At 40.0% G+C, this 70,022-nt stretch overlaps 8 protein-coding genes across 9 annotated transcripts; 3 read left to right on the top strand and 5 right to left on the bottom strand.

Moving 5' to 3' along the window:
- Positions 1-3,455: 3,455 nt before the first annotated feature.
- On the bottom strand, positions 3,456-6,851 carry LOC102716684 (heavy metal-associated isoprenylated plant protein 7-like). The gene is made up of 5 exons (XM_015836730.1): positions 6,616-6,851; positions 6,225-6,498; positions 5,094-5,305; positions 4,839-4,926; positions 3,456-4,354 (listed from the first exon to the last, which is right to left on the bottom strand). The coding sequence occupies exons 1-5, from the start codon at positions 6,622-6,624 to the stop codon at positions 3,798-3,800; spliced, it is 1,140 nt and encodes a 379-aa protein (XP_015692216.1). The 5' UTR covers positions 6,625-6,851; the 3' UTR covers positions 3,456-3,797.
- A 7,095-nt stretch (positions 6,852-13,946) lies between these two features.
- Positions 13,947-20,336, bottom strand: LOC102712073 (2-oxoglutarate dehydrogenase, mitochondrial-like). Its single transcript, XM_006652152.3, has 9 exons — positions 20,185-20,336; positions 18,107-19,752; positions 17,455-17,681; positions 17,023-17,355; positions 16,291-16,537; positions 15,364-15,492; positions 15,067-15,282; positions 14,870-14,993; positions 13,947-14,461 (listed from the first exon to the last, which is right to left on the bottom strand). Exons 2-9 carry the CDS (start codon positions 19,643-19,645, stop codon positions 14,223-14,225), a joined length of 3,054 nt encoding a protein of 1,017 aa, XP_006652215.1. The 5' UTR covers positions 19,646-19,752; positions 20,185-20,336; the 3' UTR covers positions 13,947-14,222.
- Positions 20,337-25,394: 5,058 nt separating this feature from the next.
- LOC102711797 (probable acetolactate synthase 2, chloroplastic) lies at positions 25,395-27,530 on the top strand. Its single transcript, XM_015836440.2, has one exon. It carries the CDS (start codon positions 25,395-25,397, stop codon positions 27,411-27,413), a length of 2,019 nt encoding a protein of 672 aa, XP_015691926.2. The 3' UTR covers positions 27,414-27,530.
- A 3,217-nt stretch (positions 27,531-30,747) lies between these two features.
- On the top strand, positions 30,748-34,340 carry LOC102711524 (U6 snRNA-associated Sm-like protein LSm6). Its single transcript, XM_006652151.3, has 3 exons — positions 30,748-30,966; positions 33,776-33,889; positions 34,035-34,340. The coding sequence occupies exons 1-3, from the start codon at positions 30,816-30,818 to the stop codon at positions 34,079-34,081; spliced, it is 312 nt and encodes a 103-aa protein (XP_006652214.2). The 5' UTR covers positions 30,748-30,815; the 3' UTR covers positions 34,082-34,340.
- Positions 34,341-35,819: 1,479 nt separating this feature from the next.
- On the bottom strand, positions 35,820-39,746 carry LOC102711249. The gene is made up of 2 exons (XM_006652150.3): positions 39,560-39,746; positions 35,820-38,807 (listed from the first exon to the last, which is right to left on the bottom strand). The coding sequence occupies exon 2, from the start codon at positions 38,664-38,666 to the stop codon at positions 36,459-36,461; it is 2,208 nt and encodes a 735-aa protein (XP_006652213.1). The 5' UTR covers positions 38,667-38,807; positions 39,560-39,746; the 3' UTR covers positions 35,820-36,458.
- A 2,327-nt stretch (positions 39,747-42,073) lies between these two features.
- LOC102716407 (protein NUCLEAR FUSION DEFECTIVE 4-like) lies at positions 42,074-46,170 on the bottom strand. Its single transcript, XM_015836813.2, has 3 exons — positions 45,182-46,170; positions 42,924-43,849; positions 42,074-42,663 (listed from the first exon to the last, which is right to left on the bottom strand). Exons 1-3 carry the CDS (start codon positions 45,515-45,517, stop codon positions 42,162-42,164), a joined length of 1,764 nt encoding a protein of 587 aa, XP_015692299.2. The 5' UTR covers positions 45,518-46,170; the 3' UTR covers positions 42,074-42,161.
- Positions 46,171-50,666: 4,496 nt separating this feature from the next.
- LOC102716126 (mediator of RNA polymerase II transcription subunit 30) lies at positions 50,667-54,311 on the top strand. Its single transcript, XM_006653268.3, has 3 exons — positions 50,667-51,060; positions 51,514-51,591; positions 53,688-54,311. The coding sequence occupies exons 1-3, from the start codon at positions 50,695-50,697 to the stop codon at positions 53,784-53,786; spliced, it is 543 nt and encodes a 180-aa protein (XP_006653331.2). The 5' UTR covers positions 50,667-50,694; the 3' UTR covers positions 53,787-54,311.
- A 1,219-nt stretch (positions 54,312-55,530) lies between these two features.
- On the bottom strand, positions 55,531-65,501 carry LOC102710969 (calmodulin-binding transcription activator 4). Of its 2 annotated transcripts, XM_006652149.3 has the most exons (12): positions 65,213-65,501; positions 63,225-63,350; positions 63,015-63,130; positions 61,729-61,817; positions 61,276-61,327; positions 60,065-60,560; positions 59,142-59,266; positions 58,528-58,935; positions 57,767-58,449; positions 56,727-57,318; positions 56,251-56,580; positions 55,531-55,943 (listed from the first exon to the last, which is right to left on the bottom strand). In XM_006652149.3, exons 1-12 carry the CDS (start codon positions 65,220-65,222, stop codon positions 55,935-55,937), a joined length of 3,036 nt encoding a protein of 1,011 aa, XP_006652212.1. In that variant the 5' UTR covers positions 65,223-65,501; the 3' UTR covers positions 55,531-55,934. The 2 variants fall into 2 exon arrangements, with proteins under 2 accessions (XP_006652212.1, XP_040379655.1); XM_040523721.1 differs by lacking the exons at positions 63,225-63,350; positions 65,213-65,501 and having other exon boundaries at positions 61,729-62,795; positions 63,015-63,104.
- Positions 65,502-70,022: the final 4,521 nt, after the last annotated feature.

Below are 70,022 nucleotides of genomic sequence, written 5' to 3'. Positions count from 1 at the left end.
CACTATATGAATGCATTCAAACTTTCAGCAGTAATTAAATGCTTTATTTAGGTTTGAAAATGGTATGATGAAATGTTGCACTGTAAGTTGTTGTTTCATGTATCGTTTCATCGAGTTAGCTATTTTGGAAGTTGTATAGTGAAACTGGGCACTGAGACTAGCCTTAAAGTTGTAGATGGGGGCAATGCTAAGCTAGTTAATGTAGGGCATTTGTTCACTCTTTACGATAAAACTAGATGACTGAATATGTTTGCTTTAAATAACAAACTCTTTTTTTTTCAAGAATCCTGGAGCTGGAGCCAAGCCAATCTGGGCATAGTTCTGGCCAATTTTGGCTTAAGGTAGTTAATGTGAGACATGTTGTTCATACTTTAAACCAAAAGCGGATTATTCAATCTGTTTATTTTTAATAATAACAAAATATATTATCTAAAAAATTCCTGATGTTGGAGCCAAACCAAGTGTACAGGGCCATAGTTTATCAACATGGGATGCATCCTCTGTTTTCTCTCGGTGAAAATCCAGTCTAAGGTGAACGCTGAGCCACATACACGGCATCAATTCTCAGAAAAGGGTATTCTAGAATTTCAGCCACTTTTTCACATCCCTTAGATGACAATCCAACGATCCCCAACTCCTCATCACCCGTCATATTTCGTATTTAAACAAAGTCTCTTCTTGCCTATATCAAGATTGAAAAATAAATTATTCTAGCATAAATATGAAATAATGTTACAATTATAAAAAAAATGTAAATTTAAATGTAAAAGCTTCCAAACATTGATTGATAAAAAGCAAAACCATATACAATAATAAAATTCAGTTAAAACGAGCTAATATCTTAATGTTATAATTTAGCTAGGCTGTGTGTAAATGAAGTGGATTCTCTAGCATAAATTCCCGGTGACATGGTCACTGACACATAGGGCATGAACTATGTGGCCACATGTCAGTGACCATGTTCCTTAGACTCTCAATCCATGTGTAAAAGTTAACTTTAAATTTTGCACTGCTTTGTTGTGTGCAATTTTAGGCCTAGCAACTTACAAATTTAGGCGATCGAAAAATATAAATATTCAGAGTACGAAATCTACTAAATAAAAAAATAAATACATGGCATGAAACTGTTGTGTATCATTTCTGTCATTATTCACATTAATATTGTCACATCATTAACTTTTTATTTATTTTTTCTATTTTACCCACTTATCCTTCCACTCAGCAACATAGTTTTTGTTTGGTTAAACCTTAACTCATATTAAATAACCTAGAAATACTTATATTTTTGGACGGACGTAGTATTATTCGCACTCAAGTGCCACATAAAGCTAAATGTTTAGCACCATCTGCTCCCACCCAAATAATTAGTTTTTAAACAAACAAGATCAGATCCTAGATTCTGTCATACCAGATCATCTTGTGGGCAGAATGTATTCATTTCAAAATGGCAGAGCCTTTTGTTTTTTGGGGACCATATGCATATAACCTCCACATGTAAACAAATCAGTGTGCATCCATGCAGTTTTTTGAAATCCACATACATATTATCCTGCTTGTTTGCTGGTACACTTGAAACATGCCCACATCCATTGGCCCCCTATTCTCATTAAAACCTTTTTGTACCTAGCAATGATTTCAAAATAAGAACCATGCATGTGCCAGTTCATCTGCAAACAGGTGAAAACCCTTCCAAAGAAAAAAAATCCTTGGCCACCCTGACTTCTTTTCTTTTTTTACATGCTTCTGCCCTAATTTTGTTTGCTTCACCATGTGATGCCACATTCAATTCCCAGGGCCAGTACAGAGAGACAAGACCAGTAATCTGCACATGGCATTGCATGTTCTCACTTGGAGTTAACAGTGTGACTGAGGATTGAACTGTGTAAGCTAGCTTATCTTAGCTTGCTTAACCTGGGATCCCAAAAAAGCTAAGCTGAGACTGAGAAGCAAGCAAACATAATGCAGTGGTTTGCATGTGTTTGTACTGTGTAGATTAATTAGTGATTTTTGGGCGTGCAAATGTTTTTGATGAGTGTGTGGGGGCATCAGAGATTAATGCCAGTGTTTTTGTCAGAGAACAAAAGCAAGTTGGTGGTTTAATTAAGAAATGATGGGGGGGGGGGGGGGTTGTGAGCTCAGTTATGTAGGCAGCAAGCATCAGGTTGATGTGGATGCAGGAGCCAACTGCTGCCCCCATTTTGGCCATTCTCCATCTTTCCTAGTCACCACCCACTGCCTCACTAGGTTTTGTTCATATATTACATCCTATAATCGACCACAAAATTGAATATTTTGCTTGATATTAGGTGCATAACAATAGGAAATTTTGATTGTTTTAAACACCGACACCACATTTAAAGCACAAGAAAACATATTTTTCTCATAATTCTCATGTAAATTGGACTGTTTTGTGTGAAATACCAGCTCAGAATGAAAACAAATTTAACGACGTCAGCGTCGCAATCGCCAAAATTCTTGAGAGGACAGCCATGCACATATATATACCAAATGGAGAGCTACAAACTATTGATCTGAAAGTTGGGGGTATCTGGTACTGTTTCTGAGTCTCCCTCTTCACCAGCTGCATGAACAATGAACCTACACCGCATCCCTTTCAATTCTTGGGATGCAAATGTTGTCATCATCAACCCACTTGATGAAGGGGTTCCCAAGGGATTAAAAATGAAAATCAGTCTAGAGACAAAGTTAGCAAATTTACCTGAAAGCAGCCACATCCACTAATAGTAGGCTGGTGACAGTATAAAGGAATCACAAGGAACAGGTGACTTCATCATATTGCTAATGACCCTGAAATCCTAGCAATAGCCCCAGCAGCTCATACATTTGGGTGGTGTTTAGATTGAGAAAATTTTTTGATAGAAGTGTCACGTCAAATGTTTGACTGGACGTCGGAAGGGGTTTTCGGACACGAATGAAAAAACGAATTTCACGGCTAGCCTGGAAACCGCGAGACGAATCTTTTGAGCCTAATTAATCCGTCATTAGCACATGTTTGTTATTGTAGCACTTATGGCTAATCATTGGCTAATCATGGACTAATTAGGCTCAAAAGATTCGTCTCAACATTTCTTTAGTAACTATGCAATTAGTTTTTTGGTTCATCTATGTTTAATGTTTTATTTAGATGTCCAAATATTTGACGTGATATTTTTAAAAAAAAAATTAAGAACTATACAAGACCGGTGTAAAAATAGGGGGCATCAAATTTTCAAGGGGCAATCCACCTAGGATTTTGTGTCATGCAAAAATGGACCCATCACATGCACATGACAAGCACTTGTCTCCTACCTTTAGAATTTCACCATCATGGCATCATCACTCTAGAAACTTCACATCATTTACCCCCAGTGAATTTTCCTTTTCACCACCATAATTCAGGTTTTCTGATTATTGTTCTCTGTTCTGGAGAGAGAGAGAGTAAAATGGAACCCAGAAGGACAGGGAACCCAGGTACACCTAAGAATTATACTAGTATAGTACAGTTTTTACATTAGTTTGAAGGTGAAACAGTACAGAGCAAAATTCTACATAAGATAGCATCCATAATCTCGCAAGGAAGTCCAGACTTACGTTATAGTTTATACCAGTGAAGAGAAGGTTAAAATTACAAAAAGAAGGTTAAAAAGATATCTAACCCCCCAAAAAGCCTGGTACTTTCTTCAAGCTGCCATTTTGCTTTGCTCAAAGGCACTTGTTGCAATGGCACCCTCCAAATTTTTGCAGTCCTGTGCTCTTCTTATTCTTTTTTCACTCTAGGCCCCTAGCTTCTAACCTTTTTACATGACGGAGCAGGCATTTGGGTTCTCATCGCTGAAGATCTGTGATGGGTTGTGCGCCGGGTGCGACGGGTATGGCGGGTAAGATGGCTGGTAAGATGGCGGATAGGATGGCGGGTATGGTGGCGGGTAGGCATAGCTAGGCCCGGGCGGGTAGTATCCGGCAGGGAATGCAAACCTTGGATATTGCAGGTACAGGTTTGCAGCGGCAATGGCCGCCGGATCTTTCTCCTTGTCTTTGTCCTTCTCTTCGCCGTCGGCGTTGCCACCCTCCTTCTCCTTCTCTTCCTTCTTCTCGTCTCCGCCGCCATTGCCACCATCGTCTTTTCCATCCTTCTTCTCCTCCTTCTCCTCCTTCTCATCGCCACCTTCGGCTGCCTTCTTCTCGTCGCCACCTTCGGCTGCCGCCTTCTCCAGAGGGGCTACCGGCTCCGACTTAATGATGGCAGCATGCTTGCCGGTGCGCTTGTGCACGTACTCAGCCAGCTTCGCCTCCTCAAACACACCCTTCACGGTTACCTCCGATGCCTTGAGGTCTGGCTCGGCTGATTGTACCCCTGCATAAGTTTGAGAGGAACTTATTTAGTTATTCAGAAGTAGTATCATTGATCCTGAGGCTAGCCTCCATGTGATGCTAAATAGAATATCTTTTCAACAAGCCAAATGATCTTCTATTTAATTTGTAGTCAGACAAGTAGTTGAAGGAATGAATCTTATCTCGGAAAAAAAATGCAACTTTTGCAAGAAAAGGAGCTACAGGTACAAGGCCCACATTTTGGCTTTAATTTGTGTCACTCACTAAAAGAGGATTCCGGTACCTCCTCTTTATCACCGCATCAGAAAACAAGATACGCTAGAGATTGCAAAATCACAGGCTGCATTATGATTCATCAAACTCAAAACTTAGCAAACTAATTGCCGCTGAAGCTAGTGTAACGATGTCAAGAAGAAATACTAAGGAAAAAAAATCTGCCTTTAGTGCTGATAGTGAAACAAGTAGAAATGGAAAGGGCTGGAAATTTGATATATGCTATGAAGCACCTTTCATCTTGAGGATCCTCTTCTTAATCCCCTGAGCACAGGCCTCACAATGCATGTGCACCTTCAGCACAACAGCGATCACCGGTGGCTTCAAAATCATACAGAAAGATACATCCTTATGTCAGTGTTTATTTGAACTACACAGTTGAAGTAAAATTGGCACAAATACACCAATTTGGTGATGGAAACTGGAAAGAGCAGGAAATGCTGGGAATGATCGTTATGTTGTTATGAGCATTTGCTAGAATCAATCACCTCCTTCTTCTCTTCAGGCTTTGGAGGCTCAGGCTCCTCCTTCTCCTCTTCCTTCTTCTCCTCTGGAGGGGGTGGTATCGGCGAGAGGAGCTCCACCTTCCGGCCGGTCTTCTTCTGAACGCGCTCCACCACCTTCATTGGGTCGGCGGCTGCCTTCTTGCCCTTCACCAACACCTTGTGCGCCTTCGAGTCGGCGATCACATCCTCCACTCCTACATTACACAAAAGAATATATATATAGTTTTCAGATGAAGAATCAGTACTGCTACAGCCATGAAGACCGGGTCTTTTGAGTTATATAATCCTGAATTCTCTTTGATAGCAACTAGTAAGACATGGAGAATATGCAGAGATGCTTGCAACATATTAGAATTTGAAAGATGATTGAGGAATCAACTTCACTTTTGGGCCTTTTTAGAACAAACACTGAAGGGCATAATACTCAAGGCTGTCATTCTCTTGGAATCTACTCCAACTTTCTGGAGTTAAAAGCTATTCGGATCTCTAGTCATTCTCTTCACCATTAATCAACTAGGTGATTCATGTGCACCCATTGAAAAAGAAAGATCTGAAGTGTGACTGACTAGGTGAATCTGATTATTTAAAGCTTAGCCCACCTAACCCCCCCTCCAAATCCCACCATGAACCACATGAATTCTTCTGAAAACAACCTTAAAATATAGCTTGAACTACAGATCAGCACACAGAAAAAACCCACAGTCTTCAGTTAAGAAAAACTTTAACCAATTTCCTAACCACGCCATGCCTCTCAAACCTGATGAACAAACAGACTTATTAAGCTTCCATTCCCAAATGAACACACAGGTTCCAATAAACAGGAAAAAAAAACTCATTCCCTGAAAGACAATTATCACAGAAATGTTCAGTTCAGACATCATATGCCCAAAGCGAATACCAGCAAAGCATCAGAGATTAAACACACTTCTCATTAAATTTTTCACACATCACAGAGACGAACACACATGACACTGAACACGAAAGATTGATCCAACCGAGCAAAGCAAAGCAAAAAAAAAAAGTTGGCATGAACACAATAGCATCATCAAATGTAGAACAGAACGACTATCAAAAAAAAATGTAGAACAGAAGGAGGTGAGGCAAGGGCATTACCATCGAATCCCTTGAGGATCTTCTTGACCTTCCTGGCGCACCCCTCGCAGTGCATGTAGACCCGCATCACCACCTCCTCCGGCGGTGGCGGGGGAGGAGGCGGCGCCTCCGCCTCGCCGTCCTTCTTCTCCTCGCCGCCGCCGCCGCCTTCCTTCCCCTTCTCCCCCTCCTCCTTGGGCTTCTCCTCCTTAGCCGCCGCCGCCGCCCCCTCCTCCTTCTTGGCCTCCTCCTTGGGCTTCTCCTCCTCCTTGGGCTTCGCCTCCTTCTTCTCCTCCTGCACACCACCACACGCATATTCATCCACCCACCTCAACCAAAATCAAGATTCCGCCTTTACGACCCAAGAAGGCAAGAACTCCCCGCCCTCTCGCCGAGAAGGAGCCGTCCTTACCTCGCCCATGGCTTCTTCCTCTTCCTCTGCCTCCGAAAGCTCTTGGTGCGGTGCGAGTGTGCGTGGGTTGGGCGTCGCTGGCGGAAGGGCGTGCGTCACGGTGGTGGAGCAGAGAGCAGCGGGGGTGCGGTGGTGTCACTCGGCTCTACTACTACTGCCACCTTATGTAGCATGGGTGGGCGCCGCGCCTCCAAGATCCGCATGGAAATGATTTGGCATCTCAATCTCTCTCTCTCTCTCTCTCTCTCCCTCCTCCTCTTCTCTCTCTATAACTCTCTCTCTGCCCCTAGGATTTATTATCTTTTTCTCTTTTTTTTTGTTTTTGGTGTTTTTTCTCCTTTGGTGTACCTAGAGAGGGTAAATTAGGAGGGGAAATAAGGTTTTTAGCGATCGGAAAATATGTTGTAATTTGGATGGAATGTGGGAAGAGTATTCGAGCATGATGAAAGGAGAGGCCTAGTGATGAAAAATGTGTGGTAGCCTAACGTATAGAATAAGAGTATTCAAGAAACATCGAAAAAGAGGGTATAGTGATGGAAATTGAGGTGTAACTTGAATGCAACGTGTCACAGAGAATATAAAAAAAATCATGAAAACATAGTTTAGTGGTGAAAAATGTGTTGTAAATTTTGAGCGAAACTAGTGCAGGAGAGTTCGAGAAACATCACAACTACAAGGAATTTTGAATGATTCAGCAGCCAGTTGATGCCGGTCCCTTTTACGACTGCGCTTATAAAGATTTAAGCTTTATGACGAAGATTGTAGGCCCTACTATGTTTATGTGCTTTTATAGATAATTCACCGACTTTCATTTGTTTCTAAGGGGAAGTAAGAGCCTAAAGAGCAGGTACAATAGCAGACTATAAGCCAGCTGTAAACATATTTTAAGAAGATAAAAGGAGATATAGAAGAGCAACGGGCTACAGATTTATAGTCAGCTGTAGCACGGACTCCACAACATATGTGTATGACAAATGGGATCGAATATTAATTGTGTAGTATATGTTTATAGGTAACTATTGTATGAATTGGTTATTATGTTGGCTATAGATGATTTAGAGTGAGCAGTTGGTTTATACTATTAAACTTGCTCTAATAGGTCCGGTTACATTGCACCGAATGACCGAAGGTGAGTTCTTTTTCCAAATTGCATGAAGGTGAGTGCAACCATCGGGTGTCACAAAACTACGAATAAAGTCATGCTAGCTTCGATGGTTTCAAAGAGCTTGTTGCCGTGGTCGTGTGGCTTCCTCAAAGCAGCTTTTTTTTTGTCCTTCTCTTTTCTTGAGGTGCATGCTTAGCCAATTCACAAAAAGTTTCGAAGTTTTCAGTTATCACTCCAAGCCAGCACACAGCAGCTACAAAGAAAGATAGGTATGCATGCATCCAACCGGTTGTGCGTTTTCCAATCAAGATAGACATCTCCATGACCATGCATGTAAATCGTTTGCATATATGGATCATCACCACAGACACAGGTAAGCAGAAATAAATCGTCTGTATATGACCATCATTAGAGCCTCCAAATACAGTGACACCTGGCAAAATATAACCCAATTTAACCACCATTCAAACAGCTAGCTAGCAAACCCACCCTCTAAATACAGTGACACCTGGCAAAATATAACCCAATTTAACCACCATTCAAACAGCTAGCAAATCCATACACAGCCATGTAGGATTCAAGTCCAGTAGACTGTTAGTTGTCATTGCTTAATAGAGTTAGTGTTTCTGCTCCATCCGTCTCTAAATATTTGACGCCGTTGATTTTTTATACACGTCTTATTTATTTTTTAAAAAAATATGTAAAGATATATATATGCATAAAAGTATATTTAACCATATATAAAATAATATAAAAATAATTAATAATTATATATTTTTTAAATAAGATAAATAGTCAAACGTCTAAAAAAAGCTTAACGGTGTCGAGCATCTAGGGACGAAGGAAGTATTATTCGTCTCTTCTCTTCTATGCATGTACCATGCGTCATGCATGCTACTGCAAGTCATGAGGAGAACAGAATGGTAGATTGATTGGTTTAGTGAGGCCACATATATATTTACCGCTAGTCTCATCCCTTAGGCGTGTGTTTGTTAAAGAAAATGTGCAGTTGTGTGCATGTACGTATTCCATGTAATAGGAAAAAAAGTAACAAGGTAGGTAGTACATGTGTGAATTGTGATCTTGCATTATGCAAAGCACACGCAATGCATGCACAGAGCCGCAAACAGTTGTCAGCTTAATGGAGGTATGTTTAGCACCTGGAAAAAGGTAGTGAGTCAAATTAATTAAGGAGTACAGGAGAAGGGATTTCTTTTTATCAAGAAACTAAAAGGTATCCAAACAGATAGGCACAGACGAAAAGAATAAAACTTGGTAGTTTGATGATGTTGATTTGGATGCCACATGTTGCACAAAACCTGTGGTTTTGTAGATGGTCCTTCTGAGCCCTGCAACAACTTGCAAAGAACACCTACGGCTTGGGTGTTAATGGACCCTACCATTTTGCCGATAAAATTTAAGGGCCGGATTTAAAACGGATTGAAAATAAAATTGTATAGAGTTTTGAGCTAAAAAAATTTTAAGAATTAAATAGGCTTATGAAACAACCCACGGACTTTTGTCCATTCCCATCCCTACCTATGGCCATTGAGTCCAACAGTTAAGTAGATTGATACTTTGTCTAAAATATATAAAAAGATACACCATATATCCTAAAAAATATCTCATTATTAATCTGGATAGGTTAAGATTTGTAGTCAGAAATTGATTCTGGTAGGGCGGAGAGGGTACGTTTGTTTTGATAATCGAGTCAATTATCTATTTGTAAATTGGATCATAGATGTCATCTTTTGGTTTTTTTATGGAAAAAGGCGAAACAACATATTACAACGAAAAATAATTTATAAATAAAATTTTTATATACGTGTTCTTGACAATCTAAGAGCCAATGCTAAAAATCTATGTAAAAAACCCTAAAATAAACTCTAAATTTAAAGTTAAAAATTCAAATTTAAACTCAGGGCAAAATTAGTTGGTCACTAGGCATCACCTGCAAAAATTCTGAAAAATGGATTTCATAATATGTGCAGTGCCCCTGTGGCATATTCTTGGTTTTGGATCACAGCAATTTAATTTCTACGGGTAATTAATAAAGAGTTAAGGCTGGTTTCGTACAACATATTCTTTCCTAAATATGTTGTACTGATCATCCAAGAGCATCACATATAGTACGTGTTCACAAAATAATATGCCATGAATTAATGAAACTAAATTGTACTAAATTAAACGGATCGCACTGAGTAATTTCTTTTTCTTTTCTATTACCAACAAGTTATTTCTTACCGATGCAAGGTCTCATTTGGAACGCAGAAATTTTACTAGTGTTAAATAATCACGTCCTTCCCTATTTTTTGAACGTTGTTTAAAACGAACACTGAAAATACACATTAATAGTTGGATTGTTGGAATTTCGCACGTATTTATTTGGAACACGTAAAGAAATACAGCATGTGTTCCACAAAGATTCTGTTCTTTTAACAAAGATGATACTAAGTGGTTGTTTCGATTAAGATAACTTGTCGCTCGGATGTTTGGAGGTTAATTAGAAGTATTAAATATAGACTAATAACAAAACTAATTGTATAAATAAAGATTATTTCATTAGATAATTTTTAAGACTAATTAATCCACGGTTAGCAGTAGCATCACATTCGCTAATCATGGACTAATTAGGCTCAATAGATCGTCTCGCGAAATAGTCCAGAGTATGAGGTAAGTTTTATTAATAGTCTATATTTAATACTTCTAATTAGTGTCCAAACATTTAATGTGACATAGACTAAAAAAGTCAAAAAAGTCAGAGGGAACAAACATGGCCTAAAAAAACAAAAGTGTCTCTAGTTAATGAGAAAATAGGATGGTACTATAGGTAAAAAATATTAAGGAATAAAATTTATCAATTTACCAATGCAATGGTAGATAAGAAATACTACCTCCGTCCCATAATAACCTTATTTTTTATTTTTCCATGTCCAACGTTTGACCATTTGTCTTATTTGAAAATTTTGTGCAAAAATCTAACAAAATTTGTCACGTATAAAATACTATTTATATTTTATCATCTAGTAATAATAAAAATATTAATCGCAAAAAAATTTCAAATAAGACGAATAGTCAAATGTTGGACACGAAAAAACGAAAAATAAGATTATTATAGGACGGAGGTAGTAAGAGGTAAAGCCCTTTAAAGACAGAGGTGAAGCGCTAGAAATGAAGTTTCTTTAGGGGGTGATTAGAAAACTGAAACAGCCCTAGCTTTTCTCAGAAACAATACAAGATCCCCATGTGGTATGTTTTGGGTCAGGTGGCAGAAGCATCTGGTGAATGTGGTAAATTTACTGAGGTGTCCTTTTCACATAGTACCTTGTAAAACTTTCATGAAACTGGAACAGGCAAGCACTATGTGCATGAATGCTTTGCAGGGTACTTGTGCAGAGGGCATCTTGGGATTTTCATTGCTTTGTGCCTGCAATGGCTCATCAGTGCAGGCAAAGGACCTGTCCCTCTTGATGCTACCTGTAGCTGTAAGATCCATCTTAACTTGTTACAGTTCAAAATTGGTTTTTAAATGATTTTGGTTTCTTATCCTTGCTGCACTCTCTGGATGTCCAAACATAAAACAGCAAGGCCTTCGTCGTTTGGTTTTTCCTAAAAAAAAGCCAAGTGGCATATTTGTAACGAAAAATAATTTATAAATAAACTTTTAGATAGTTGTTCTTAATGATTTAAAATAAATGTTGAAAATAAACTACTATAAAAACCAGAAAAAAATAACTCCAAATTTAAGTTTTAAGATTTAAATTTTGGTTTATAAGTATAAATATAAATGAAAAGGATGAGTCTGCAAATTTTTGGCCTTCAAAATGTGCAGTTCCATGCCCAGGGAAAACTTATGGTTGGTTGATAGATTTGTACTAGTAGCAAATCTTATGCAAAAATAATTATAAGAACGAACAGTAGGAGATCAAATGGCAATAAAAACATACTACATATTTTTGCGGTCGCAATAAGGGACTGAATTACAATATCATATAAATAGTAGCTAAAGTTTTGCTATGGGACCATTTGTAACGGACAATTTTATCATCTCGTAAAACACATACACGTTTAGATAATAGGAAATGGAAATGATTTCACACCCCATCGTGAACCAGCCTCATTTCATCCTAATACTCCACGCATTTCCATTTCTTGGCCCCACCCTTCGTAACCGATTATCCAAACATGTCCTATCAGTTCATAAAGAGTGATATTATGACACCTCTATTACTAGAGGCAGCTTAGACTCGAGCTCCACGCCTGACAAAAAAAATACATTTGAAAATTACTATTTTTTAGTTAAAATTTCTAAAAGATTTATATTTCATTTCGTGAGCCATGGCTTAGTATTTTTTTGTTTCGGCTCCTATCTATTACTATTACATATGAACAATGAAAAAGAACAGAAGTTGCGTCGATGATGTCCCATGATCATTCATTCATGTCTACAGGAACCACAAATCACACGTACCAACCAGTGCTTCTGAACACAAATCCAAACGAGATATCTCTGTGTCAGTGTCACAGGGTCTACCAAGTGCATCCTCCGGTACAATTAATTGCGAGCCAAATGGTACCTGGGTACACGTTGTAATTAGGGTTAAGAGTGTGCAAAAAAAGCTAATCAATGAGCCAGTGTGCCCCTGTGGCCGTGCAAAGGACACAAACATAAGCCAACTGCAAGGGATCAAGTGTCCCTGCCAGGTGGGGACCACACACCACACAACACACACTGTCTTAGGCCCTTGATTCAAAGGAATTTGATAAGTGATTTTAGAGGATTTCATTCCTATAGAAATTTTTTCTACAAAGCTCTTTGAATCAAAGGAATGAGTCCTATGAAATCCCATGAAATTCCTATAGAACGTATCTTCCTATACAAGTTTTGGAGGAAATTTAACAAGAGGTTAAACCACATAGAAAAATCTTTTGAGTCTATATCTCTACTCAAATTCCTGTGTTTTTCCTGTGGTTCAATCAAACGGTTATTCCTACGTTTTTCCTGTGTTTTGCCATCATACGTTTTATACCTACATTTCTATCAGAATCTTATGTTTTTTATATTTCTCCGTTTTTTCGTTCATGTGATTCCAAAGAGCCCTTAATTTCCGGGTACCATCACGGGGTGTACGGAGCAGTGTCCTGATGCTGGTGTAAGTGCTCTCTTGTCCTAAGGATATATAACAGCCTGGTTGGTGGGGTAGCGGTGGCCATGGTTGTGGCCCAGGGCCCATCGTCAGGCCCATTGCAATGTTGAGTGTATATTAGACATCGATTTTTACATGTACACCCATCTGGCCGTGTTTCACACCTTTGATTTCTTCGACAACATCAGTGTTTCGCTAAAATTAAGTAAATTAGAACTGCTTATTAATAATTAAAAAATAATAGTAGAAAATAAACTTATATACATGTTTGATCTAAATGTAAAGACTGAAAAAATAAACTACGATAAGAAAATCTTAAAATCAACTCAAAATTTAAGTCTTCAGATTTAAATTGGCTTATTAGCATAAACATGATAGAGTTTGTAATCATGTGCGGCGGCATACTCTGTCCTTTTTCTACTGTACCATTCCATACGAGTCCTGCGTCGATTGAAATCATACGATCGGTTAAATTTGAGGGTCCAGTTGGATGCAACAAAAGAAATTTCTTTTCCCCCCGATTCATGGAGATAAACCACTCTGTTTTAGGGTGCTTTGTGTGTTTAATAATTTAATGCTCCGAAGGGAGAAAATATGCTTGGTTAATTAGAACAATAGTAGTAGCTCAATACACGGCCTTCTGAACTAGCATGCATAATTTTCCATGCTCCACAGAGCACACTGAACAGTGAACAGTGAATTGAACGAGTGAACAGATCTTAAAATGCGCTGTACCCTGTACGCTTGATTGATTTCTCCTTTCTTTACAGCCTACTACGTAATAAAGGAGGTGTATCTGGCATGGTACAAATGGGTGCACCCTGCCAATGAACACATGCATCTTCCCTTACCTTGGAAGCTGTGACAGTGAGATGCATGATCAATGACAAGTACCTGGAATAATTGGGCATTGGGCATCAGAGTGTCAGGCTATGTGGTTGGTTCATTGAACCGTCCTAGCACACAGTTGCAAAGCAGAGCACCATGATGCGCATGCAGTTGCAGAGTACCACTCGCAGTAAGAGACTGGAAAAATACCAGAAAAACAAAACGGCCTGAAAGAATTCACATCATACATCTGGATGGCGAAAGGAATAGCCGCAAGAATGTACCACCAAAACATGGCGGATCATTATTCAGGAGGTAAATTATCTTAAGCATTGGACGCAGCTTTGCTTAATTTGATGTTAAGAAAAACACAAAATGATGCATCCCAAGATGGGGTTTCAAATGGTTTCTCTCACGCGGTATCATTACATCCGAAACGGATTATTCAGCGAACGGCTGCACAGGCAATAATTTAGATCAGGAGGTTTGATTTCCCATGGCTATTCAAAAAATCTATAAGGCGTGGTTCAAAATGGACAGTTGATAGGGTCTCGCTGCAGTGCCTTCTGTACAAGCTCGGTTTGCTCCTGCACATGGACGGAGTAGAAACCGGTTGCGGTGGCTGCAGATGGGGCCCTTCCGACGTATTTGATGTCCTCTATAGTGCCTCGACCAAGCGCCCTCATCGCGGTCAGGAGGCGAGGGTTGATGTAGCTGTACGCCCCCATGTTCATGGGTTCTTCTTGGCACCAAACAATCTCGGCATCTGCACAATACAATAAAGACATCATAGTTCGTATGTCATTCGCTCAACTATATCCATCAAGAAAACAAAGGAAAATAATGCTCTGATTCCTGTCTGCTTGTTGGGTTAGAAAATGATAAAGTCTGGAAAACATGTCCTAGCTAAAGTTAGTTCTCTACAGCCTTTTAGGATTAGTGAAACCTGCTATAGGATTGAGGTTATTTCCATGTGGTGTCTATTGTTCCATGCAATCTTGTCAGAAATAGTGAATGCAATCATGCTACTGTCTAAACTCAGTCAAAAACAAGAGCACCCTATATATATATATATGCAATTATAAATTAATGCCGTTGCATGTTTTGTAAACAAGAGTAATCTAGATAACTTGAACGAGATATTTGAATAACAATTTTTCTCCTTTTAACATACTTGGATATCGTTTCAACTCGCGCTGGATCAAGTCATATGGGAATGGACACAGCTGTTCAACTCTACATATAGCAACATCATCACGCTCCTTTTTTCTTCTTTCTTCATCCAACTCATAATATACCTGCAATAATAGCAAAATAAGTAATACAATGACTGCTGAAGAGGCAATTGTATGGGCTGAAAAAAATGCCTACCTTTCCAGAACAAAGAACTAATCTGTTAATTCCCTCCTCAAGGTCCTTATGGTTGTTCTGATCTTTAATTAGACGCTTGAACCGGGTCCCTTGCTTGTCAAATCCAGGGTGACCCGCAAGGTCATCGAATTCAGAAAGATTTGATTTGCAGTCCTTGTGACGAAGGAGATTCTTTGGAGACATAACAATCAAAGGCTTTCTGAAGTCCCGGTGGATCTAGAAATAGAAGACATACTTTCATCCACTTGAATATGGTCAATGCAGGAGGGAAGGTGAAATAATATATAAAATTTTCACCTGGCGACGCAAAACATGGAAATAGTTTGCAGGAGTTGTGACATTCACAACTTGCCAATTGCACTGCTGGATTTGCTTCCTCAAAGTTGGATCCATCTCAGGAATAACATAAGGGTTGTCATCACTCATCTGCATATGTAGATAAGTAAAAAAACAGCATATGCATCAGAATGGGAAAAAAGTTCATCGTGCATCAGAAAAAAATCCCTCCACTCAGACATTTCTTTCCAGTTTTGTCAGACAGACAATTTCTAAAGGGCGTAGGGGACTACAATCATCCATGACATATAGATTTCTCATATGTGAAGTACAACCATTACCTTGCAGAATAAATTGCGTGCAAATGGATGATGTGGTTCAGTTTCTAAGTCAAAAGTAGAGCTATACTTGGATAGTCACTAAACAATTGGCATGCATTATTCTGACACAGATGTCTTGCTCATACAATACTTCAATGCGCATTCATCAGGTCATGACAAAGGGAAACTAAATAAACCAAAAAAAAAACACATTTTGCTGAATTCTAAGTAAAGTGTTAAAGGTTTGCAACTTTGCATCACTAAATGGCATCAGCATACCTTTTACGAAAAATATAAAAACTGTAGAACCATGGCAGTTTCAGCAAGGGTTCAGAACCATGAAAAACCTCATAAAATTTATCAAAAAATTAAATTATTTTAAAAACTTGTTTGAATTTGGTGAGGCACGGTTACCATTACCGTACCCCACGGTAAGAGTAGTTACTGTGGTAACATGTGGGAAGGTGAACCATGGTGCCACCACAGTCTAAACAGCAATATTGCAAAGAGTTTACACAGGTGCTGTTATATTGTGTTCCTTTCGTGTGAATGGATGATAGATAATGCAACTAATACAAACACAGTATACTAGTGCCAATATCTTCAGTCATGAACCAAAAAATGTTACCTGGAGGAAACGCTCCAACCTTGCACTGGAATGTTCAGGCCCTTGACCATCATATCCATGAGGAAGGCAAACAACAAGACCGGTCTGGCGGAGCCATTTTGCCTCCCCACTACTCAGAAACTGGTCAAATATCACTTGAGCTCCATTGGAAAAATCACCAAACTGAGCTTCCCATAGAACCAGTGAATTTGGATTCTCCATAGAATAACCCAGTTCAAAGCCCAAAACAGCAAACTCTGACAGGGAACTGTTGAAATTCTTTAATACATCAGATCATGTAACAATAAAGCCGGATCAACTATAAAGGAAAGAAACAGTCATGAATGAAATGGAGGCATCACATAAGTTTAAATATTACTTCTCAGGACTCCATATAGAACGCCAAAAAGCTGGTTTAACTTAATTATTAATTGCTGTAAGTTAATAAGATGTAGACCTTTGATAAAATTTCTTCTTTTTTTGCTTCAAATTGTTTTTCCCCAGTTTGAGAAAATTATGAGCATGCAAGTTTTGTATTGAAGCGTTATCTTTCACTATGTAAAAAAAATCCTTCAAAGAAAAAAAATACTCCAACTTAAAACCATCAGTATAGCTGATATGATTAACTATTATATTTTTAACTTATTTTATTATTTTTGTGGTGATATTCATGTTTTCTCTAAAATTTCAATTGAACTAACCAATAACATATAAAATAGAATAAGTTGGTGCTTTGGTGGATCATAATCATACCTGTTGCTTACAGTAAATAGTTCCTCATCTTGGTTCATAACAAGATTATCAAGTGGACAGTACTGCTCTCCAGATTCCTGGTCATGCACAACAGCATGGCGGTGGCTGAATGTACCCCTCTCAACATCCTGGCCACTTAGCCTAACATGGTTTCCCTCAATTATAAGAGTTGCAAAAGCAAGTGCTTCACCAACTGCCCAATCGATGCCTTCCCCAGTCTCAATCATTTGACGACGCTGCTCAAAAATCTTTTTGACAGCTCTGTGGGGCTTGAAATTTTCAGGCAGAGTAGTCATGGCTTCTCCAACACGTTTCAGAATCTCTGGCTTGACACTGCGTGATTGCAAAAACAGTTGCATTAAAGCTACTGACTCAAAGTATGGAGGGTAAACATGGGGATCAGTCAAAAATCAGAAGTAAAGAATTGTTTACCCAGTATTTCGGATACGTGAAATCTGTTCTGGTGATTTGAATCCAGCCCAGTAAGCTGACAGCCAGTCTCTCTTATTGGGAATATATTCTTTGCTGTTTTTAAATTCCTCATTCAAGATAGTGCTGACCTTCTTGTGTATCTTATCAATATCTTCCTTCGAGATCTTCCCAGATTCTAAAAGACTTTTTTGGTATAACTCAAGAGCACTTGGGTGGTTCCTAATTATCTGATACAAATATAAAGAATTTTCCAAATGTAAACAAACAGATGTAACATGGAAAATGCCAGCATGTAATTATCATAATCAGTGCCATTACTAGCTTACGATAGTTCTTCTGCTCACAAGCGTGCGCACAAAAAATTATTCCAGATCTTAATGGGGTAAAATACTCAGAAGTCACAAGTTGTATTTTTTTTAATAATCTATTAGTTGATAAACTCTATGGTGTTCTTGAGATATCACACATTCAGAATCATACGGTAGAGAAAATACTACGGTTGAAATCAAGATACACTAGCTAGAGCTCTAGAGACATCATTACTCATACAATAGAGTAAAGAAAAGGACTGAAATGAATATTCACAGACCAAATAAACATAAATCATGGCATCATGCTGGTCTTAACAAGGTAAGAAGGAGAAGATGTATACCTTGTACATTTTAGGCTGGGTGAAGGAGGGCTCATCAATCTCGTTATGCCCAAATCGGCGGTAGCATACAATATCCACCACAACATCAGAATGAAATGTTTGCCGCCACTCCGCAGCAAGCTCACAGACATGAACCACTGCCTCCAAGTCATCACCATTCACATGGAAAATTGGAGCATCCAATGCTTTAGCAACATCTGTGCAATACTGAGAAGACCTCCCTGCCCTTGGATCAGTAGTGAAAGCAACCTGATTATTGACCACAATGTGAATTGTTCCACCAGTGGTGTAGTTTGGAAGAGCACTGAGATGCAGGGTTTCGTACACTACACCCTGACCTGAGAAGCTTCCATCACCGTGCAACAAGACCCCCAAATTCTTGGTCCTGTCAAGATCATTAGAATAGTACTGTTTTGCTCTGGTCTTCCCAGCGACAACAGGATCAACTGCTTCCAAGTGACTTGGGTTTGCAACCAGTGACAGATGGATATGCTTACCACCTCTGGTAGGCCTATCGTATGAAGTTCCTAAATGGTATTTGACATCTCCAGTCCCTGTATACAAACCCTCCCCTTCATCGGCAGGCTTGGTACCACCACTAAACTCACTGAAGATTTGTCGCAAGGGCTTCCGCACGACGTTGCCCAAGACATTCAACCTGCCTCTGTGTGGCATACCAATAACAATACTCTCTACGCCAAGATCAGCTGCCCTGTCAAACATCTCCTTCATGCCAGGGATGAGTGTCTCCGCACCTTCAAGACCAAATCGCTTGGCGGTAGTCCACTTCTGGGCCAAGAAGCTCTCAAACTGCGTACTCCAGATGAGCCTATCAAGCATGACCTGGCGGCGGTCATAGGAGTACTCCCTTGGGTTGACTGTCTCAATCTTGTCCCTCAGCCAGTTACACTTTTCCCTGTCAGGTATGTGCATGTACTCATACCCAATGGTACCACAGTAGGCTTGCTCAAGCCGCTCCAATACAGAACGGAGTGTCTGAACAGGGCGATTCTCTGACAAGAACCCAGCCATCCTCCACACACCAAGAAAGAATTCCCGATCCAAATCAGCCTCAGAGAACCCATAGAACGCAGGGTCCAGATCATCAGGGACAGGCCGCTCCTCTAGAGCAAGAGGATCAAGCTTAGCCTTCATGTGACCATTAACCTGGTACGCTCGGACAAGAAGCAGAAGCCTCATGCTTTCCTGAATTGTCTGCCCAGATAAGCCAGGAGACGTTGTTGCAGCCTGCCCGACAAAGTTCCGAAAGAAATTGTCCCACGACTCATCAACAGAGGTGGGATCAGCCTCCCATGCCCGCTGGAGCTCTTCAAGGTACACACTGCTGGTGCCATCAAGGAAGCTGTCTGTGAGGCGCGAGAGTGGCACCGCACGGGGCACAGGCGAGGCAAACCGCCGGGGGTGGGTGGAGTGGAAGTACCGCGGCACGGGACCGGCAGAAGGGCTCGCCAGAGCACGTGACAGGTTCCTCCTCAATGCCACCCGAGCCAAGCCGGACGCAGCCCGGAACCACCCCATTGTCAGATCAAACTCAGTCTCCTCAAACCACCCGTCTTCTGATTCCTCTCAATTTCACGAATCTAACCTCCCATATGTTTCCAAAGGCACTCGATCAAACAACTTACCTGCATCATCAACCCAATCAACAGCAGCATTAGCACCGTAGCAAAATTCGACAGCGAAACGACATGATTAACGACGAATTTCACTGGAATTAGTCTAGCCCCGAATCACACGAACGCAGCGCTACAGATCCATCCATGAAGGCAAAACTAGGAAGCACTGACGCTACCCTAAAAAAAAAAGCTTAACAATGATACCATCATGCCAGATCAACCCATGCATCTAGACGAACAAGACCCCGCAAGGCCGCAATTCCCCCCGCCACACCAAAATCATCGCACCACCGCAACGATCCCACCCCCACGTATAATCGGGGGCGTCACCAGATTCGCAACCCCCGATCGCGCAGCCGCATGGGGTAAATGGACGCGCGACGAGGCGAAACGAACCAAACTGTCCGGAGGGTGGGTGGGAGGAGGCGGTGGGGGTCTTACCCGAGGAGACGACGATCTCCGAGTGGTGGAGGTGGAGGAGGCGGAGGCGGAGGCGGCTGGAGCGCCGGCGCTACGCCGCGTCGGCTGCTTCCGGTGGTTCGGGAGGGAGGGAGGAGGAGGAGATCGGCTCGACGCGTAGAAGCCAAGAAGGCTCGTGTAACGATAAGGGCGAAGCGCAGAAGCGGAAATGCCTGGGTGGGTTGGGTCCCACCCCCGCACCCGTGCGAACGGACCGGAGAAGAAGAAAAGTAGCAGTGGGGCCCGGATGGCAGTGGCGAGAGCGCTGGAGACAGTGGGGCCCACAGACCACAGTCACCGTCGCGCGCATCATCTGACTCGATCCATCTAAACCTGGGCCAAGCGGCCAAGCCTGGCTGCGTTCATTTCAGTCCTGTTTGGCTGAGCTTCTCCCCGATTTTCATTAGCATGTCTTTTAAACTATTAAATAATTTATCTTGTATAAAAAAGTTTATATAGAAATTATTTAAAAAGATCAAATAACTATATTTTTTAAACTTTTAATAAGTAATACTTAATTAATCATATGCTAATTATATTTATATTTTTCTGTGCAGCTAATTAGCAAACCGTGTGGCCCACAATTTTTGCAGCAAAAGGGGAAGGCCGAGGACGGGCCGGACCTGACATTTTGAACGAAAAAGCCCGAGATCGTGGTTTCGTTTCAGCTTCAGTTCATGAGCCGTAGTTCGTTTGGGAATTTTTAGGATTGATGAACATGTGTGACTGGCACACATTGAATGGATGGGCAATGATCGTCAGAAGAAAGTCAGCAGTATGACAACGTCTGTTGCCCTTGAACGCGCGCACAAATCATTTGCAAATCCGATTTGTATTTTGGACAACACAAAAGCTTACGTACAATCCACTTATCATCTACTCCTAAACATTTAAATGGGCAGCTCTTATCTATTACATGTCATCTAAATAGTTACCAAAAAATTAAAATAAATTATGAAGATAAATTACTACTACCTCCGTTTTATAACGTAAGATATTTGATTTTTTTTTGCAACGTTTGATCATTCGTCTTATTCAAAAATTTAGTACAAATATAAAGAATGATAAAGTCGTGCTTAAAAGTTCTTTTGATAATAAAGTAAGTCACAAGCAAAAAAATGATATTTCCATAATTTTTTAATAAGAAAAATGGTCAAACAATACAAACTGGGTAGAAGTAGGGGTGTTAACGGATCGGATAATATCCGATCCGATTCGAATCCGCTCAAATTGAGAATGTGATAGGGGTTTGCAACTATTCGGAGGATACGGAGTCGGATTTGGATAGCAAGTTGCGGATTCAGATACGGATATAGTATCGTTAATACCCGGTGGATGCGGATTATCCGATTTTCTTACCGGATTATACGATAGTCATTTTGGCGGATAATCCGAGTTTTTTAGCTCATAAAGCACTCAATCAAAAGTCTATCAATAACCCAAGTATTTTCTATCCAATATTAAATGGCAATGTATTGATTGCATGTACGTATCACATCTGGTTATAATGATCTGTTTCCAAGCCGACTCCACATCATTTTCGACATCCACAACAATCTGCACCTGCTTGCTTCTAGATTCAAAAACATCCGCATATGCTCTGCATCCGTTTAAAAAATACAGTTTCGGATATGGTTTAACCACCATCCATCCGAATCCACTACGTTAAGCGGTGTAGAAGATCCGCTTGCCTCGTGTGTGCGTGATGGTCCAAGAAGCATAGGGCCTTTTATGATTCCGTGAGGTTGCTGGGCTTTCTGTGTAGAAGATCACCGACGTAACGGGCAGCATGTGTGTGGGACCCACATGCAGTGAGACGAGTAGCTACCCCGTCAGCAAACGATTAACGCCGGTTCACAGTCGAAACGTGGGGCCACGGAGCCAATTTGTGTGTCCATTGCAACGGATATATAAAAGTGATGGTATGAACCAATTTGCGCGCATAAAATAAGCTTAATTATTACTCCCTCCATATTTTTTTTATGTATAACACCGTTGACTTTTAGAATCACGTTTAACCATTCGTCTTATTTAAAATTTATATCCAAATATACAAAATTATAATGCATAATTAAAGTTTCTACTATAATAATATATTATAACAAAATAATTAATAATTATATAGTTTTTTAAATAAGACGAATGGTCAAACGTGGACATAAAAGTCAACGATGTCATATAAATATGGAGGGAGTATCATATAATTAATTATGATTTTTAAAATATCTTGCTTTAAAAATAACCGCTCTGTTTAAGATGCTCTTAGCATCGGAAAAGCACGAAATTGGCAAACCAACGTCTCAACTCAATCAACTGCGCGCAGCGGGATCTCAAGTCTTAGCGGCACCAAGAGAAAGCAAACGTGCATCCAGGATAGCAAAACAAGCGACTGAACAAATATTATATATCAGCCTTATTTTTTTCACTTCTACTTCGTTAAAATTTAGAATTTTTATCATACTTTGTTTTTAGCTTATGTTTTAGATAGCTTTTAAAAATTATTTTTATTTACAAATATACCTTTTTTTATCCTTACAAAACCAAACAATCACCATCTTTCGACGTACCGTCACCGTCACTTACTCAAAAGGGCTGTTTAGATGGGGTTAAACTTTTTAACTCAATGTCACATCGGATATTTGAACACTAATTTGACGTATTAAATATAGACTAATAAAAAACTAATTTCATAAATAAGAGCTAATCCGCGAGACGAACTTTTTAAGCCTAATTAATCCTTAATTAGCAAATGTTTACTGTAGCATCACGTAGGATAATCATGGATTAATTAGGCTCATTAGATTCGTCTCGCGAATTAGTCTAAGATTATGGATGAGTTTTATAAATAGTTTATATTTACTATTTATAATATAAGTGACTAAACATCCGATGTGATTAGGGATAAAAATAAGTCCATAGAAACAAACACCACCAAAATCTCGCCTTTTATTTTTTCGAGAACGACAACCTGACATATGCCTTGCAAGTTGCAAGTGCTCCGTATATTATATTAAGGGGCTGTTTAGTTCCCAAAAATTTTTATTCAAAACATAACATCGAATCTTTAGACACCTAAATAGAATATTAAACATAGATAAAATGAAAAACCAATTGCACAGTTATATGAGAAATCCTGAGACGAAACTTTTGAGCCTAATTAGGACGTAATTAGCTATAAATGCTACAGTAAACAATATGTGCTAATGACGGATTAATTAGGCTCAAAAGATTCGTCTCGTGGTTTTTAGGCGGAATTTAAAATTTGTTTTGTAATTAAACTACGTTTAATACTTTAAATATGTGTTTAAAAACTTGATGTGATGTTTTTGCAAAATTTTTTTGCAATCTAAACAAAGCCTGAGCTATCGTTGGCCATAGTAAATTCAAGGTCATACAAAGCTGATAACCGTGGGAGCTACTGTCCCGTTTCACAGTGGTTTGACTTTTTTATCATAATGTTGGACAATTTGTTTTATTTTAAAATTTTAGTATAAATATAAAAAATAATAAATAATGTTTAAAGTTTTTTATAATAAAGTAAGTCACAAGCAAAATAAATGATTTTTCTATAATTTTTTAAATAAAAAAATTAAATATTACAAATAAAAGAGTCAAACATATTAATATTATGTTATGAAACGAAGGGAATAACATTTATCAAGGAACCAACGGCAGATGTCTTTGATTATCTATCGAGATGCATGCGAGATTCGTAAGAAAAAAACGAATCAGTTGCTGCCGCCCCATGGCTCCTCTTGGGAGGCGTCTCCATGCGCCTGCAACTGCAAGCCGGTAGTAGCGACTCTCTTTTTTTTATTATTATTTCATACATTCTTTTAATATTTGCGTGTAAAAAAACCATTTTAAATTTCGGAAATGGTTTCATTTGGCCACGCTAATCGAACTAACGGTTTTGTCATGCAAGTTAGGTTGGGTCCGTCCAGTGATCAAATGTTTAAAAATTTTAATTCCATCAATCAAATTCAGTCACTGTTGTTGGATTATAATACGAGGGCATACATGTAAGTTAAAAATCCCATACACATCCTCTATGTTAGTCTCCTATGTATTACGCGCGTGTTTAACATAAGAACAAATGTTTGATCAATAGCAAAAGTGAGTTAGGTTATATCTGCGTGGCAAAAAAGCAGTGCTATCCATCGAGATATCATGATTGAACAGTGTAGGTTTGGAAATGGGCTTTGGGCCTTTGAGATACTTAGGCTGCATTTGTTTCATCATATTATCTTTGAATTTATTTCTTGGCTTCTGTATGTATTTTTCGAACAGTTAAATGATGTATTATTTTGTGAAAAGAATTTATAAAACCTCATTATCTTATTAAAAATAGAATTTTAACTTTATAATAGGTAATTTAATTATTTATACTATTAAATAGCTATAAGGGTCTGATGATTTTTTATACTTTATCTTTCATCCGCAAAAGAACATAGCATTGTTTCTATAAATTAAATATTTCCTCCATTTTTTATTTTGAACCATTGACTTTTAATTTACATTTAACTATTAGTCTTATTCAAAAATTTTATCCAAATATACAAAATTATAAATCATATTTAGAATTACTTTAATAGTAAATTAAATGATAACAAAATATTAATAATTATATAATTTTAGGTAAGATAAATAATTAAACAGAGATCCAAAAATCAATGTCATCGATTATAACACCAGATGATGTATTAAAAGTTTCAAGGGATAAAAGAAAATCGGCAGTAGTGCTGTGTGAGACAAAAGGCAAAACAAACCCGCGCGCGTTCCTCACCGTCCCGTGTGCTGCTTCCTCGACTCCTCGTAGGCGCGCGCGCGGCTCAGTAGTGTCCCCACGTTTGACTCCATTCGCCAGGTGTCCCTGCTGGGTGGGTCCCACGCCTATCCTGACGTTCCGTCCCCACACGTGAGTGATCCCCACGTCATCTCCTGCGCCACAAGTACACGTCAGTTTCAGATGCTCACTCACACGACTCGTGGACCGGGTTGCCACTGACAGTGGGGTCAGCGATGGGTGGGTGGCCCACAGGTCAGTGCCTGTTAAGGGAGAGAGGCACGGAGGGAGGTCTCGTCCCCGTCGCTGTCGGAACTCGCCGCGGCGCCGCGCGTTTTTAACGAGCCAAACCAAGTGGAGTGGCTCAGTGCCTTTCTTGCCACGCCGGGACGCGCCGCGCGCCGCCATGGCCATTGCCACGACCGCCGCCTCCCTCCCCGACTTCATCAGGGGCGCTGCGCTGTGCAAACCGCGGCGTGGTCGACGCGGTACCAGCGCTCCCCTCCTGGACGCTGCTGCTGGCTCCGGCGACCGCCCGCGTCAGGGCCGTCCCGCCGCGCGCGTGAGGTGCGCGACGACGGTGTCGTCGGTCGCCGCCGCCACCACCACGGCCCTGACGCGCTCCCCGCCCCCGCCGCCTCGGACCGCGCCGGCGCCGGCGCCTGTCCGGACGTGGGGGCCGGCGGAGCGGCGGACGGGCGCGGACATCCTCGTCGAGGCGCTCGAGCGGTGCGGCGTCGAGGACGTGTTCGCGTACCCGGGCGGCGCGTCCATGGAGATCCACCAGGCGCTCACACGGTCGCCCGCCATACGCAACCACCTGCTACGCCACGAGCAGGGGGAGGCGTTCGCGGCGTCCGGGTACGCGCGCGCGTCGGGGCGCCCCGGCGTCTGCATCGCCACCTCCGGCCCCGGCGCCACCAACCTCGTGTCCGCGCTCGCCGACGCGCACCTCGACTCCGTCCCGCTCGTCGCCATCACCGGCCAGGTCCCGCGCCGCATGATCGGCACCGACGCCTTCCAGGAGACGCCCATCATCGAGCTCACACGTTCCATCACCAAGCACAGCTACCTCGTCCTCGACGCCGACGACATCCCCCGCATTATCAAGGAAGCCTTCTTCCTCGCGTCGTCTGGACGCCCCGGGCCGGTGCTCGTCGACGTCCCCAAGGACATCCAGCAGCAGATGGCCGTGCCGTCCTGGGACACGCCCATGCGCCTGCCGGGATACATCTCACGGCTACCCAAGCCGCCGGCCGCCGAGCTGCTCGACAAAGTCATCCGCCTCCTCGGCAACGCCAAGAGGCCCGTCCTCTACGTTGGCGGCGGCGGCTGCTCGGCGTCCGGCGACGAGCTGCGCCGCTTCGTGGAGCTGACGGGCATCCCGGTGACGACCACCCTCATGGGCATCGGGAACTTCCCCAGCGACGATCCCCTCTCCCTGGGGATGCTCGGGATGCATGGCACTGTGTACGCAAACTACGCCGTCGACAACGCCGACCTGCTGCTCGCGTTTGGCGTGCGGTTCGACGACCGCGTCACCGGCAAAATCGAGGCGTTCGCGAGCAGGGCCAAGATCGTGCACATCGACATCGACCCGGCCGAGCTCGGGAAGAACAAGCAGCCGCACGTATCGATCTGCGCAGACGTCAAGCTCGCCCTGCAGGGCATGAACGCCATGCTTGAGCACGCCTCCACGCGCAAGAATCTCGATTTCAGCGCTTGGCGTTCGGAGCTGGAGCAGAAGAAGATCGAGTTCCCACTGCGTTACAAAGCGTTCGGAGAAGCGATCCCGCCGCAGTACGTCATCCAGGTGCTCGACGAGCTCACCGACGGGGAGGCGATCGTGGCCACCGGCGTCGGGCAGCACCAGATGTGGGCGGCGCAGTATTACACCTTCAGGAGGCCAAGGCACCTGCTCACGTCGGCCGGGCTGGGCGCGATGGGCTTCGGTCTCCCGGCGGCCGCCGGCGCCGCGGTGGCCAACCCGGGCGCCGCCCTGGTCGTCGACATTGACGGCGACGGTAGCTTCGCGATGAACATGCAGGAGCTGGCGATGATCCGCGTGGAGAACCTGGCGGTGAAGGTGATGGTGCTGAACAACCAGCATCTGGGCATGGTGGTGCAGTGGGAGGACAGATTCTACGAGGGCAACCGGGCGCACACCTACCTCGGCGACCCGGCCGGGAACGACGGCGAGATTTACCCGGACTTGGTGACGATCGCTCGAGGCTTCGGCATCCCTGCTGCTCGCGTGACAAGGAAAGGTGAGGTCCGTGCCGCCGTCGAGGAGATGATCGGGACGCCGGGGCCGTACTTGCTGGACGTCGTGGTGCCTCACCAGGAGCATGTGCTGCCGATGATCCCCAGCAATGGCGCCTTCGGCGATATCATCGTCGACGGTGATGGCCGGACGTCTCATTAGTTCTTGTTTTGCACTGTGTTATGACCGAAGAAACGGGGTAGAAATAATGTAAATGTTTCTTTGTTCAGGGGCTATTCCGTTTGAATTTTGTATGAACCGAATTGTGTTTCTGTGGAAATTTCCGCGTTTCGACTTTCGAGGCAGCCCTTAGTTCCTAGGATTTAAACTGCACTGCTTGAAATATAGTGAACGAAATGTTATATAGTCCTAGTTAGGTTTGTATTTTTGCTCCGTTGTTTGTAGTTTCGGGATAACAAGTTATTCTGTTCGTTTTATATTTTAAGACTTTCTAGTCTTATCTAGATCTATCCGTTACTCCGTAAATGAGTTTGTATAATCCATATAAATTTGGACGTGCCCTATAAAGTCTTAATTAAGAAACTGTGGGAGTAGTAATAGGAGCATGTACAACGCATGATTTTAAGTCATTTGTATGTTGCGAACTTTGCAAAAAGACCCCGCCCTATCTAATAGACGACCACAGCGTCTCTTCATGAAGAGACAACATGGGTGCGTGCTCCAATGCCAAACCGACACCATTAGCACTGTTGTACGCCGCGTCTCGTCTATTTACTAGTACTATTGATTACCTTGATTTATGCATCAAAGGATAAATTAAATGTTTTACAGACAAACAAATAGACAAGTCATTGTATAAGCTGTCTATTTAGCTGTCTGTGTGTGTCAAATAGATAACAACCGTCTACATGGTTATACTTGTCCTTAGATGCACTGTGTGTTGGTCCTAAATGGAGTATCAATAAGTCAGATTGGCACATGTTCTATGCTTGCTCAAACACAATGGTTCTCTGTCTGGAGTTCATCTGGTGGTTATTGATCAATTTAGTTGTGTTGGAAATTTTGGCAATTTTTTGAAATTTTAAGTATATCTAGACACCAAAATTTATGCTCAAAATTTTAATATCTTAAGTTATAAAGTATAAAGAGGTATCAAAATTAACAATAAAAATTGTTGTACCTCCCGGTATTTTTTTTAAAGAATGGTAAAATATCTCTAAAAAATTATTTCAACAAGCTATGCTTTCATATTGCTAGTAATATATCGCTATGGGATGCTCGAAAAGAAAATTGAGCACAAATAAATCAACAAACTCCGTTGAGATTAATGCACTGACCAACTGATCAGTAAAAAAATTGGAGACCATTTTTCTTTTCTAATTAGACATTTTTTCGTGGTGAATTTTCTGGTTTGCTAGGTCATTTTTTTTGCATGTGAGCGGTACGCTGCATACGGACCATGAGAGGTGGAAACATGTCTTTTCATAGTAGTAGAAAAAAAATATATCTGGGTTGCTAGGTGGTTTTTTTTCGCAGCCGAACGACATACTGCATAAAATTGATGGAAGGAGCATAATTTATGATATATGGTATCTGAGAAATTTTTGAGTTCGTTTGGTGCCTTATTTTGGTGGTGTTTAGATTGAAAAATTTTTTAGGAGAAGTGTCACGTCAAATGTTTGACCGGATGTCGAAAAGGATTTTCGGACACGAATGAAAAAACGAATTTCACGGCTAGCCTGGAAACCGGGAGACGAATCTTTTGAGCCTAATTAATCTGTCATTAGCACATGTTGGTTACTGTAGCACTTATGGCTAATCATGGGCTAATTAGGCTCAAAAGATTCGTCTCAAGATTTCTTCCATAACTGTGCAATTAGTTTTTTGGTTCATCTATGTTTAATGATTTATTTAGGTGTCCAAAAATTCGATATGATGTTTTTAGAAAAAAATTTTGGGAACTAAACAAGGCCTTTATATACGGTCGACACGTTAGTGGTAGACGATAAAAGGAGGACAATTGTTCCTTTTCCTTTATGATGCTAGGGGAAATTTTGGTTCTTCCGAGAATTTCTTTTTATGTCAGCGGCACTCTGTAAGAAGGTTGCCATTCGTTTGTCCTTTACAGGAGCAGATACCGTAAATAAAATTTGTAGTTGGTTCGATGGGGATTTTACGTGCGGACGACGTACCGTATGCAGACGATGGAGAGAGGATGCCAACACTCCAACTCCTACTATAGTAGCACATACACATCTTCTGATTTACTCGGTGGATTTTTTATGGGCAAAGGGTTGTGCTAGATGCACGGAGAAGATGCTGTAAAACAATAGATGGAAAATGACTATCCTTTTATATCATTGGATATATTTGCCGGTTTGTTCGGTGGGTTTTTTTGCACGTGGACAACACAATGCATCTAAAGGATTGAGGGCGGACGGGGTTGGGGGGGTTATTTAGCTTTGTATAATGTTAGCATTATGAATGACACACAATTTATTGTCCAGCAATTAACCAAATTCTGTGCCGTGCAAATTGGAAGCGGGCACTCCCAGTTCACCATCCAGTCACAGTATTATATAATAAGGTAGCAAGGCCATTTTTCAAATCAAATTTGATTGCATTTGCAGAACGGCACCATTGGGAGTCTCAATTTATATTAGTAATACATCTCAAAGCGTTGGATCTCGTAAGCAAACGGATATGATCAGCTAAACTACAGTACCATTTGAATATAATCCTGTCAGCGGCACACGGATTGAGACGGATGATTAGCGTATTACTCTACAAACTCTAAACAGTACATTTATTTGTTTTTAATAAATGTATATGTAAAATGTATTTGACAAACATAATATACAATAGTTTACGGTACATACTTTGTTTGAAAATATATATAATGAACTTGAAGATGATGCTTCATAAGTAGATGAACTACTTGGCCCATATAGATGAGACCCTACATAGGTGGTCTTTTGTTATTTCAATTTATACGATATATAAAGATAGTAATGGACACAAGGCAGGATCCACAAATTTTATCCAATAGTTCTAGCTCTCTTACAAGAGAGGAGAGAGATAATATATTTTAATCCATATGGGTAGTCCTTATAGCTCATCCTCTTTTGCTCCCTAATATCTCCTTTCACAATGATAAAATAGTCTATATCGTTTCCCCTCCGTTAGATAACTTCTCTATCATTTCTCGTACACACGCTTTTCGAACAGCTAAACGGTGTATTTTTTGTAAAATTTTTCTATAAGAAAGTTGTTTTAAAAAATCATATTAATCCTTTTATGTTTTTAAATAATTAATATTAATTAATCATGTACTAATCTATTACTATATTTTTTGTGCCGGATAAGTTAACTTACCCAATACAAACTAACGTGGCCATAGAGTCATAAGATTATTTTTCATACACAATGTAGATACTCTAAGTTCCCGCCAGGTGGACCAGGGAGAAGGGAGAAAAAAAAAAAGAGAACACATGAAAGAAGAAAAAAACCCAAGTACTAGCCGAGCCCAACACCGAAGCCCAGCAAGCTCCTCACGGCCTCCTTCCCCACCCTAACCCGCGCGGCGGGAGCGAGACGAGAGAGATGAGCACCGGCGGCGCGGACAAGTCCGGCGCCGGCGGCGGAGGCGGCGGCGGAGGCGGAGGCGGAGCGGTGAAGACGCCCTCGGACTTCCTCAAGTCGATCAGGGGCCGCCCCGTCGTCGTCAAGCTCAACTCCGGCGTCGACTACCGAGGTCTCCTCCCCCTCCCTTTTTGGACGACTCTCTCTACGCCCGCTGCTGCTCAGAACCCTAGGGCACGGCGTTACTCCTCTTAGTGTCTCTCATCACATCTCCTAATAAGGTTTAGTAGTAGTAGTAGTAGTTTTCTGGTTAGTTCGTGTCTTTGTGATGTGCATCGTTGCTAGATCCGAAAATTTATTAGAAAAATAAGTGATTTTGAGAGGTTTGGTTGTGGAGCATTGTGGTGATTGATTTTTAAGAGGTTTTTAGTGCCAACTATGGGAACACAGGAGATCGATTCGGGCGTGATGGCTGCTGCTCCTGTGCTTCAGCCCATGGTGTAGACCTCATTCGTTCTATTTAGGTTTCCCGCAAACTTGTCTCGAGTCATGGAAATGTTGAGAAATGGTCAAAAGTATTCTCCAATAATATTTGAAAATTTCGCAGTATATGCGAATATAAATTTGTTTTTTTGCTGCTGAGAGATACCAAGTTTAGACCAAAATACCACCAAAGCTTCCCCAGTTCCAGTTACCTTATCCAATCTACCACTTCTCTCTATAAATGGATATTACTCCCACCGTCTAGAAATATAAGGACATGTAGAGTTTCAAATTTGTCACTTAACCTTAGGATTCACTAAAAAACTTAAAAATGCTTATACTTTGGAATGGAGGGAGTAAATGATATGAAAGAACACAACCTTGTTAAAGTTGTCAAATATATTAAAGGAAAACAAGTGTTCAGTCTGGAATTGACTGTTCTGTTAGGAAATAGGCTAATAACCAGTCATTATTCTCCATAGAGCTTGTTAGGGAAAAGCTGATAAGAAAGGTGGGGGATAGTGATGACTGATGCCATATAATGTGGAATTTCATTCAGAAAATGTATATAGTTAACATATGGATTGTCAAGTTTTAAGTTAAGTAGTGACTATCGAATACAATAAAGTTACACACTTTGACTCAAATTTAAATTTTCTTCTAAATGTACTAATTTGTTTTGCCACATTTACAACTAAAACAGATAGAATGTACAATTTTGTTATGCTGAGAATTCACGGAACTATAGGCATGATTACTTTTGTGGGGACCATCCACATGCGAGGAGTTAATCCCAACCATCTGCTTAGCACTTAATATGTAAATAGATGGTTGTGGACTAAGTCCTCACGTGGGCATGGTCCCCATAATGTTTAATCCTGCTGCTAAGTATGCCAAGCATTGTGCATAGCAACAATTTCCTCTCCCATCTTATTTTATTTAAATAAAAAACCAATAAGATTTTGATTTTAAGGCTAAGGACCTGTTGAGAAGGTAGAAATTTGGCTTGATTCCCACACTCTAAATGAGGCTGAAATTTGTGATAGAAGCTAGAGTGATAAAAGGATCACTGACCAATTATAAATAAAGTTCAGGGTAGCAGACAAGATTAGGGAAGATTAATCTTCTTGTCAACTCATCCAATTTTTGCTTGGCAAGCCCCATCATATAAAAAAAGCATGGACACCTCAGATTCATACAGTAGGCTACTAGTATATCCTTGTTTTTTAGCCTATTTACCATTTACATGTCATGTACCATTTACACGTGAAAGTGTGGTCTTCATTTTACAAAACATTGTCCCAGAATTTCATTTTCCTCCATATTATTTATTAGATTGACAATGGACTTGTGATCAAATATGTTAGATATCTCAAATTTATGGAAATATCCTAATTCGCTGCTGCAAATAATATAATATTGGTTGCTACAAAGGGGGTGCAGTATTAGAGATTGTCAAATGGTGTGTACTTTTGGAAACAGTCATTTATCTTTGATAGTTCACCAAGTTGCATTTCTTCATGCAGTTGTATGACAATAGACTATATCTGGCTTAGCATGGAGTGATATGTATTTGTTTGATGGTGTTCATGTTAAGTGTCAAGTCCTTGTTTGTAATAAAGAAACATTTATTTATCATTATAATGCAGTACTGTAACCTTTATTCATTCACTGCGTTGTCACTCATTTGGGATGGTGAGGATTTTAGTAGTCACCTTCAAAACATAGATTTATACTGTATGCTCTCTTGGAAACTTATACATGCTTTATTTAGGCCCCCTTTTTTTTCCTGCCCCACACAAGTTTGTGTACATTCTGTGTTTAACCATACGCTGTTACTTCATATCTTTTGCACAGGGCAATACTGCAAGAATACATCACATTGTATTTCTATGATGGATACTCTGCATATAAGAAACCAATAGTGCATACTACCTCTCTTCCAAAATATAAGCATTTCTAGGTTATTTAACAAAGAGACTAAGGTGAGGCTTATAGTCAGTGATCAGTTTTTAAATTTTAAATTGACTATATTCACCTGATTGGCTTTGGAACCATTGAAATGATTGGTATTATGGGAATCAATGCACAACTGCTTATATTGTCATATAAAATTTAAATCCTAGAAATACTTATATTTTGGGGGAGAGGGAGAGAGAGAGAGAGAGTCTTCTGTTGCTTGATGAGCATTGCTGAATCATTTCATTTTCCGCTTACTTTGCATGCTTGAGTGTATATCTGTATATACAGAAATATCATAGTAGATAAATTAAAATATCGTTGAATGAAATTTTCTATCGTTAGCTCATGAGGGAACTTTATTTACATTAAATTCATTTTATTCCCTCCATCCTTGTGGCTGGTGTTCCCTCCATTATATGTTTAATTATCAAATGCTGTGCTGAGAAGGGAAACCAATCTGACTTGACAAGTGACATGGACAAATGTCATCATTCTCCTTATAAGTTATATGTTTACCATTTTTTCCTGATAACCAGGTATTTTGGCTTGCCTGGATGGGTATATGAACATTGCAATGGAGCAAACGGAAGAGTATGTGAATGGCCAACTCAAGAACAAGTATGGTGATGCCTTCATAAGAGGCAACAATGGTATATCCTGGACTTAAAAAGTCCAGTTTCCTGTCTGGTTTGCGAATTATATTTGTATAACTCGTCCCTATTGTTACACTCATTTAATCGTGTTATCTGCCTCAATTATCTATCCTGATTTTTCCTGCTCATTGTCTGGATGCAGTTCTGTACATCAGCACGTCGAAGAGGACCCTCACGGATGGCACATAGATCAAGTGGACAGAGTCGACTGATGTCCCCCTTTTAACTTGAAAATTGTTAAGCTGATTGGTTGTGATATCTCTGACCCTTGCTCTTACCTTCTGTTTTGAGGTGGGAAAATGTGTTGCACATTTGATAGACTTATCAGGAACTTTTTAATGTTGATGGCATCAAGCTTCCAAAATTCCCTTCCTGTGGTGTTTTGACTGTTGTCTCCTGATTTTTGGCTATGCCCAAGAAGTTCAGGGATGCCTGATCATTTTGTGCCTTCCAATATTGCTTCGTTACCAACATTCCTGGACGATGATTGCCAGTTTTATAATGATTTGTAGAATGCAACAAGAAGAATTCTGTTCTAAAACAACAAAAGAAAGAACGACAAAGGTTCTTATATTTATCCACGTTTGATACCAAAACATGCCCTACCTATTTTTTGGTAGTTTAAATAGTAAATGTGATTGTTTGGTTTGATCCCAAACAATTAGCAATGTCCATGCTTCATTTGGAACGATTCTAGAACTTTCTTCACTCTATAACAAAATTTTGGTTCAATGTTTGTAACAAACCAAACATCAACAGTAGAACTCCACCCTCCCAACAACTTGGTGGTGCAAACAATTGACACTACCAATATTTTTGGTAGGGTAGAGAACCAAACAGGCCTTCAGATTATTGGTTTCTAAATGCAGTTCATACGTCATATAACCTTGTGAACGGTGGAGAAATCAGGCGAAAACGAGCAGCCTTGCTCAAATCTAATTCCACTAAAATTAGGCGTGCATGATTTGTTCTCACTCCATTGTTTCATATTATAAGACTCTTCAGTATTATCTAGATTTGTCTATTGATTGATGCACATAATTATATATGTCTATATTTGACTATATTCAAAATCATCCATATGAACATGAAACGAGCCGTATCATTCTTGTTTGTCAGATTGAACAAGTGGGAAAAAAATACCACGAGCAATAAAATGCTATACAATAATTGACACTATCAACCTACTCAAGCCCAGATCAAGTGAAATTCATCCTCTCATGTCCTGCAACTTTCACTTCACTTTCAGGTTTGCTGACCTGATTGTGCCTGATGTGTGTGCTGTCTGGAGAGAGCAGAGCAGGAGTGCTTTCCATTCTGGCAGAGATTTATCTGGAACCATTTGGATGTAACCGGCATTTAGCTTCGAAACACTCCATAATCTGACTGCCAGTGGATAATATGGATAAGATTTGTGTTTCCATCAACAAGCCTGTTGCTCCCCACCAAATCTCTGTAGTATTCTTTTCATCACTACTCATCAATATACATCAACCTCATAACATCTGTGTGGTTAATTGTTGTGATCCTGTCAATCTTTTGCATCCACTATTGATGATGTTTCATCATTGGTGTTCATGCACATCTTTTCAAGCCCTATCCATCTTGATAAATAGGCTAAGGATATACAGTGGCCAGTAATCCCTATTACAACATCTATACCGATATTTGTTGGACACCACATGTTTGCAATCAGTAAAAAAAAAACGGATAAACAGTGAGAATGGATATAGTTGCATATAAATCAGCTAACAGCGCACAGGAAGAAAATTTTAAATCAGTCACATTATTTGTACATAATTTGGCTATGTCAAAGCACTCATTCCATTAATTCTAGAACATCGTAATCCCTAGATAACAGAAATAGAACATCTTACACTAACAATACCACAGCATATTAAGAGTTTATAATTGGATACAACATCCATCAGCATAATGATTCCATGTCCATATTTTCGACCAGATCAAGCAACAAAAGAAGAATGTAAAACAGAAAAATCTACTAAAATATAATGATATTAAAATTTCCGAACCGGTCCTCAGAATCCAACTAGAATTTCGAATCATCACGTTCAACATTATAGGGGTGAATTACTATAGATTAAAGGAAGTACAACATCTTAATAAGTAAACCAGTACACAAACTCGGGTACATGGGGAAGCCTAACGGTTCTCCCCTCGAATTCGGCTTGGATGAAGAGCACTGTACCTTAAGAGTGACAAACAAGTAGCACCTTCAGCGACTCATGAGGCTTCTTAGCTTCTGTTGACTAATAGCCTCATCAAGCGCTACTTGGTTGCCTCGTCAATCGCCAAAACTGGCCTCCAAATTGTCTTTTACTTCAGTGATATCCGTATTGCGGTAAAACCAAAATGTTAGAATGCCTAAGAATTATGTCAGAATTCTGCGACATAGACTGCTTGCCCTGGTTGAGTTGTCCAAGTCATCAGCCAAAAATAAGATGACATACTAGAACTTAAGAGACCAACAAATGTTGGGTTCAGTGAAGTGCATTCAACAGTTCAGACATCCAAGCTATCTTCAGTGTTCATAGTTGCCGGTCTTCTACTTAGCAGGTTGTGTGGTTGCATCTTCCGTAACTTCTGTAATAACCTTAAGAAGGTCCACTGGAGTTGCTGCAGGGTCCAGCTCATGACAACCTTTCGGGGCATTGTTGCCTTCTTCCCCAGTCAGCAGGCGAGACGGAACCCGATGTGAGAATCGGAAAAGCTCTTCCTTTGGTATTCTCCTGGCCTCTGTGGGATCCATGTGCCTATGGAACACAGCTTTGAAACCAGCAACCTTCAGCAATGGGATGACTGTCAGCCCTTGCTCCTCAGTAAAATCATCAATAACTTCTACTATCTCATACTTATATATAACATCATCAGGTGTTAGTTCATTCCAATCAGGAGACCAGTTTCGGTATAAAGCCCATGTATCACCTTTCTGGGGAACAATTCTGATAATCCCACGGGGGCCTTTAGTCCAGCTGACTTTGTGCGAAAATATATTGACCGTTTCAGAAATCTGGTATCTCCCAACTCTGAAATCACCGCATGTCTTTTGGAAACCAGAGGCAACCCAGCTTATGGGTGCCAGTTCACTGTTGGACTTGGAGTTGAGGAAACTCATGCGAATCCTGAAAGGTCGCATTGAAAGAACTTTCTGCACCATTGCATATAGACGAGGCATACCATCTTCACTATCATATGTAGCCCATACTTGATCACTATCAAAAGCTCGCTCAGTGCGATCCTTGTCGAAATCATGGAAGTCAGGATCTGGGACATCAATTGACACTGGTACACGCCTCTGTTCTGGATTCTTTTCATCAGCCGTAGATGCTTGGATGTCAACACTTCTTGAGCTGCATTGCTTGAGCCCTTTGACATGTTTGTCGAAGAGGACCCCATTCTGCTTTATGTTGTTATCACTGGGGTATACTTTTCCTTGCGACTTTCCCCTATCTGCATGCAGCGAAGATGAGATGTTCCACTCCTGTAACTTTTCCTGGATGGTAGCCTTGGCTTTCTCAATAAGTAGAGCTCGCGTATCAATTTGAGAAATCTCTCTCAAAACATTAGCTCTTCTTCCACTCACTGCAGATCTCAACTTTTCCACTGAATTACCATTAACGTGTGCCACTGCCACATCAGCGAAAGCAGTTGTTTCTGTGCTGGCAGTTACAGTTTCTCTGTTATCTCCACCAAAATCCATAGTAGTGTAACCATCATTACTATGCCTTCTCCTCTTAGAAAAGCGGCCACGCCTTGAAGTAGCTCTCTCATGGCCATATGAATTGCCACTAGCAGAATAGTTGTAGTTGTAACTCTCGTCATGTTTTCTTTTTGGTTTCTCCAAAGCCTGGGTACTGTAAGAATTTGTACCAGCTGTAGGTGTTGTCTTGGAGTACTGATTCCACTGGAAGCTTTGGTTGTTGTAGGAATCATAAGTACCATCTTGCTGGTATCCCCCATGGCCTGTCCCTGGAATGCTAGAACTCCTGCTTGTTGAGCTATATGCATGCTTGGTGGAATTGTTATTCTGCGGCTGCTGTTTGGTTGACCAGGAGAATGAAGAACTGCTCCCATTGCAAGGAAATCCAGTCTCTACTGCCAAAAATGCATGATGGCAGTTTGGACACAGGAGATTATGGTTAAGATAAACTCTCAAGTACTCATACTGCATCCGGCAGCGATTGCAGGATGTCCAGAAGGTATCAACCCCAGCAGGACGTGTAGTAGCCTCAGCAGCAGCAGCTGCAGCGGCCGCAGCCGCAGCGGCGGCGGCTGCAGCATTCTTTCGAGCTCTCTTGTTTGCCTTCTTATCATAAGTATACATGCCATTGGTTACATTGACAACAGAATGATCCTTCCTCTTCTGATCATAAACTACCTTCTTACTATTGTCGGACAACACACTCCATGCCTCAGAGATAAGTTTAAAGGCCTCCTCGGCACCAACGGACTTGTTCTTGTCAGGGTGCAGCTGGAGAGCTAGCTTCCTGTATTGTTTCTTCACTTCCTCTTCATCTGCAAAGGCACTTAAAGACAAGATCCGGTACCAGTCACTCTCTCCATCAATCTTGGACTCAGCAGCAAGATGAACCTCCAGTGTCGACACCATCTGAGATATTCCTTCAAGAGATGGGCAGAGATTCTGCGCCTTGATCGCGTACTTGCGTGCGCCCCTGATGTCCCGCGCATGAAACCTGCTCTCCGCAACACCTCTCGCTTTGAGAGCCTCATCCATATTGTAGTCCACGTTCATCTCCACCTTTCAACTTGATTAGCAAACAACGAAGACTAGTGCAGGGACAAAAAAATAACCCCAGGGAATTGAACAAGTGCTCAATGTGCTGCAATACTCTTCAACAAACTTGAAGAATTACGATACTTCTGCTGATCCGATCTGCAGTTAAGTAGGAAGTGGTTAGGAATCTAAGGGGGAAATAAGGATAATCAGCAATCAGCTCACTGATGTGAGAGTGTGAAACCTAACGGCATGTAAACAAGCAGTGAAGAAGCCCGCCCCAAAAAAAGAAAAACAGAAAAAAAAAACCGAAGCTTTTAGTCGGTGTACTACACAGTTGTTCGAATTCAGAAACAAAAAACAAAATAGAAGTAGTTCATCGAGAAAATTTCATGATGGGAGTTCATCGAGAAATTGCATTTCAAGAGTTAACTGAGCTCCACCAAACACTCTCGATCTGCGTCAGCAGCTAAGCAGATCACGAAACCCTAGAGCTAAATCCCCCAAAAAGGAAGTAAATCTTCGGCAGCAACAAAGCTAGAGAAAGAAACAAAAATCCAAACACTCTCCAAAAAAAAACCCTCAAATCTCCCGCACCCAGAAACAGTACCAAAACTCAAACGAGATGAACAGGAAGCGCCCCCACGCAAATCAAGCTCAAGAACAACTCTCCTCCATCCAAAGCCCCAGCTCAAATCAAGCCAAGAAACCCCCCGATCCGCACGATCCGCAGCATTGCGGCACGTACCCAGCAGCCATCCTGACCCCAGAGGCCACGAAAACCGGAGCTCCCCCAAGAACCGGGCGCAAACCCTAACCCGGCCAGATCTGCCGCGGCAGGCCACGGCCGGCGGCGAGAAACACCTCAATTGAAAGCCAAGAAAGAGAGAGGGGATCGATTCAGCGCGTACCCATGCGGATCAGCTCGTCGAGGCGGGCGAATTCGAGGCCGGAACTGCAAAAAAAAAATCAAATTTTTTTCGCAGCCCTCCCGAATTTTATTTCGGGGGGGAGGAGCAGGAACAGAGGCTCTAAAAAATGAAGCTTTTTTAGCTCAAGACTTTTAGTCAAAGCCCCAAATTTTGTGTAATACCAAATGGGAGAGAGAGAGAGAGAGGGGCAGTAGCAGTAGAAGTAGAAAAAGAGTAGGTCAGGGTCACTCACTCACTCATATGTGTTGCCCTGTAAAAAAAACAAAATATTATAAATTATTTATTCCACTTTTGTTTTTGTTTTTGTTTGTTTGCATTAAAAGTTTCAAACTTTGCCCTTACTTGTTGCCCAAATTAAATTCCTCCGCTGTACAGGCTTGTAGCCCTAAGCCAAGGGCTTTTCTGGCATTTCAGGTTTGAAAGTTATTTGTTGTTTTGTTTTTATTAATGGAAATGGATGTAAATCTTATGGCTGCTGATTTATCTGCTGAGAATTTGATTTTTTTTGTTAGTTTAATGGATTTATTATTATTTTTGGATGGACATTTGATGTTAACACGGGCAACACCACATGGGAAAGTGTCCCATATATCCTCAGGTGGGGCCCATCACACACTAGAAATAAAACTCGTAATGTACTTGTATACAGATACGTATACGCATGCGTGACACTTTATTAGAGGCTATTTGTGTAAAATCACAGTAGGTCCTAATGCTGGATCAATCAGATGTCCAGGGATATTTTAGGTATTTCCCAGCATGCAATTAACCACCAGCTACAGAAAAAAGTTTCCTCCCCTCCTTAACCCTAATAACAATAACAAATAATAAATAATACTAATATTTTTTTCCTCACTCCAGAGAAGATACCTTGTGTGTGCATGGCTGTGTGAGAGAACCTTTTTTTCTCTCCCCATGTGGGACCCACTTGTTGTTACTCCTCTTTTAAGCACTCCATCTCTACATCATCACTCACCAGCACTTTGTACTGGTATCATCCTGAGAAGACAATGTGACTATAGCACTAGCACAAAAAATATCTCTTCTGTAGTTTTAGTGCTACTACTAACACAGCTATCACATTTTCTGTCACTGCAACAACAGATTAAAAATTGTTAAGGGGGTAATGTCTGACAACATTAGGCACTAGGTTAAGTTGGATCATTTTATTTTGAGGTTGAAAAGAAGTGATAATCTGCCAGTGTGTAAGCATTGGGGTTCCTCTTGTTCAAGAATGAAGTTTGATTCTGATGAGAGCAGCAGCAGCAAGCAGGCAGGCAGTTGAACCTTGGCATCACACTTTGTAGATGGAGCCTGACGAGGCCAGCTATGCAGAGACTGTAACTGAACATTAATTAAGAACACAATTAAAAGACTGGCATAGTAGTTCAGAGGTAGTTGTACACAGTAGAAAAATAGCAGCTGTTGAGGATTGCAATAATGTGGTGGTTTTGCAGCAGAGCTGGAGTTGTCAAGCAGATGCTGATCTTGATGCTCTTGCACAAGTAAAACTTGGGACGCTGGAGCTTGTGCTGATGAGCTGCTGCTGCTGCCCATTGGAGAGGTAAAAACATGGACACAAGAAAATTGTGGAAGCTATTTCACAGCTGAGTTAACAGCAGATCTGAGATTCAGATGTTTGTCAGAAGCAGCCAGAAACAGAAGTTGTTATATGGCAGACATAAAGTGAAACTGAAATTGCTGGTTAATCCTTCAGCTGGAGACATGAAGATAACTGAGTTATACATGTTGCATTTCATTCAGAAGCTTAGTCCATCTAAAATATAAGGATCATATTTTTGCAGCAAGAGACAATGTAGACGAGCTGTTGTAGGTCATCCTTAAGGTTGCACTTCCACAGAAATGATAATGTTCAGTAGCAGCTAGCTAGCAAGAGCAATATAGTAGTACTCCATAACACACAGAGTTGCCAACTGATGTGATACAGCTTCACAAATCAGAATGGAATTAAAACCATAAGGAAGGTACAATGTACTACTAGAATTTACAGCTTTTCATATAAAGAAGCTGTAACAAGAAAAGCTAGTCAAGGTGCTCACTGATGCCCCAGGCCCCAATCTGGTTTGATTCTGGAATCTCATCATCTTGCAGCTGTTCTTCCAAACTAAAATTTATCTAGACCAAAGAACAACGGAAAGCTATGCGAGAAGGAACATTATAATGTTGCATGGAAGAAAGCAAAATAAGCAACAACTTAACTTTTCAGCTTTGCTGAAATCATTCAACAAAAGGACATATGCATTGCTACTAAAAGTACCACTAAGAGATTCATGCAAGGAAATATGCATGAGTATGTAACTGTTGGCTGATTACAAGTATCAGACTCTTATAAAGAATGCCCCATGATAATTAATTTATAGTGCGTGTAAACTTCCACCTGGAAATAACTATTCTTACAATACAAGCTCTGAAATGGTCTGAAACTTTACAGGTAGACTTAACTTTGTGTAACCTGAATCATATACGCAATAATACAGGTAAACTTTAACTGTGTATCTTGAATCATTTACGCAATAATACAGGGAACATGGAACAGAAGGGGGGATTCAACAATTAATTGTCAAGTCCGGACAGCTCGGTAGAGGTTAGCATACACTCGTTTGGTCCTGTGAACAACAATTAAGCTCAGGCCAGCTCCAACAATGCAAAATGCTGACATGATCAGTGAGCTGACAAAGAAGCAAACAGGTCCTTCACACTTCAGAGGCCCCTCTGCGAGCAAGTTCATGTTGCGAAGTGACTGTCCAGACCAAGAACTCTGGTGGTGTGCTTGTTTCTCAGCTTCATAGTCATACAAGTTACTAGCAATAACTCCTGAGAAGATCAGTGACCCTGTGGGGTTTGCTGCTGTGAGAAAATTGTACATCGCCCCAAAGTGTTTTACTCCAAAAAGTTCAGAGACAGCAGCTGGCACAATAGCCCAATGAGCTCCATATCCAAGCCCAACCAAGAAGGTTCCCACATACATAGTTCCAGGCCAAGCCATTGCAAAGAGAAAATGGCCAGCAGCCATCAGAATCTGAGCAAAAGCCAGTGCTATGTGTCTTGGGTATGTACGTTCTCTGAAAGAAAAATAGTAAGTACATATATGGACAGAATATTAACAATTGGTATTAACTTGTAAAAAATAAAAGGCAAACGGCTATAATGCTTAGTGGCAATTCCCTTGCTCTATTTTTGTTCAATTGTTCACACTGATCACCAAAATAAAGAAATTTCCAGTTTTAGCGGCAGCCTCCTATACCATGAGATGATAGCAACAATTTTTGAAGGTACTAACAGTGAATGATAGGCTAGATTGAAGATAATATAGTGTCCCCACCTCACAATATTCTCTGAGAAGTAGCCACCTCCGACACGACCAAGGAAATTCCATATGCTCGTCAATGAAACAAATATATGTGCATCCTTGAATCCAACAGCCTGACTCATCTGACCCAGATTGTCGATCACCGTCAACCCTGATCCCGAGCCAAGAAGAAGTGATAACCAAATTAGCCAAAAATCAGCCTTGACCAATGCCTGCATCAGGGTGAAGTTCTCCCCACGGTGAGGACGCTTCCTGATTCTAACGCCACCTCGTGCTGCAGCTTGCACTAGCCTGGCCTGTAATTCTGCAATCCTCTTCCTCCTTTCAGATGGGGGTAACGAGTCAATTTCTTTAGGTTTCTCCTCATCAACCTCACTTAAAAATACATCTGGCTCCTTTTCTTGTGAAGTACTTGCCTGTCCTTTTGATGGTTCAGCAAGTAGTGCCTCCTCAATTGGATTTTCAGTTTTCGACAAAAATGTCAAGGTCAGAGGAATTGCAATTGGTAAAATAAGCAGGATGAAAAGAACTACCGTGACAAAAACAACCACATTGTCACTCAGTTGCACGAAATCTTGAACGAGCATGACACCGACTAGATAGGAAGCAAGGAGCAAACAAATGGTGTAGATGAACATGAAGCTGTTATTGTCGGATGGCCGCACCTGACGGTGACCTCCAACAGGCCTAATAACAAACATCAGGCCAATGGCAACCAATGATGGCCCAACTGCCACCATGAAGACAAGTGTGGCGTGGTCAGGTGTGTGCAATACTGTATACAGTTGAGTCAGAATAGCGCTGCTAAGGCCGGCGAATCCTTTAAGGATACCCACTGTAGGGCCCCTGCTCTTTGGGAAGTTCTGAATGCATGTCACAAGTGAAGCTGTGTTGAAGTATGTCTCACCATTGGTTCCAACAAAGATAAGAAGACACATCTGGATAAGGAAACAGTGAAGATTACATTTCAGCAGTAATATAAAATTGTATATTTGCTTAAGTTGGGTACTTGTATTATTCATTTGATCATGAGGAATTGGGGAAAATGAACATGAACAGAGTACAAGATTCCTCATTTTCTTCATAAAATTTTGTAGTACCAGGTTGTAACATCATTTGTTGATTAGTTTTCATTTGAGAAGTCAATGCAATTTTTCACAATTATTCCTGTTGTTACACATATAAACATGTTCACATGTCATGTTAAACCAGATCAATTCATAAATCTAAGAAGTATGAAAACAACAGTAAAAATAAAATAGTTCTGCACAGCAAGCAACAAATCCTGATTGAACACTCAATCCCTCATATTCTCTTTAAAAAATCAGGCAACTTATTTTTATAAACTAGCAGTTTACTTACAAGTTATAAGCACCACCAGTCATCCACTCAAAGACCAAAACCTGGCAATGTTGTATGCATACTCATAACAATATAATGCATTCATGCACTATACGTGGCGCAATTACTTCTACTTCCATGGAATTTGGATGGACACATCATGCTAAGTTTAGGAGGTCAAACTTGACTAGTCACCGGCCGAAAAGGAGGTGAAAAAGAAATGTATATAAGCAGATCAAGAGAGTTTGGTTACAGAAGAGGTTACTTCTGAATTAAAATGAATCTCCACCGCATTAGCGTTGTTATGAACATGAAGTCAAATATTGCCAAAGAATCTGGTTACAGCTGAAGAAACAAAATGGATACAGACGAGCAGCATAAAGTGACAAAGACCCCCAAAATAAGAACACAACAAGAATATATCATCGCTGGTCCAGAAATACACTCATGTGATTGGTCAGTTTCACAAGTAATCCGATGCTAAAAAAATCGTCCATGTTCCCTACACTTCTGATCTAATCTACGATCTATCCTACACGCCATTTTCCACATCCCATCCTATTCAGTTCAAATTATTTAAATCATACGCTTTGCTGTCACCATCTCATATTAGGCCCACCTTCTTCGCAAACAATTCCTACTACTCCTTATCCGATCAAGCGCTAAACAATCACGGCAACATTTGTTCCCGGTGAACATACAATTTGATAAGCAACAAATTGACAACTTGTACCGAAATTTAACAAGCATCCCCAGAGTTCATCCATGGACAACAAACATCATCAGTATAAGACGTTGCTATCTCTGAGTTTAAACTCATCAATCAAATCAAGGATTTCATCGAGCAATCAAATCCACGAATCAAATCAAATCAAATTAAATTCAAGTACAAATCACCAATCCATCGCAAAGACAGGGTGGGCACGCACCATGGAGAGGGGCAGCGCCGGCACCTGCCTGGTGACGATGAGCCACAGCCAGCCGTAGCCGAGGAAGTTCTGAGCGGCGCCGATGAGCAGCATCGCCCACGCCGGCAGCGTGGCGGAGAGCGACCCGGCGAGGAAGCCGACGCAGTCCCCGAGGTCCTTGGCGACGCCGAGCGCCGCCACCTGCCGCTGGTTGTAACCCAGCGCGGCCTTGACCACCGGCGAGATGGCGCCGAAGAGGTACCCGATCCCGGCCATGGACTGCAGCCACATTGCCGCCACGAACACCAGCCATCTGTTCGTCGAGAACGCCCTCCACCTCTCCCCGACCTTCCCCATCGGATTGGTCGCAAGAACAGCAGCAAGACTGGATTTTTTTTTAATAAAAAGAATCACTTTTTGCTTCTTTCCTTACGCTCGAATTGGATAAGCAAAATGGATGGAATTTATTTGGCCCTCGATTAATTGCCAGGAGCAAAGAACAAACTTCCCCTTGCTCGGATGGGAACTAAATACCGGCGCTGGGTGATCGACGACCTGGAAAGAGCGCTTCTTTGTCGAAGACGAAATGATTAGTGCGCCGGGAAACAAGCAACGAATCGACAGCCAGACACGGATAATTGAATTGAAAACCTTGCAAAGCCAAGAACTTTATCAAATGCAAACAGAATGCAAAAGTCCAGGGGCAAAGCGCGCGCAATAATCCGAGCAGCACAATATATCGATCTGATGAGACGCTGGGTGGGGGACAAGCGCAGGCAGAGCCACCCAATAATCAACAAAAGACCTAACAACACAAAAACGATGTTGGAGGAAAGCGAGGCCAAGAACCTCTCTTTCCGGGGCAAAGAGGAGGAGACACCAATCCGCCCTCAAAAATCTTATGGTGTCGAGGCAGCACGAAAATAGCAATGGAGGGATTGGACAGGAAGGAGAAGGAGAAGAAGAGACAGGCCGGAAATGGAGAGGACTTTCAGGCCCTCAGCTGCTGCTGCTGCTGCAGGAAGGGAGGCTCAACTGTTCTTCTTCAGACATTTTATACGGATGGATAGGAGCTCCACCTCCACGCCCCCGATGATGTCGGCCCTCTCTTCTGAGGCCCTGTTTAGGTCTAAAATATTTTCAGCCAAAAACATTATTGAATCTTTATACATCTAAATAGAGTATTAAAAGTAGATGAAACGAAAAACTAATTGTATAGTTATGTGAGAAATAGTGAGACAAATTTTAAGCCTAATTAGTTTATGATTAGTCATTAGTGCTACAGTAAACCACATACGTTAATGACGGATTAGTTAGACTCAAAAAATTCGTCTCATGGTTTTGAGACGAGTCGTGAAATTCGTTTTTTCATTTGTGTCTAAAACCTCTTCCGACATCTGGTCAAACATTTGATATGACATCCAAAAATTTTTATTTCCCCAATTAAACACCCCACCCCTAAATCGCTCGGTGGCGATGATTGCGCGATACTTAAGAAGGTCAGGTGCAATCCAATCCTGTCCAGTCCAATCTTGCATGATGTGCAGTAGCAACTTTGGGCGTTATCTGATCTGTCCATTCTTCGGGTCCGACCGTTCAGAGGGTGTCTCCATTTCTAAACCGGCTTCAGCCTTCAGGTTTAGCGAAAGCTAATGGCGGCCAGCAAGGGCTATTTGGAGTATATTTTCCTCACCTCAAACAGGAATGTCTTGTTGTCCTCAACTTTTTCGATAGCGGTGGAGGAAAAAAGAAAGGAGATGAGGATTCTTAATTCTCGTAATTCAGTTTTGTGTATTAATTTTAGGTATCTTTTGAAGATGCCCTCAAAATAGGTAATTTGCCATGCGTCTTTTTACTGTTAATATGGTTTAGGCACGAGCTTCTCCGGTCCTCTTGATGCTAGAAGGGACACCCTTCTTTTGCCATAGCCGCTTTCACCCATCGGCCTTAGTTCCATATACGTTGTCCATGAAGTGTTAGTCTCCTCTGTAGATTTATACTTGGGCCACCGTCATCGTCTATCTCCTCGCCGCATCGATATATTCCATGCCTCGGCCTCAGGGGACACCTCTTTGCTACATCGGCTTTCTAAACCATTGTCATCTCCTCCTCTTCCGTGATGCTAGGACAACGCCCGCACTCTAGCCAATCCACTCACTACTAGCATATCTCGTCATCTTGGCTTGACCTAACGACTCCATAGTCGGAGCCACAGATTGGAGAGGAGGGGCAGCTGTGTGTGGGGAAAGGAGAAAGGAGAGAATGGGAAGAAATTAGGGCTAGGGTATATATGGGTAAGTTATTAGTCCTATTGGGCCAAATTTAACTGAAAATTTGTATTTCGGAGCCCCGCGGAAATCCTACGGTGATTTTTTCCGTCCTTGGCCCCATGGGGCTCCGGCCGATCCCCGGTCCTGTCAGGGAAACTGTCATCCTAAATGTTCGTCCAACAGCAACCTTTCTACTCCCGACTAGTATGAGCCACGTCTCTCTATAGAAAGATTGCTGTTGGACGAACATTTGTTCTTATCTTTTGACGTGCACTAGCGGTCCCTAATTGTTAGAGGCGAAGCTAGGTAAAAATGTCATCGGGGTTATCTCCATTGCATAGCATAGAAAACATATATCGGAACAGTGTTTTACTAGAGATTTTAGGAATTTCGTCAGGGTCGTCTGACCCCAATAAACGGGCCTGGCTCTGCCCCTGCTAAATGTGAATCACCCTATATATACCACTTTCTTTTTTGTATTTTAGAGACAAAATTTAAACTTTGAACACTTAATTTTAGAGACTAGTTACTGTATATTTTTTTATCGTAGGTTATTTTTCAGTATTTCTTTTCAAGTATATGAGGGCACGCGTATAAATTATTATGGCTTGAAATCGGCTATAATCCAAACAATACATGTTTACACACTCGGGAGGGAAATGCAACACAGATTTGAAGGTTATAAATTACTTTTCCGTTGGGCCCAGTGATTGATATTTGATACGATCCTCCTAATCTCGCAGAAAAAAAAATACCCCTCTAATTGTTGGTCATAGGAAACAAACTTCATGACCGGGTCAAACTAAATCATTTCCATACAGACCAACCAACCAGCTAGTTACGTACCAGTGGAATATATATACTTGCAAGCATTTGCCGTGCTGATTAGGATAAAGCATAGTCGCTAATCACATGCTTCGTCTCTCGCTACACTTGAAAGGAAAAACAAATTAAGCCATCTTAATTAATTAATCCTCACGAGTTGATACCGATACAATGCACAAGGAAAAAGGAATTACGTACTATTTGTTTCGCCGGACAGGTCTTATCATACACACACTTCGTATCTGTTTTTTTTTTCTTCCTCGTGACATTAGTTCATTTAACGTGTGCTGAGTCACATCACGACACATTAAAAGTCGCAGCAAGTTTGTGCATGCAATTTGCATTGGATTAACTCAAAGCATGTCTCTCTTTTTTTTTCATCACAGGTTAGATGGTTAGATCGAGACGTGATCGTTTGGAAACAGTAGACGACATATTTATAAATAAAAAATAATTTAAAAATAAAACTTATATATATATTCTTAATATCTATAAGACTGAAAAATAAATTATAATAAAATACGATAATAATTAATTCTAAATTTAATGTTAAAAATTTAAATTTTAGTATAATGTATAAGTCAGGTGTAACGGCCCATCCACGTGATTTCCAGTCTAGTCCAGCAGCCAATATGGGTGTGAATGTGATATGCCTCTGCCTCTTCGGATGAAGAAAAGTTCGATGTAAACAAGAGGGCTTATGCTATTATTATCCCTAGTATTCCAATCGTGTTCAGCAAATATTGAGTTTGAAAACAAAATGATGATATTTCTTAATAAATGAAATATGGATATGAATAGCGGTTGAAGGGTACGTGAGGATAAAATTAGACGAATTTTGAATAAGATCAAAGTGATTGTTGAGGCAAATAGTATTATAAATGACGTTAGAAATACTTATATTTTGATATAAGATTCGAATATTAGAAATACTGATATAAGATTTAAATATAAGAAATATTTATATTTTGAAATGAAGGAATTAACTTGAAAATATATTATAGCATGTTTTATCACAAGGTCCTCTATTTCTGGAGAAGCCACCCGGCTGGTGGCGAAGGAAATATTTGGTTACGAAAGGAGTCAAATTTGTTAGGTTAAAATATATCCATCATTCCAAATAATACCTAAACGACAAGACTTTTTAGTTTTATTTAAATTTATCTATTGACGAAGGTATATAATAAGTCTAGAATTAGTAATATTCATATAAATCTAAATAATATTAAAGAATCTTATATTATAAAATTGATGAAACACGTAGTTTGAAGACGCCTCCTTTACTTTACCTGTCGTTTACAAGAAAACCTATCAAAAAAGCATACAAGGGAATCCACGGTTATGAACCATCTCTAATAGTCTCCTGGAAATTAAATTTTAGATTGACTAGAGGTGGTTGTTTTAGGTGACCGTCTTTAAAAATGACGTCTCACATACATACCTATTATATGTAACTTTTTCATATATGGTTAGACAAGTACAAACGTTATATTTATCGTTAAATTTTAACTACTATAAAACACCTTATTTTAACAGGGCTATCAACGTCTATTCTAAACCTGGCACTGATGGGGTCTCTCCCCACCCACCGAACATATGTCGTGAACATGCAACTAAGATCCACACTTATTATTGGTTCCTATCCGTGCCTATTTTTAATAAGAATTGGAACTAATGAATAGTCATTTGTGCCGAGTTCTTGGTGAGTTGACGCTCATAAGAGGAGTCGAGCTAAGCAGATCGCTCATGGCGTATATTGAGACTTTGAGGCAACACACATCATTCTCCTTCCTCAGCCTTTCTTCGTGGGTTACTTCTCATGGTTGTTTCAGTCTTAACGCCTTAAAATATACTTCCTTCTTTCCGAAATATAAATATTTATAACATTTAAATCTTATCCAAAACATAGATATTTCAAACATTATTCACGATACTGTTTATCCCATCGATCAATTCAAAATTCTTTTTCATTTTATCGCTCACCTATATTCCTACCCTTATTCATTTCTCATTATTAAAAGATAATGTAGTCCTTTTCTTCTTAACCTTAATCTCTATTTAAAAAATACTCATATTTTAAGACACGGGTGATATAAACTAGGACGGCTTGGCTACTACCCACCTAACCCAACCCCCTTTACCGCTAAAGGTACTGGGATGGGCACGGACCGGTCCACGGGATTCCTCGACCATAACCCTCAAGAAACAGCTGGCCCACGGCCTACCTCTGGCTTGGGCTCAATATTAAAGCCCAATAACACTGATCCACTGATCAGACCAGAACTTGGGCTTCGATCGTTCGGCCCAATACTAACATGCCTTCTTCTCGGCCCGGCCCAATAAATGGATTGGGCTTTTCTGGCTTAGCTTAGTCCAGTCCACTTCTCCACGCAGGCCAGAGGCGGCGGCGAGCGCGGATCGGCTAGGGTTCCGGCGACGATGGCCACCGCGGCGGCGCGGCGGCGGCAGGAGATGGCGGCGGAGGGGCAGCGCCACCTCGAGGAGACCATCGCCGCCGCGTTCCAGATCCTCTCATCCATGAACGACGAGCTCTGCAACCCGTCGCTCTGGTCCTCCTCCTCCCACTCCCCCGCCGCCGCTGGCGGCGGGCTACACCACCACCACAACCACGCTGGCCCCCCTCCGCCGCTGCACTCCGCGGACTCCGACGCCCCCGACGCCGCCGGGGGTGGGCCCGGTGGCGCGCCGGGCTCCGGCGGGTCGCTCGACGAGGCCAGGCACCGGTACAAGGTCGCCGTCTCGGCGCTCCGCGCGTCCATCGCCGCCGTGTCGTCGTGTGCCCAGGTGAGCACGCCGATTCAGCCGAGATGACACGCTCCCATCGTCTTGTATCCACCGTCATGTAGGTTATAGTCATCGTATTCGTATAGGGGGGAGTTGAGCTTCTAGTCATCTCGTGGAGATTGTGAAGCATAACGTGTTCTTGTTGATATGAATGAAGTTAGCAGTACATTGCAATGTAAGGGAGCCCAAATAATTTCTTGCAATTTACTCTAATTATCTCTGCAAAGGAAAACATCTGATTGTTTATACCAAGTAAGGGGATGTTGCAAAGTGTGTTCAGAGAGTAATGTTTCAATCAACATGAGTCCTTACTGTTCACTGTCACGAAACAAAATGAGCAATTTTATATGATTTTAGCGGCAAGTGTAATTCTGATGTGTAAAATATGGCGCTGTTGACAAAACCTCAAATAATAGTTACCTCTCTGTAGTGATGTTCCTGTTTTCTTTCTAGGAGATGGGATCGACAGAACACAGTGCTGATCAAGCTGAGATTGAGAGATTGGAAGAACATGCATCTTCTTTGAGAAAGGTACTACCTTGAGAATGATCTGTTTTCAATATAATCGATATTGGTTTGCAGTATTCAGGATTTTACCCCGAACCAACTTGTAACCAGTGCTTATTCAGCCATGTCAATCTGAAATATTCCCCAAACAACATGTTTTGAACTAAATGTATATAAATTTGTTCCTTTTATGCTTCAACCATTTGAATTTGAAAAGTGTTTAGAGAAAGATGGTAATCCCCAATTTTTTTTCCTGAAAACTTTGTAGCTTTCCATGCACCTTTCAGAACTGTTACTCCCTCCTCTCTCGGCGTGAAATAAATGTGACCAGAGGGAGTGTTCTTTTTTTTTTTTAATTTTTATGACCATCATCCAGTTTCACAAGCTCGGATATTGTGTTCCATGTAGTGCTTTGGATAGTCATGTTCATTCTGTTCAAGTTATGAACATCTTGAGCTTTTCTGGCAATAGTTCGTGCTTATTATATTTATCGTTGTTTTCCTTTTTGCACTGGACACTATATGTCATTATCATTTGCATACTTGATTTTGGCGTGCTAGTTTAGAACTTCAGTTTTTGCGTATCCACTTTTGATGCTAATTTGGGTTATTTAGTAGTACGTCCTTTTCATCCTTTGTATGGCTGATGGCTGTAATGTCTTGGCAAGTCTCAACCCTCAACAACTCCTTATCTGTGCTAAATCACGAATTCACGATAGAGGAAACACAAATATTTCTCCTTTGCGTAAAGTTGTATAGATAAATAGATGTGTGCCTTTTTTGCTCGAAAACGCAAGAGCCATGCATTTCATTTCATTTCATTAAGGAGGAGAGGAAAAAATGTACAAAAGAGCAGTTCATAAAGGCCCGCTCAAAAGAAAAAAGAGGAGAAAACCCAAAAAGGCATTGCCAAAGCAATGCACAACCTGCAGGAGCTAAGCTCCTAAGGGGAGCGACCGGGCTAAGAGTTCGTGAAGAGCTCTTGCCCCAGCAGTGCACCATAAAATACTCTCTTGCCACAGCATCTAGTACGGAGACAATATTAGGTGTGGCATTATTGAAGATGCAGTCACTCCGGTGTTTCCATGTTTCCCAAGCCACCAAGATGATCAGAGAGTTTATCCCTTTCTTAGCTTCCTTATTGACACCTCTGACCACTTGAAACCACTAGCTAGAGAAACGCCTTGATGAAGGTTGAGGTGCTGAGGCTGCCATGCCTATCTTTTCCATAACTAGATACCACACCTGACGAGCGAAGACGCAAGACACAAGGATGTGTTGTATTGTCTCCTCCTCTTGATCGCAGAGAGGGCAAGCATCCGGGTGTGACATCCCAAACTTCTGAAGATGATCCGAAGTCCAACATCGGTTATTCATCGCCAGACACAGAAAGAACTTACACTTAAGAGGCGCCCAAGTCTTCCAAATTCTCTTCCATGGGGGCAAACCTTATCGGCCCAAAGAAATAGGCGTGGTAAGTGGACTTGCTTTTGTAGGTTCCTGTGTTCGGAAACCTCCAAGTGTGATGGTCAGGGACATCATGTTGTAGGATTACTCCATCAACTAGGTCACATAGCTGCAGGTATTCTACTAACACTTGTATAGAAAGGCTTCCAATAATGTCACCAACCCAACATCTGTTTGCTAGAGCTTGTGCAACCATATGCTACTTCCTCTGCTTCTTCGGGCCCATTCAGCAAACATTCTTCCCTGAAGCCATCGGTCGGTCCAAAATTTAGTATTTCTCCATTACCTACTGCAGTCACCACTACCTAGCTCAAAGAGTGTGTGGCTTATTTGGTTGGTTCCATTTGACTGATTTATTGAGCTTACTGAGTTTTATGTATATAGTGTAGCAAACAAGGTTTTCTAATGCTTTCATTGCATTCTTTTCTCCTAAAAAATTCAAAGCATTTTATTTTAAACATTCACTACAATCTCAGTAAAGCTGATCCTGTGTGTGCTAGTTCATATTTCTATGCATATGTCCATGATATCCTGATATGTGGAAGTTGAATTCTCAAGCTAATGGCATCTAATACATTTTTTGTTCTAACCTAGTAATGTGACATTGTTCTTTGATACCGTAAACCAATCTTAACAATAGGATTTTTACTGCAGGAAATTGAAAGCAAAAACAAGCATGTAAAGCTTCTCATAGACCAACTCCGTGATTTAATATCGGACATATCAATGTGGCAGAGTCCTTGTTCAGTGTGAAATGCCATTATTACTACCTTAGGAATCCAAAATCACAGCAAGAAGTATGTCAATGCAAAACTGTATCAGCTGGCCTCCTCGAAAGAGAACAGAAGGAATACAATCGGATTGCAAAATACAATATTGTAATGTTTTTTTCTTTCAAAGGATTCAAAAGGCTGATTATGAGCAATGATAAACATGTGCTAACTGAAACAAACATCTGGTGCATATTGCCCACCAATTTGCTTTGCTATAGGACTAGATAAGGATCTTATTTCCCTGGACGCTGAACCTGTACTGATGTAGGCTTTTTGGTGACCATGATTTCTGTTCTTTTTTTTTTTGGTTCTCCAATTCGTGTCCTTACCTGCAATGTAAGTTCTTCTGTTACACTGGAAAAAAAAACTAATTCTTAGAGCAAGTATAATAGCATGCTACAAGCTGGCTAAATGCTTACGTGGAGGAGGGAGGGAAAGAGAGTAGTGGACTGTAATTTTATAGTCAGCTTGGACATAAGAACCAATTAATTATATGAGAGTGACATGTGAGTTTTATATTAATGATAAAAAACTAAAAAGAATACTATAAAAAGTCTTATAGCCAGCTTGTTGGCTATATTATTAGCCTTGCTCTTATTAGTAGCTCGGCCAAATACCTTATTCAGCTTTTGTGTACGAGGTTCAATTATTAGTATTCAGGGGAAGTTTGGATCCAGAGACTTTTTTATAGTCCTTGTTATATCAGATGTTTGGACGTTAATTAGGAGTATTAAATATAGATCTAGATCGATAACAAAACTAATTACATAATTAAAGGCTATTTCATTAGATAAATTCTTTAAGCCTAATTAATTCATAATTAGCAAATGTTTACTGTAGCATCATATTCACTGATCATGGACTAATTAGGCTCATAATCCACATTTACTACTTCTAATTAGTATGAAAATATTTGATGTGATAGGGATTAAAAAGCCTGGGAAACAAACACCCTCTTAGGACCAAGGTTCGCAAAACCGCTCGGCTTTCTCGAAACTTGTGGTGGCTGGTCTGTAAAAATTGAATGGTTTTAGCTGGTTTCCATACAAAGTTAGTTTTTACCCGTTCTTGCTTGTTTTTAACAAACCGGTGGGGATCAGTTTTCACCTCCCCGAATGAAAAGGTAACGGGTAATCCTACCTAGAATATAAGTATTTTTAATATTTAAATCTTATGGTAAAATATAAATATTTCTAACATGGTTCATGAAACTATTATATTATCAATCACTTTTAATTCAAAATTCTTTTCACTTTACCCTATTCAACCAAATCCATTCTTTATTTAGTACTCCATGCGTCTCATATTAAAGGGGATTTTGACTTTCTATTTGCAATGTTTGACCACTCGTCTTATTCAAAAATATTTAAAAATATTATTTATTTTGTTTATTATATTTTTTATTATTAAAAGTAGTTGAAGTATTACTTATTAATTTTTATATTGCACTAAATTTTTAAATAAAACAAATGTTAAAAATTATAAGTGAATAGTCAAAATCCTATGTGAGGGAGTAGAATACATCATAGTTTCTTCTCAATTTTAATATCTAAGTAAACAACATGGAGATGTTTAGACAGAGATAGTATATGCGTAAACAAGAAGCTGACCGGTTAGCTCAAGTGACAGGTATGAAACTTTGGGCCTTTTCTTCAATTTAATTCAGGGGTTATGTAAGTACCAGTTTTAACTCTAGTACTAAAACTTTAAGGGACATTCTGCAATACACAAGTTTACATTCCAATATTCCATACTGCTAGTCAAGTACAATATGCAGTAACCAAATCCTACTACACAGGCCTGATCTTTTTCGATTCCCCCCTCGAATTACAGGCTGTATATAATGCTCCTAAATGACAATAATTTACTCAGAACATTAGATAGATCCATCAGGCAAAGACTGTACAAACTGAACACTATCAGGCTACTCTTTCAGTGCATGAGGCTGTCGATTCCTGTTAGTAAATCACTGTCGAGTGTTGGTGGCTGCAGACTACCTATTTCCTAATTCATTGCAACAGCTCCATGATCGCTCCTTGTCTGATTAATTCTTTGAGTGCATGAAGTTGTCGATTCCTGTCAATAAATTACCATTGTCCAGTGTTCATGTCACCTCATCTGATGCACCCTATTCAGCCTGCAATTGTAATCAGGGTGAATTAGAACTTGGATAAGCAAAACTGAATGTATTTCGACGATCTGCATAGCTCCAAATGGTATTTTTATAATAAAATTTATAGTAACGAACTTATCATTACATTAAGCATTATCCAGAACTTAGATACAACCAGGTTTGGATTTGGCCCCTCAAGACAGATAGATATATCAATATTTTTGTTTTTCAAATGTTTCTACTAGCAGAATTACTTTCCTCAGGTAACATGGGTTATCATCATCATAGTACAGAGGTTCCGAGCATTGTTAAAGCCATTTATGCTACTTACAGTGGCTTGTCGAAATTCCTCAAGCATTCGACGGTATTGCATCCTTGCTTCAGGAGAGTCTACCATGGACAACACTCTTGACATAGCCTCCTTGACTGATTCATCAACCTTCTGCCGACGAAACATCTTGACCGCCTCATCATCATTGAAGTCGTCATCATCATCATCCCCATCTTCCTCTCCTGCTTCAGTCATTGCTGTTTGCTCAGCTCGGAAGCCACGTAGACCATGTCCTTTCCGACGCCACCTCAGTATCACTTTCTCTAGCACACTTACCGTGCTAACAAAAGTCTTGTATTTCTTTCTCACTTGATGGCCTCTAACATGAGCCTGTACAAAGGATGGGACGTAAAGGTAATTGCGCTTGTGTGTACAAGACAGCTTGACAGAGATCAAGAAATTAAAATTTCAATTCATGTTTCGATGACTTCAAATAGGAAAAAAGGCTCTGAACCAAACATTTCCTATCCCATTACCTGTATTTTAACTGCATTTCTGCGCATGTTGAGAAAATGTCTGCGTCCCTTCCAACCTTTGTATTTCTTCTGAATTGATACGGCTGCTTTGTCATAAAACTGACCATTTGGAGCAAGAGATTGGTAATACGACCTTGATGCAGCTGCAAGTTCATCGATTTCTTCTTGGGTCATCCCATATTCATCCTTAAGTCGGGCTGTCTTTTGTTGTCTCTTCCTGAAAGAGAATGCACGGAAAGCATTTTGAATGCGAGCAGCTGCTTGAGCCGCATTTCTCACGGCTGCCAAAGAGTCCTTTAACGAGAGCTCATCTTCTGTACCACCATGCAGCTGGGGATTCCTCTGAGATATGCTCTCTACTGCTCTCTCCGCTTCAACCACAGCTGATCCTTTTGAAGTGTCAGTCTCTTCTATAGTGAGTGATGCAAGATAGGTAGTTAGTGACACTTCTGAAAGATAGGCTGCAAGGCCCATGTGTCCTCGTTCAGAAGCCAGGAATGCTGCTGTTTTTCCCACTGGATCTTGTGCAGTGGGATCTGTGACTGCTGGAGCGGATCCACCAGCAGCAAGAAGTGCAGCAACCATCTTTTCCCTGAAACAAAAAAAAAAGGACCCGGTCATAATGATTTGGGGAAGGCAGGTAAAAGTATGCTACCCTTTCACAAGAATTTACACTGTCATAGTGGCATGACGGATTTTGTGTACATAGTGAACCCAAAATAAGTCCAAAACATCTAGGAAACTAAAAGTAATATTTCAACTTTAATGTAGGGTGAATGTTTATACTATATTATGTAGGCCTTACAGTTGGCTATTTCTTTGTAACCGAGTAATTGCCATCAAGGGTACCAAAATACAATCAACAATCAACTAACACTACAATTTTGATTTCTAACACAAAAGATTGGAGAACAAAACAAATATCTTCAGTAAAAAAAGTATTTCTGTATGTGCCTCCTGTCCATAAGAACTATCATGTGGAAATTTCTGGTTAGCCAAAATGTAACAGAAATCAACAATGCAGTATAAGTTTTGATTACCTTCCAAAACAAGCAGCCCAATGAAGTGCTGTCCATCCATTTGTATCACGAAAATTTACACCAACACCAGCACTGAGAACTGAAGAGAGTGCCCACTCATAGCCTAGTGCAGAGATCAAGTGTATAATACCCTGCTCATGCTTGGACAGGGAACAGGCTGTGCCATCATATCCTTGTAGCCTAACTGATAACCACTGCTGCAATTTACTTTTAAGAAGTTGCTCCATAATCCAATCAGTTACATTTAATGGATTCTCACATCCTCCTTTGAGTTCATCTATCAACCGCTGCCAGTGCTCATCATTCATCTTAAGTTTTGGACACTGTCCAGACTGAGGATCACTATTTGAATTGACATGACTTCCATTCTCACACAATAGCATTCTTACAAATTTTGCAAGAAGTAACAACTCTTCGATAGACTTCAGAGATCTAGATGATGGTGGAATGTCTAGGGAACTAGAAGATGTTGACTTTGTGCGGAACTCAAAGTCTTTGACTTCACTGCAAATTTCTCTATTTCCAGAGGTAACACAGATTGTTAGTTTCCCGCTACTATGTAATGGTGTGTGGCAGCGTAGAACACCTGGCTGAACAATTTCAACAGGAACCTCACTATCACCAAACATTACTGCCCAACAGGAGCTTGATGGATCAAACAAGAAATCTCCAGTAATGATGACCTGCAGTAATGAGAGAAATGGAAGAAATAAGAACAGTTGATGTTAAAATGTCAAAAAGGCTAAAGGTTTGTGGTGTACCTTGGTGATCTCATAGCAATACGCCCAGTCCGGAGACACCTCACGGATGCTAAACCGCTGCTTTTGACCCAAGGTCAGTCTTGTATTTTCACCAGAGGACAATGATTCAAACTGATGATGGTCAAATAATAACCCAGATATTTCAGAGCCATGCGAAGTGCTTTGAAGTGTTAGAGGCGCTGTCCTTTTCCAATCTGGGTTCAGACTGCTCTGAAGACTATTTTCATGAGCTGAAAGGGTATAATCGCCATTGTTTACTTCTTCTCTAGTCACATAGTTATAAGATGGTGAATCAATATCTTCTGGTCCTAAAAGAAATCTTTTAGCAGCCGAAATTTGCTGCATATCACTATTGTACAGACTTCCTAGTGGCTGATATTCTGAATTTTGTGGATAGTGGGCACCTGACTGCTCATGAGAAAAATGAGAGGTATCAACACAGTTCAATGATGGAAATAAACAATCAAAGTATTTAACCAGGAACACTCCATAGATACCCTCTTAAAAAGGAAACAGAAAATCATCTTAGGCTGTTTATAGCTTTGCCTGCATTATAAGAAATCATTTGTTCTACAATGATGTGGAAAAAAATTGTAAAGGAGTAAATTCCTTGCCTGGTATATAGACGGAGCTGGAAAACCTGAACTGGATTGCAACACATCTTCCCATGATGATGATATTCCCCTACCTAAACCATTTTGCATTTCCTCTGCTCGAATTTGTTTTGCTTGGTCGTCACCTGAATAAGGTAGCAACACAGTCTAGCTTTGTTTACAAATATAAAGTACTGACTATAGTTAACTTGGTGTTTGGACACCTAACAACATGATGGCAAATTGGCAATATTACCTCTAGTAACCATAATAGTGCATGTAGAGTCGATGAGGCGTTTAAAATATACAGAAATGCATATAATTAACTGGACATATGGTACTTATTGTAACAAGACACAAGTTTTGATCCATAACAAAATATTATTGCAACACAAGTTGGCATCAAGTCCTAAAAGGAATAAATAAACACAGTAAGGGAAATAAAAAATAACTAAATACCTATAGAATTGGATGAATCGATGGATCATATTTCTGAGTGTTGCTCCCTCCATTGATTCTCATAAGACATATTTTGATTTCAAAAAGTCAAATCTCATAGATTTTGACCAACAATTAGTCAAATTACAATTTACAAATACATTTACATAAAAAGAATATACAAACACACTTATATTACAAAGCGATTTCATGTGGCATTGGTTTTGAAGGCATAAAGAGCATATTTTGTGAGATATTAATGGTCAAAGTTTAACCTTAGACTTTTGAAATCAAAATATACCTTTTAAAAATTAACGAGCCACAATCCAAAGGCTACAAGTGCATACATTAAATTACCTCCTAGAGAAAATGTGGCAAATGAAGCAAAAAGATGCCATTTTATCAAATTCCATACAGTTTGATGCTAGACTATAAATTGTTTGCATAAAACATGTTCAGAATTTTGATCTCATGTGAATTTAGCTTTAAAATAAATGTACGAGTACCTGAAACATTTGTGCTTGCATGACCACGCTGCCTATCTGGAGCTTCAATATTTGTAATAAAGTCAAAAGGCTGTATTTGGTTTACGTAAATGTAGTCATCATCTTCATCATCACCCAAGCTTAATTGCTCAACAATCTGCTTCAAAGCTCGGTTGAGCCCAGATTTATTGGTTGGATTACCATTATCTACCCGGCAAACTTCAATATTTTGCTCCAGGCTACTCTGGCCACATGCCGGTCCACCCACTGCAATTGACTGGCCAAGCTCCGGAATGCTTTGCAGAATACCAGTGTCATTGTTGTACTCATTGTTCGCAGAATAGGAACTTACCTCTGTTACAGAGCTCAAATTAGAATAACTCTGACGGGATTCACTACCATCACTAACACCAGAAGTGGAACCAAGATATTGGTTTCCATATGCAGCATTTGGATGACTCAAGACTGAAAGAGATTCTGCTGGCCCATTCAATAACGATGCTGAATTATATCTACCCTGGTCAATGAAACAAAGTCTCAGGCACACTGACATAGTGACATGGTGGATATGCTCCTATCGTATTTCAATAGAACTGCTGGGAACCCAAAGAAAATTCTGTTGAATCTCATGTGAACTTCATATTCTATTCAGACTATGATGAAACACTCTCTGGAATGGTGAAAAACAATCATGGAAATATTGAAGGTGCCAGACAGTATATGCAAGTATTGTGCAATCATAACTCAAAGTTTCTTATTTATTTGGTGTTCTTTCTTCAATATTGCGAGGGCACTGTACATTCAGATGTAAATGATCACAAGTGGACATATCTGCTCATCTGCTGTCAGATTTAACCATCATTATGATAGTTTGAATTTACTGGATTCTGGCATGAATTGATGGCACTACATATTCTAGAAATCTGCAGAACAATGAGCACTGAAACGATGATCTGTTTATGACTCTTCATTCTTTTATGTGATGACAAAAACTGCAGTATCGATCTAGAAATTGTCAGAAACCCAAAAATTTTGGTGAGTTCTCCCTTGGGTCCTGACAGAAATTAGTCTATTCTGTTTTAAGGGAAGAAAAAGGCAACGGATATTTTGGATGCTACATGAATATCTGATTATGTCAATATCTATTTGCAGTGAATGCCACTTGCCAAATTAACACAAAAGTTTGGGGAAAGGTTAACATGTATAGTTCAATACAAAGATTCTGCACATACCTCAGCTGCTCCTACTTCTCTATATTGTACCAGCACAATGTGTTCATATGCACTGCAAAAGGGGAAAATGTGTATTATGACAATGCTAATCCTCCTTTTGCATAGGGGCACTGTTACGGTACCTTTTACTAGTATCGGTAGTAGTGTAGTAAATTTCAGATCTAACTATGTATTTTTATAAGTATATTAAATATTTTATCTGAAACTTTGGTAAGATATATTTATCAATTTATCTATTTTAACATGATATATAACACACAAAATTATCCCAAAGTTATATATTTTAGTTCAATTTTACCCTTATAGAATTTCTACTATAAGGGTAGATATGACGCAGGGTATCTTGCACTAAGTATCTTAGCACAATTGCATCTAAGTAACCACATAAATAGCAGTTTACAGTCGATGCTTTTAAAAGATTTTGAGCTAGATGAAGGGCAAAATTAATATTACGGTTCCAGCATCCAGAAACATCGCCTCTGAAAACATGGATTTTGCTCTCCGTGGGCATAATAACAACTCAGAGCATCAACATTTCCAACCTGTGAACGTAAGAATATGTCATATACTTGTATAAAATGAAGTGCTCAAAGACGCTGGTTAACAATTCAATTCTGAAGTTCAGATGAAAAAAGGGTGTGCATCCAATAGCCAAAGTTCTTTGGCTAGACTAGTCAATGGGTACATTTAACACACATTTTTTTCCCAAGCAACATGTATATTATACTAGAAATAAGCTATATGCAGGAACTATATGATTTATTTGTTAAATACATTTATAACTTTTGGGACTTTAAGTTGCCTGCACTTCTAAAGTAAGAGAGGGAGATGTCACCCCTCCAAAAAAAAAAAAACAGAAGAGAAAAACATAGAAAAAGAAAGGGAAGTGTCATGAAATTGTTGGTACTTGGAAGTACAAGTAAATGTGTCACATCTTAATAACAATGTTGTAACCGAACACTTTAGCTACTGATACAGGTCACAGTGGGCAAAGAAATATCATGAGCTCCACAATTCACCTTGTTCTTCATAAAAGTGATAAGAAATGATACTGAAGGGTAAAACATTGTTACATGCCATTAGCACAAAGTCCTAACAAAGTGAAATTGCATCTTAACTGGGCTGGGCTGATTGTAGGGCAAGGATCCAGCTTTGCTTCTTAGCACAACGAATATCCATGATGCTTTGCATCATTGATATAGTTAATGGCTCAACTTTAAAGTGATGCCTTTTATTATTAATATAGATATGACTGTTAATAGAGCAAGCTATCTAGGACATAATTTCAAATGAATGGATTTTGCAATCTTTACTACTTATGATATTTCAGTTTGCGGTACTGAAGGTCCATTCTAAGATCCCACCACCCCACTGTTGCACAAGCACTCCCTTTTCTCCCAAGCTCTTCCCTGCTCCCATTTATATGCTACTGCCATCCTCTCCTTCCAGTTGCCAATGCATCCGATGTACCTCCCCCTCCACCTTCGGTCCTCCTCACATGATTGGCCACCTGCCTTGTCCTGTGCTACCAGGTGTTGCCACTGGTCAGTAATGATGCATTGTATCACCGATGCATTGTATCTTTGGTTTTGGTGCCATTAATATTCAGTGTACATATAATTCTAGGTATAGTTCAAGTACTTCAACTCAACATCAGAAATAGAATCATCCCAAAGTTCTTGACAGACAACAAGTTCAGCAGAATAATGTGACAATTAAGTGAGCTTTAGAAAAGAAACCTTCAATCGTTCATGAGCCTCCCCAACAGTTCTTCCATCCTTTTTCCTCCGCCATGCATGTCCATCTCTCCGAAAATACCGATTCACACGGCGGTTATAGATGAATAGAGAACCACCTGGACAACAAAAAGGACTGTCAATGTATCCTCGTAAAGAGGGAAGTATCGGACTAAAACTTTGTAATTACAGGACAAGTGCAAAGTGCAGTACTCGGTGGCTTCTTTGGCGGTTCGGGGGTGATTGGGAACCTCTCATGATTCTGCAAGATATAGTAGACTTCAGAAGGCTTTAGCCACCTGCTCTTTGCTTCTTTATGAAGCACGTTGATGTCAAAACCTAAAATCCGAGAAAGAAGATGGTAAGATAAGCTAATTCCTAATTATATGTACTAAACCTTGGGCTTTGTGTGTCTTTGCCAGGCTATCCATTATCTAAATACGTGCACTAAACCCCACAGTAAAGTATGTATCCAGCAATTGGCTGTGTGCATCCTTAGTAGATGCAGATGCTAGATGTTGTTTCATTGTTTAATAAAATCTTCCTACTATCTAAGAACATGAATCCAATATTTAGCAGCTAAGTGCTCCAACTTGGTTTTAGACCATCCACACTATGTTGATCCAATGGATAGTATTTGCCTTACCTCATTGGAGGTAATAGATCAAAAATTACGAAAGACAATTTTTTCAACCTGCTATAAAAACACTATTGCATATAAATTAATTAGTGTAACAATAGCCATAACATTTTTTGTCATATTTTCACATTTGAATGATACTTCTCGAAGGAACCTATTTTAAAATTTTGAGCGTGTGTGTGTGTGTGTGTGTGTGTGTGAAAACTAAATCAGAATTTTAAATCTTTGATAAAATCCAGTGGATTTCAAGGCATAGTATGAAAAATCTGAGCTGTAGATTTGATTTCATTTCACGTAACCAGATTTAACACATCCATCATATATATTTTTTTAAAATATAAATGTATTGTGATGAATTTCAATATTTTAATTCATACTTTTACCTTCATTTTGAGAACCTTTCCAAAAAGTTATATTGGAGTCATACAAGGACCTGCAGGCCCATTCTAAATGACTGGTAAGAAGTTGCAGTCTAGTTGCACCCATAATGTCTGCATGCGCTGTTAGTTTAGAAGGATGACTATAGTAATGCTTCCTTTTTGTGTAGAGATTTGTTAGCTAGGGGGTTAAAGAATATATTATCACTATACAAAAGTAATAAAAATTCAATGGCTAGGATTCATCCTTAGCTCTTACCACCCTATAGGTAATAAGTGCACCATAAAATGGCTCATTTGTAGCTATTTATTCATCATAACGAGTAGAAACTCCTCAGCTCAAAGAATTTATTCATCATAACAAGTAGAACCTCCTCGGCTCAAAGATACTCCTACCTCCGTCCCTAAATGTTTGACGCCGTTGATTTTTTTAATGCATATTTGACCATTCGTCTTATTCAAAATTTTTATATAACTATTAATTATTTTTATATCATTTTATTTATTGTTAAGTATACTTTTATGCATATATATTACTTTATATATTTTATAATTTTTTTTAATAAGACGAATGGTCAAAACGTGTATAAAAAAGTCAAACGGCCTAAGGGAGTACAAAAGTAACAAAACTTGAGGGAAAAACCTAATTAACTTTTCAGCAGAAACAGGAGAATGGAATGATTTCTTATGGAAGAAAACCTAAGGATTGCACACTAAGACTAATACTGTGAACGCTGAGATTAGTGAAATCCTAACTCAAACACAACCCTAAAAAAAGCATCTTCCCGAAGCCGCAGAAACACACAGTTCAACCAGAAACAAAAAAAAAGAGAGAAAATTAGTTAATAACCCCTTCCGATGCCATGATGGACCACAGCCTGATCAAAACTAAGTACGCAACCTCGAGCAACAACAGCTTTTGTTTACTCAAATAGAAGTAAGATAAACAAAAAAAATTGGAGTAACCTAAGTTCAGTAAAAAGTCATACATACACCCAATTTGATCAATTGAAAGAAAAAGAAAATCCGCCATCAAATTGCTCACACAAACTTGCCAAAAACACCATCCTTTTCTACTCCATGAACTTGACAGCATAAGGAATCAAGAACCCACGGTCAAGAACACGACCTCTCAAGTCTCCAAAAAAAAAAGACTCAAGGGAAACGATGGGAGCTCCACTTACTCAGGCTCATATTCACTCGCAGTCGCAGAGATCCAGCAATCCCCAAGCTCACATGGAACTACAGAAGAGAAGGACGGCCTCAAGAACTCCAAGAACTGGTCCAAAGCCCCCCGCAAGAAGCTCCAGAAGAAGAACGGTCAGCTCCTCGATTCCTCTCCTCGCACGCAGGCAGGAGACAGCAAGAAACTCTCTCCAAAGGCGAAATCTTTGATTCAAAGCCGCGCGAGAGCGGAGACGACGAGGAGGGAGGCGGAGGTGTATCGGCGCAGGGGGAGGGGGAGGCGTGGAGCTGCTGCGAAATGGAGAGGGGATCGGCAGGTTGCTTCCGCCATTCGAGACAGAGACCGTCCTTCTTTTGTCCCCTTGCGTTGTCCTTTAAAATTAAATTAAATTAGATTAAATACTCACATAGTATTAATTAATTAACATATGACTGTAGAGTAATGACCAAACTGCTACTGCTCCTACTAATTAAGTGTTTTTGTTTGTGTGCACATGTGTTCCTTTCGTATTGTTTTTTTTTTCACATGCATGATGGCTTCATATGTCATATGGATGATAAAAGAAAATTATTTAAAAAATTTCTTTTTTAAGAAAAAAATGGTTTAGTGGCCATATATTGCATAATGAAAGCACCTGAGGTAAATGAAATGAAAAATGGGAAGGCAAGAGATATGTTGAATTTGGGATTTGAGAGGAGTGGTGAGTGATGATGACTGGAAATCTGGTACGATTGGTCACTCTATCACCATCTGATTGGGAAATGGATTAGTTGTTTCCTCTGTGAGAGGGCGAGGTTAGGTGTCTACCAAATTAAATTCTTATGCAAATATATTTAAGATTATCTGAAAAAATAAATATATTTAAAAACTATTGAAATTGATCATTGGTACCAAGAAACGTGAATGATCTTGATTGAGAATTCACCCGTTTATTCTGCAACCATGAGAGCATCCCAACAACTCTTTTATCTCATTATCTATCCTAAAAATAGAGAAGAAAAGATAAAAGTAGAGCTCCAATAAAACATCTGTCATATCCTTTATTTTTAGATGTCATCTATATCAGAAAAGAGAAACTCTATATTTAGATATTCTCTCTATCCTTCAAAGAGATATGGATGATGTCATATATGGATGATTTGCTGTAGTATAAAGAGGTATAAAGGATGAAACTATTTTAGATAATTATCCAAATGAAAATATGATGACCAAATTTAGATGAGCCGAATGCTCTTAGTTTTACCATGGTGTGCTAATTACAGACTGAAAGAAAATATAAACAAAAACAGAAAGTCACACTTTTACAGACAAAAAAGGTCACCACCACAGACAAAACCATTAATTTTGTTATGATGTGCTAATTACAGACAAAAAGATCAGCCTTCATTCGATGTTTCGCAAAAACAATATATACAAAAACAGAAAGTTACTCTTTTACAGGAAAAAGAAAAAGTCACTACCACATAAAAAACGATGTTCTCCTGGAATAAATATGGTGCAAATGTGTAGTGGTACGTATACGTTGTATCTCTAATACAACGGTAAAATCAACTTTAATAGTCATAGCAAGATAAACTATAGTTGGAGTTGACAGAATTTTGATCAAACAAAAGTAGCAACCTATTTATATTTTCACTGAATTTTAAGTGCATTTTAAGGATCACGTTGCATTTTAAAATGTCGGTATCATTTTAGACATTCGGTAGCCCAATAGATGCTGACAAAAGTTAATTTCTATGGGTGACGGGCGAGGGAGGAAATTGTTGAAAATGACAAAAAAAAAAGGTGGATTTTGAAGTTTCCCCCACAATTTCAGCTTGGCTTGCTAAAGTAGTTTTCTCACCCTGCACAAAATTGGCACATATACTGCCAAAATTTAATCATGTTGCAAAGTGGATTTAGCCTAACTGGTTAGCTTATTTGTTGTGTATCAATCCACCTACTGTTAAATCCTAAATTTGATACGGATATATATAGTTACGCCTATTTATCCTTTTAGGGTAAGCAACATACCCCTCAATAGCGAGTACGTTTGCACATTGTTTCACAAACAAAAATTATTCATTTTTTTTGTTTTTTAAGCATTTACTGGTCTGATTGAACACGGTGAACTCACTTTCGTTGGCATGTCTTAGAAAACCTGTTCTTTTACTTGTTATTATCCTGAAAATATCTCTTTCAAAGAAAATTACCGGCAATTATGTAGTATATATTGGAAAAAGTTGATAGATGCATGTGTTGAGACCTGAGAGCAAGGCTAATAATATAGCTAGCAAATTAGCTATAAAAATATCATTTTAATCTTCTTTTAACCCATCCACATATAGTAGTTAGATGTTTATAATCAATACATGGTCTACTTGTCTCTCTAATAGAGTTTCTTAGTTCTTATGCGAAAACTAGCTATAAGCTCATAGCCTGCTTCTCCTCTATCTCAGCATTTAGCCGGCTTACATCCTCCTATTATACTTAGCTCTGAGAGTGGAGACCAAGTTTCTCGAAGGCGAGAGCATCAACAATTTAAAAACGCCCACTTGGAGTATGTAAAGCGCGAAACCTAGCAAACCTGCAAACTCCGATCTGTCCAGGAAACGATGCGTTCCTGAATCTTGATCCAGGAGCTGAAGAGAACTGAAGCAAAACTGTGGAAAAATCACTGGAGTAGGGTCGTTTTCATTTCCAGCTTGATGATCCACTGTTTAAATCTAAGATCTGCAGACAGATGCTATCTGCTGCTGCTGCTGCTACTAAATCCAGATTCCATAATTCAGGTCGCATCATATTTCCTGTTCATGTTTCGGATGATGAATCGATGATAACAGGAACTTGATATGGAATCGGTAGTGTTAGGGGCTGTTTGGGACAAGAGGCTAAAGTTAGCCCCCCGTCCCATCGAATGGTTGGATATTTATAACTTATTATAAATAGTAAATATAGACTATTAATAAAATCCATCTATAATCTTGGACTAATTCGCGAAACGAATCTATTGAGCCTAATTAATCCATGATTAGCCTATGTGATGTTACAGTAAACATGCTCTAATTATGGATTAATTAGGCTTAAAAAATCGTCTCGTGGATTAGCACTCATTTATAAAATTAGTTTTTTTATTAGTCTAGGTTTAATACTTTAAATTAGCGTCTAAACATCCGACATGAGATAGGGCTAAAAAGTTTAGCCCCATCTAAACAACCTCATTGCTGCTGATAGTAAGTTTAGTTTCCAAAAAGTTTTCCGAAAAGCATCACGTCGAATCTTTGGACACCTAAATAGAGTATTAAATATTGATGAAAATAAAAACTAATTATATAGTTATGGACGAAATCGTCAGACAAATATTTTGAGCCTAATTAATGCATGATTAGCCATAAGTGTACAATACCCTACATGTGCTAATGATGGATTAATTAGGCTCAAAAAATTCGTCTCGCGGTACCCAGACGAGCCGTGAAATTCGTTTTTTTATTCGTGTCCAAAATTCTCAACAGACGTTAGGTGAAACTTTCGATGTGGCTTTCTTCCAAAATTTTTTAAATCTAAACGGGGCCTGAATACGACGATGGTGCAATTTGTCCTTTGCTTCTGTGGCTACAAATGTGCCGTACGACTGATTTGGAGCTGTGGTACAGCAGCACTCATTTCTTTTGAGAGTTGTTTTTTGGCTTTTTAAATGAGAAAAAAGTTAAACGATACAACTTAGGGATGACAATGGGTAAATACCTTTCGGGTATTGCTATCCCATATCCATAACCACTACTAAAAATTTGTACCATTAAAATACCCATAGCCGTCACGAGTAGGAAAATTTCCTCATACTCATACCCGCTTAGCTAAACCTTACCCGTCGGGTCACCCATATACCCGCAAAAGTTCAAAACAATCTAAATATCACAGTTTCCATATAGTATATTGCATAGATGCTATATACTTAGGACATCACACATTCATATAGTGTGATGGAAAAGATATGGATGGTTTAAATATCTATGATTTTGGTTAATTAGGCTATGCTAATTTGAGGCCATGACATACATTTAAACTTGTGGGTATGAACCCATGGGTAAACGGGTATGGGGATATAATAACGTTTTCATACCCGCGTACCCATCGGGTGAAAGTATTTGCCCAATTACTTACCCCACGGGTAATATATTTAGCTCATACCCATACTCTAATAGAGTAAATACCCATCGGGTCTCGGGTCGCGGGTCTCCATTGCCATCTCTAGTACAACTATAATTGAAAACAGAGAATAATTTGCATATAAAAAGATCGTCCACCTCTCACATATATGATGTCTTAAAGTCTGTGCTGCAGATGACTGTAAATCTATAACCCAATTTTTTCTCTTATTTCATCTCTTCTCTATGTAAACATAAATATGACGTGATGATTTTTAGAGTGCGCTTACATCACTTATTATTATTCTTGCTATTAAGAGCGCTTGTTTAGTCCTTTCTGGCTACAGTCATCAGATCGCACCATATCTGATCGCACCATGATCACCAGCTTGCAAACATTATATTTTTCTTTAAAAGGCAAACTTTATTTATTAGTGTTTCTTAGAAAACTTTCCTAGAATCAAATTTATTTACCTTTTTAATATTTATCAATTCATTTATACCTTTGAATAACTATCAATGACTCAATTTCATTCATCATCCATCAATTCTACTACCTCCATTCTAAAATACAATCTTTTTTATATTTAAATATTGTACCTATAAGTATTTCTAACACTATTCGCAGTACTACTTATCACATAAATAACTTCTAATTCGAAATTATTCTCATATTACTCCACC

Source organism: Oryza brachyantha, chromosome 4, assembly GCF_000231095.2.
Source record: "Oryza brachyantha chromosome 4, ObraRS2, whole genome shotgun sequence".
NCBI classification, from domain to species: Eukaryota; Viridiplantae; Streptophyta; class Magnoliopsida; order Poales; family Poaceae; genus Oryza; species Oryza brachyantha.
Note: the sequence above shows the minus strand (reverse complement) of the source record. Positions and strands in the feature narration are given on the sequence as shown.

Bases quoted from the DNA above. Each gene is read 5' to 3' on its own strand.
- LOC102711249 (XM_006652150.3), bottom strand. From the start codon at position 38,666: ATGAACGTGGACTACAATATGGATGAGGCTCTCAAAGCGAGAGGTGTT.
- LOC102716407 (XM_015836813.2), bottom strand. From the start codon at position 45,517: ATGGGGAAGGTCGGGGAGAGGTGGAGGGCGTTCTCGACGAACAGATGG. The intron at 43,850-45,181 runs GTGCGTGCCCAC...TTCCTTATCCAG, and splicing joins CGGCGCTGCCCCTCTCCATG to ATGTGTCTTCTTATCTTTGT. The intron at 42,664-42,923 runs GTGGGGACACTA...TTTTTCTTTCAG, and splicing joins TTCTCAGAGAATATTGTGAG to AGAACGTACATACCCAAGAC.
- LOC102711797 (XM_015836440.2), top strand. From the start codon at position 25,395: ATGGCCATTGCCACGACCGCCGCCTCCCTCCCCGACTTCATCAGGGGC.
- LOC102716684 (XM_015836730.1), bottom strand. The intron at 5,306-6,224 runs GTAATGCCCTTG...TGTGTAATGTAG, and splicing joins GATCCTCAAGGGATTCGATG to GAGTGGAGGATGTGATCGCC. The intron at 4,927-5,093 runs GTGATTGATTCT...ATGATTTTGAAG, and splicing joins AGCCTGAAGAGAAGAAGGAG to CCACCGGTGATCGCTGTTGT.
- LOC102712073 (XM_006652152.3), bottom strand. From the start codon at position 19,645: ATGGGGTGGTTCCGGGCTGCGTCCGGCTTGGCTCGGGTGGCATTGAGG. The intron at 16,538-17,022 runs GTATGATTATGA...GAATTTCAACAG, and splicing joins CTATTTACTGTAAGCAACAG to TTCCCTGTCAGAGTTTGCTG. The intron at 14,994-15,066 runs GTAGGCATTTTT...CTATTATTGCAG, and splicing joins TAGTTCTTTGTTCTGGAAAG to GTATATTATGAGTTGGATGA.
- LOC102710969 (XM_006652149.3), bottom strand. The intron at 58,936-59,141 runs GCAAGGAATTTA...TCTCATGAGCAG, and splicing joins CAGCTCCGTCTATATACCAG to TCAGGTGCCCACTATCCACA. The intron at 58,450-58,527 runs GTACACCACAAA...TCATTACTGCAG, and splicing joins ATTGCTATGAGATCACCAAG to GTCATCATTACTGGAGATTT.
- LOC102716126 (XM_006653268.3), top strand. From the start codon at position 50,695: ATGGCCACCGCGGCGGCGCGGCGGCGGCAGGAGATGGCGGCGGAGGGG. The intron at 51,061-51,513 runs GTGAGCACGCCG...TTTTCTTTCTAG, and splicing joins CCGTGTCGTCGTGTGCCCAG to GAGATGGGATCGACAGAACA. The intron at 51,592-53,687 runs GTACTACCTTGA...TTTTTACTGCAG, and splicing joins ATGCATCTTCTTTGAGAAAG to GAAATTGAAAGCAAAAACAA.
- LOC102711524 (XM_006652151.3), top strand. From the start codon at position 30,816: ATGAGCACCGGCGGCGCGGACAAGTCCGGCGCCGGCGGCGGAGGCGGC. The intron at 30,967-33,775 runs GTCTCCTCCCCC...CCTGATAACCAG, and splicing joins CTCCGGCGTCGACTACCGAG to GTATTTTGGCTTGCCTGGAT. The intron at 33,890-34,034 runs GTATATCCTGGA...GTCTGGATGCAG, and splicing joins CTTCATAAGAGGCAACAATG to TTCTGTACATCAGCACGTCG.